The following is a 72,089-nucleotide window of genomic DNA, read 5'->3' on the forward strand; positions in this document are numbered from 1 at the left end:
AACGGAAATTGAAATATTACTAGCAAATGAAGAATTGAGAGTTTTATGGCTGTTAAATGACAGGGTCATTGGCAGAGTCCCAGCTCATGAGTCACCCTACTGACTTCTTATCGAATCATTAGCGGCGGAGTTCTAAGCTCTAGAGTAACTTATCTATTGATTATTGTACTAATTTGATTTTTGATTTGGTAATAAAGAGAGAAGCAAGGAAGATACTGAATTGGATTTAGACCTTTTTATGTGGATTATGATTGATTTGGTAGGAAATGAGATTTGATTCAATTTTTACCATTTTACAAAGGTGATCTCTTTTTTTTTTGGAAATTGGAGGAATTGAAGGACGAATTCTTTTGACTTGCTTGAATTTCAATTATTAAGCTGTTTTGAAATTGCTCAATTAAAGGAGCCGTTTTAATTCTAGAAAATTCTTTTGACATACTTCAACTGAAAGTGTCAAACAAATACGTTCACACATTATGATTATTTTTAGTGAAAATGGAACAATATGCCATATTAACAAATTGGAGGGAGTGGCGAAAAAGAAAGGACTCTTAAGAAATCATATACATCAATCCTAAAAAAAGATTTGAAATCTCGCACTTAAGCAAATACATATCCGTCCTATAAAAAGACTGGATATCATCATGAACTTTATCATTGTAAGAAAAAAAAATTGGCATTCACACAGTTTTATAGTTTAAGATTTATTTTTGAAAATATTTACCATTTTCGACCCAGTTTCAGCCACCTGACTGAAATTGGGTCGAAAGTGGTGAAAAAACATCAAAAACTTCATGGCAAGTTGTGGCCTTTGTTATGTGAAGCCCGTGTGTATCAAAATTTTCGTTTTTAGTAGTTTAGTTTATGTGACCTGGCAAGTTGTGGCTGTTATGCCACAAACACTTCATATTCCACGCGAGCATTTTGAATGTGAGAATAAAATCACCTTGTACTAAATATGGATAAATCAACCAGTTTAAAGTAAAACATTGTGCGACCTCTAACCAAATTGAACTTTATTACGAGTTTGTCAACAAGAATAAGACAAATTGAGAGACAAACGAACTGCAGCTAGATCTTTTCACTTTTAACACTAGTAGCTTTATCATCCCTGAAGCAGAAAAGGGAGAGCACAGAACACAATTTCTTCAAGACTGCCAAGATTGCATCAGAGTGTGAATCTGTTCGTGGGGAAAATCTGAAGGAAGCAGGCCAAACAGGAGCTCGAACGGGTGTTTGGAGGGCCATTTTCAGCATTCATCAGATCCAATTCACACGAACGGACGACTGAGAACTTGAACTCGGTTGGCAAACAGACACAAACCTGGTACGTACCAGTTTATGTAAACACAGGGGATCAGAGAAAAAGAAATGTTGTAGAGGAACAAGGACACGATGCACTTACTTACGTCGGTTACTGGTTAATTACTCTGGTACATATGTAATGGTGGCATTTGGGTATCTGAAATATACCTGCAAATGCCCATCCTATAGTTAGCGCTCGAATTTTGAACTATTTTTAGATAATGAAATTTACAATCCCAAACTACAGTGACATTATCAATTTCAAATGTTTGAATAAGGATAATTATTATAAAAGCCCCCCTTCAAGTTTGATCACTTATTAAGAAACCCCTTAATGAAATATACCTGTTGCTAATGATGATAACGTACACAAGAGCAAAACTTACCATAACTGTCGTCAGACACATTAGTTCTGCGACAAAAAGTTCATTACGGGTTTCTTTAATAACAAAAGTTTATACTAGTTTTGTGCAAATAATCAAAAGTTTATAACCATAAGATGAGAGAATGCCATGTGAAATAGAGGAAATAGACAGTGAGGAATTAGTTAATACGTACCGAACTTCAAATATTATGCCTTACTGAGAAGTCAGCAATGTTTCCGAGTAGAGACCAGTATTCTCCACCCTCTCGACATTTCTCCATCAATGCAACATTGCAGTACAGCGAGAGCGTCTCGAGCTCTAGCAGCGGAATGAGCCTCAACAACCACTCTGGCAGGCACTCAGTAAAGGCATCCTCCAAATACAAACTTAGACTTTGCAATCCCCCCATTTTCTCCACAGCCTTCAGTATTCTACTAGAATGTGCTATCGTCATCTCCCTAAGTGCCGGAAGATTCGAAATGCTTTCCAAACATGGACATTCTCTAACAGTCAATATTTCAACAGACGGGATGTTCTCGATTTCTGTTAGGGAATCCGCACCATGGATACAGCAATCTTTCAATGCAGCAGCTTGCTGAAGTCCCTCTGGAAGAGCTCTCAGCTTAGGACAGAAAAAGATTTGTAATTTCTGAAGACAAGGTAGCAGTTTGATGGTCGTTATTTTCCCCCCGTCGCCCTCATTGGCATCACATAATGTCCATTTTTCTAGGTTAGGCAATGCAATAAGGACCAACTGTTCAAGCCTGGGAAAGGCGGTATGCTTTCTGTCACAACCAAGAAATTCGGGACCAATAGTAACAATGGCAGGTGCATCTTCAATACGGAGGATTTTTAACTGTGGAAGTTGGCCTAGAGATGGGAGCTCTCGACATGAGAAGAAACTGTAGATACTCAAATGAGTGAGGTTAGGGAGCATGCTTATCCATTGTGGAAACCTGACGCCATTGAAGAATGACATAAAAAGAATTTCTAAGCTTGGTGGAGGGGCCAAGTCTTCGCAAACCTGTTGCGTCCTCTCAGAGCTCAATGACTGTCCAACTTCCTCATTCCACTCTAATCTTAGTCTCTTGAGAAATGGTTTATCTTTCAGAGGTTGAATGCCTCCAATAAGTATCCTATCTAATCTAAGGATACTAAGATTTCTGAGCTGAGTCATTGGTTGCAGCTCGTCCAAACCACACCCAAGTTGGTCTTTTCCACTCCGATGGCTATCGCCAGCATCATTTAAGCCAACCACAAATCCTTCAAGGTCAACGAGATGGTTCAGTTTTCCAATCCCAACCGGCACATGGGTTACTGGTGCTCTGTAGAAGCCAAGACGTCGTAAATTGCTTAGCTGAGTAATGGTTTTGGGAAGGGATTGTAAAGATTTGCATCCTGAGAGCTGGAGAAACTGCAGGTTGGTTAGGCTCCCAAGAGATTCTGGAAGAGCACAGATATTGGTGTGATCAAGATCCAGAAATCTTAGGTGTTGGAGATTACTTATGGATTCTGGAATGTTCTCTATCATGCTATCAGAAAGACTCAAGACGCGAAGACGCTTAAATCTCTGAGAAAGATCGCGCATCTCAATCTTAGAACACCGAACCATATGAAGAGTTCTCAAGCATAGCGGGGTGTGGACAGCATTTAAAATAACTTCTGGCTCTTTTGCTCGCAATGATAGCCGACGAAGCTTCAATGAGTTCACAGCGGTCAGTTCAGCTCCATCTACAATGTGGCTCTCATTCCGTGTCAGAGACAGAGCAATAGATCGTATCAGATCGTGCATTACGCATTGGCTCCCATCAAGATATTTGGGATCGTAGTTAAGAAGGTTTCTGCTAATCAAATCATTGTAGCAATCTTCTGCTATGTCTTCCAACAGGGAATCATCCCCTTGCGGTGTTATGAATCCTTCGGCCACCCACCAACGAACAAGATCGAGACGAAAGAAGCTATAGTCCTCAGGGAACAGCGAGCAATAGAGAAAGCACTGCTTGAGATGAGAGGGCAAATCTTCATAGCTCAAGTACAGAGCTCCTCTCACTGCTTCCGGAAGCTCCCCTCTAACGTTCCACGCGTGGCTTTTGCAGACGTTCTCCCATTCTCTCTTGCTCCCGTCCTTGGTTCTTAAAATCCCCGCGATGGCTTTGATGGCAAGGGGAAGCCCGTCGCATTTTTCAACGATTTTCACCCCAACCTCCTGCAAATCTTGTTTATCTTCACCAGCCTCGTCTCCGAACACACTTTTAGATAGCAATTCCCATCCATCATCGGCAGGTAGCTTGTCCACGCGGTGGGTGTGAATCACTCGCATGCTTCTAGCAACATCTTCATTCCTTGTAGTGATCAGGACTCTGCTATGAAACGCACCTGCACGCTCCAAGGGCGCCTGTAGTAGGTCTTCCCATACATCGGCCTGCCAAAGCGTCGTCGAGCACCAGCAGGAATCGACTACCCGCAAGTGTTGATCTGAGGAGAGGCTGGAGCTCAGCCTTTGTTTGGGCATGGCCGTGGTCACCACCCGCACTCCTTATCATCTGTTTCTGAGGAGAGGCTGGAGCTCAGCCTTTGTTTGGGCATGGCCGTGGTCACCACCCGCACTCCTTATCATCTGTTTCATCAGTTCAATCTGTGAATAGTTTTGGGACACGCACACCCACAGTCTCTCATGGAAATTGGCTTGCACTTTCTTGTGGTTATATATTTTTTGAGCAAGCGTGGTCTTACCGATCCCTCCGAGACCCACAATGGCAAAAACAAGTATGTTCTCGTTTTCAGACCTGACCAACGAGTCCACGAGTCTATCCGCAGCCATCTTGACCTCCTTTCCGACGAGATCCGAATTGGGTAACGGAGAAGTTTGACGAGTGTTCACCTGGGTCGAAGAAACAGTAGGCGCATCGACGTGCTGTAGGCTAAACATGATCCTGTCTTTGGATATATCCTCCAGCCTTTGGTTTATGTTCTGGATTTCTTTGCCAATCTCATGCCGGAGAGGAACAGCGGACAAGCTTTTAAAGCATGATGAAAAGAAAAGGAAACGGCGACGAGGGGGGCGGCGTGCCGAGGGGGATGAGGATATCTGCTGCGTTGCCTGTCCCTGGAGGAGCTCACGGCCCTTTATTCTGCAAAGGTCGACGATATCATCGGCATCGTACATGACGTCCCTCAACTTGGATAGCCAGCGGTTGACGGACTTGTCTTGGATCCTCCTCCTCTCGGCGTCCACAAGCAGGTCCTTGATGAAGTCCAGCTTCTCTTGAAGCCTCAGGAGTTCATCCTTCACACCCAGTATCATCACCACTTCGTCCGTCACCAATTGATCCAGCAAGTTCAGGCATCTCCCGACGAAGGCATCGACGACAACGGCCATCTCTCTCTCTCTCTTTCACACACACTACTGCGCGCAGTTTGCAGGTTGACGGTGATCGGTCACCAAACTCCTGCATACAAGTTGCATCAAAAAAAAAATCTTTCTTTTCTTTTTGTTAATGAGGAGTGGCAGGAGCATGTGCTGAACCAGACAAAGTCGTGTTTTGTTGAGCCATCTTGGCTGGATTCCTGGGTCATCAGAGTCCGGCTGCACGCATCAAAAAACAAGAAGTAAAATGAAACGTAGGTATTATTTTGTGTGTCAACCAACGAGAGACTTGTCTCTTAGTTTTTAATTTTAGTTTAATAATACCTATCATGGTTATCCTCTTTCACATTATCTGAATAAAATTATAGTAATCATGAATTATGCTGTCAACTTGCACGCCAATTCTTCGACGCTTAAAGCCAAGCTTTCTTCGGTATGGATTTTCCATCATAATGGGGGCAAATCTTCATTGCTAGAGATACCATCAAATAGATCACTTGACGTTACAAATTGCAGTCCTGAGTAAAGACTTACAGGGGGGAACAGAAAAAAAAATGGGGGCAAATCTTCATTGCTCAAGAGCTTCTGAAATGGCCATCTTATGAATTACACCTGGCTTTTATAGACGTTTTCCCATTCTCTCCGGACCCTCTCCTTTGTTCTTAAAATTCCGGCGACGGCTTTGATGGCAAGTGGAAGCCCACCGCATTTCTCAACGATCTTCGTCCCCACCGCATGCAAATCCCGTATAGATTCATCAGCCGCATCTCCGAATACACTTTTAGACAGCAATTCCCACCCATCTTCAGCCGTTAGGTTGCTCACTCGATGAGTGTGAACTGCTCTCATGCTTCTCGCAACATCTTCATTTCTTGTGGTGATTACAACTCTGCTCCCTAATGCAACCCCGTGCTCCAACGGCGCCTGCAGCAGATCCTCCCATACGTCTGCCTGCCAAACATCATCCATTACAAGAAGGAACCGGCTACTTGCAAGTGCCGAGCTGAGGAGAGGCTGGAGCTCTGCCTTGGTTTGGGCATGGCCATGATCACCACCTGCACTTCTTATCATATGCTTCATCAGTTCAATCTCCGAATAATTTTGAGACAGACAAGTCCACAGTCTCTTATCGAAACTGCCTTGGACTTCCTGATGGTTATATATTTTCTGAGCAAGCGCCGTCTTACCGATACCTCCGACCCCCACAATCGCAAAAACGAGTAACTTTCTGCTTTCTGACTTGACTAATGAGTCCACAAGTCTATCTGCAGCCAGATTGACGTCTACTCCGACGAGATCTGAACTGAGCAGTGGAGAAGTCTGACGAGTGTTCACTTGGGTTGTAGAAACACGAGGAGCATCGATGTGTTGAAGGCTAAACATCATCCTGTCTTTAGAGATATCCTCCAGCCTTTGGTTTATCTTTCGGATTTCGCTGCCTACCTCATGACGGAGAGGAATGCTACCCACTCTTCTAAAGCACGACGAGAACAAGTGGCAACGACTGTGATCAAGTTGTTCGTTCGTTCGTAATCGAAGGAGTCGGCGCCCTTTGATTCTGCAGAGGTTGATGACGTCTTCTGCATCGTGCATGATGTCCCTCAGCTTGGTCAGCCAGCGGCTGACGGCTGCTTCCTGGATCCTTCTCCTCTCTGCATCAACCAGCAAGTCCTTGATGAATTCTAGCTTTTCTTGAAGCCTCAAGAGGTCGTCCTTGACACCCAGTATCATCGACACTTCGTCTGTCACCAATTGCCCGACTAGTTCCAGGCATCTCCCGACAATGGCATCGACAACAACCGCCATTTCTCTTTCACTCAAGCTAAGCTAGCAACTTTCTCTCTTTATCTCCCTCTCTCTCTCTCTCTCTCTCTCTCTCTCTCTCTCTCTCTTCACTTAGTCTAAAGATTGAAATTTGCCGATATAAGTGTTAGATTTAGCAGTGGTCGGTCATCAAACGCTTACTCTCTTGCAAAGTGCATGCGCAAACAGCAGACCAGGTCATGTTTTGCAGCGCCATCCTCGCTAGATTTCTGGAGTTCTTGGAGGCCGAGCGTGCACATCAATGTAGTGATTCTTCTGCAGTAGCACCTAACAAATAAGATAAAAACACAAGTAGCATTTAAAAAAAATTAAGCGTTCAATTTTTAATTTTAGTCTTCGAATGTCGTTTTGTGATACCTGCCGTTACTTTGACGTTATCACAAACAGCTGGCGTGCACTCTTAACGAAATATATAGATATACCAAGTGGGCTCACTTAGATTCGATTCTCCTGCAACAAAACTAGAGAGACCACAAGACAGGAAAGCCCAAAGGGTATAAAACTATTGGTTTCTTTTGACTAGAGAACTTCACCACGATCCTTCGCTCATGAGTATCAAACCCCCAGGCGTGGTTAAGGGGCAACTCTAATGTATGGCCTCAGACGTTCTAGGAAATTAAATTTACTTCGATCAGACAAAATACGTTACATTCTTTGAAGGGAAAATAGGAATGGCTAAACTTGTGTTAGGCTAAACTTGTGTTAAAAATGTGAACACAAGCGCTTTATATTTCATTTAGGGGCTGTTTGGTTGGCATTTTTTGCCCTTGTAAAGCTGTCAAAACTGACAAAAGCTGTCAGTTTTGGCAGCTTTACTTGCAAAAACGCTCAAAAATGGGCGTTTTTGCAAGTAAAGCTGCCAAAATTGACAGCTTTTGTCAGTTTTGGCAGCTTTACAAGAGCAAAAAATGCCAACCAAACAGCCCCTTAAGGAACTTCCATTTTTAGTTTCCACAACTTCAAAAATAATACCAGTTTCAATGTTACATATCCTCATATAGCGTCTACCCGCATGAATTCTGTATGTCCCTCAAAAAATAACGGCATGAAATGTTCTTGTCCCCCCTGAATGCAGAGGTTTACATTGAAGGAATTGCAAACACTTGGATATAATATACTTCTTTTAAGTACTGAAAAGTTCTGAGCTCTTATAAGTTTTAAATTGCAAATGTCTTGTTCAGAATCATCCAGGCTTCAGATTGAAAGACCAGAGGCTCTGCAGAGATCTTCGAGCTCGCCTTTGTTGGAAGTTTTGTTCATGAAAAGGCAATTTTGCCTTTGTGAATAGTCCCACATCGGAAAATGAGATGAATAGTAAAGGGTATATAATGGTTCTCTCCTTATTGGGCTTTGAATAGTGTTTTGGGTTTTGTGGGCTTTGCGGTTCTACCACACACGCGCGCGCGCGCACGCCACGCCCGCATCGCCCGCACGCCGCAGCCGCACACCTTTTGCTTCTCAAGCCTTCATTTTTGCACGTTTTACACATTTTGTAACGGCTGCATGCGGGTAACGGAAGCAATAACCGTGTGTAACGGTTCCTTGGATTCAGCGGGGGTTACACCTTTCATCACCTATAAAAGGAGGCTTGGAGCTCATTCAGAAATACACCAACGAAGAGGAAAATCTCTACACTCTCTTCTCTCTACTCTTATACCTCCAATAAAAGATTTCGGCTACATATTTACATATTCTATTTTCTGGGCAACTGTTTTCGTCTGAGCATAAGCTCTGTGTCTCACGCCCGAGTGCAGAGGTCGGCCGATTCCGGGGGTTTTTACCGCTAGGAGAGAGAGGACAAACTGCGCCAGGGCGATAGGCGGGTCCTTAATCTTTTAGGGCAGTGATATCACGACTGCTCCCAATCAGGCCTGAATTTTCTAACTCATTAATTTGTTTATATTATTATATTTCCGTTTTGAAAGCAATCTAGAAGATTAAATATATTCTTGCTGTTAAGATAATTAGTTTTAAAATTAAAAAAAATAAAAATTAAAAAATTAAAAAAATTACTGTTCATCGGGATTACTGTCACCCGAATTTCATATATTTTAATTACTTGTTGTATTAGTTAATTGTTTTAACTTGTTGCATCTAAATTAGTTAAAAAAAATATTATTTCTTTGTTGCTTCTGTGCTCAAATTCAGTATCTGTCATAAACAAAAAATCTTTAAGTGAACCGGTTCAAGTTTTCTTGGATTAGTTGGTGTCTAAGGAAAGGTTTAAGGGTTGCGTAAAGCGCTCTGCAAGAAACGAGGTACTTAATCGATCATTGATCAACCTCTAGTACTATCCTTACCTGGCCAAACTACCCGAGTAAAACTTTAATCTTTTCACTTTTAGAGTTTTTGGTTAAGAGCAGGTTTAATTAAGTTTCTGGTCTAGTAATATTGACAAAATCCTTTTTTATATCAGATTACATCTACCTAGACTAGTAAACTTAAATTGGACTTATGGCAATTCCTGATCATTCAAAAAGTGTCAAACCTGAGAAGTTCACCGGTGTTAACTATAAACGGTGGGCTAATCAGATGAAATACTGGCTTACTACCTTAGGTCTTTTATCTGCTATTGACACTTCTGAGTCATCTACTAGTGGTTCTCAACCTTTGACTCCTGATCCTGCTCAACCTGCTCCTTCCACTTCTGGTTCTGGTGCTAGCTCCTTTTCTAGCTCTATGAAACCAGAAGAAATCAACTATCATTGTTGTCATAGGATTCTTAGTGCACTTGCAGACAACCTTTATGACATATATTATGAGTTCAAAAGTGCAAAAGAACTATGGAATGCTCTTGAAGCAGAATATGACTATGATGATGCCGGAATTCTGCGTTTCACCTCCTCCTCTTTCAATAAGTTCACAATGGTTGATGACAAGCCCATTAATGAACAAATTCATGAATTCCTAGATTTCCTCCGTCATCTCCAATCAAAAGGAAACACTTTTACTGACGATTATAAAGTTTCATGTTTGATTGATAAACTTCCTCCCTCATGGTCTAGATTTGCTGGGGATCTCCGACACAAGCAAGGAGATTTAACATTAACTAAAGCCCTCAAGGCTATTCGTATTGAAGACCAGTATAGGCAAAATTCCAATACCAAGAATGAAACAAAAGCTAAAGTAAACTTGGTAGAGGATAAGCCTAAATCTAAGAATTTCAAACCCAAAGGGAAGAAATTCAAGAAAAATCAACAATCTTTCAACAAATCTTTCAACAAATCTTCCTTCAAACCAAATCCCAATTCTTCCAGCCATAAGTCTGATGAGAAGTTCTGCTTTGTCTGTGGTAGAACCAACCACATGGCTCACAACTGTTTCTTTCGGAAGAAGGAACCGGCCAAACCTGCCCCTAAAGGAAATGGATCCAACAAAGTTAATATGATTGAAATGAATCCAACCTCCTTCAGGTTAGCCTCTTCATCTCATCTTGTAAATTCTCTAACTTCTTCCACTGATTGGTATTTGGATTCCGGAGCAAATATCCACGTCTGTAATGACCGCTCTTGGTTTTCAAATTATCAGGAATCACGTGGAGGAAGCATAAGCTTAGCAGATGACTCCACTAAATCAACAATAGGAAGTGGACGTATAGAGCTCACTATAACTTCTGGGAAAGTTCTTCATCTGCAAGGCGTTTATCATGTTCCTTCTCTCCGTCGCAATTTGATTAGTGAATCTCTTCTTCTTAGAGCTGGTTATAGGATTGTAAAAGAATCCAATAAATTTGTGATTACAAAGAGTAATGTTTTCATAGGAAAAGGTTTTATCTGTAATGGCCTTTTCAAACTCAATGTAATCAATTCCAGTTCTAATGAAATTTCTGAGTCTTCTGTTATTCAAATTGTTGAGTCTTGTGATGTTTGGCATGGACGACTTGGACATGTCAATTTCCAAACCTTGCAGAGAATGAGTAAATTAAACCTCATTCCTAAATCTTCTCATGATCCCTCATCTAAATGTGAAATCTGTGTTCAAGGGAAACACACTAAAAAACCCTTCAAGTCTATAACTAGAAACTCTGAACCCCTCGAATTAATTCATAGTGATGTGTGTGACTCTAACCGAGTTCTCACCCGAGGGGGTAGGAGATATTTTGTGACTTTTATAGACGATCACTCCAGATATTGTTACACCTATCTTCTTAAAACTAAAGATGAAGTCTTAGATAGATTTAAGGTGTATAAAGTTGAATCTGAGAACCAACTTGACAGGAAGATCAAGATTCTAAGATCTGATCGTGGGGGGGAGTATACCTCAAATCATATGACTGAATATTGCCAAGAACACGGTATTATTCATGAGGTTACTGCTCCCTATACACCACAGTCTAACGGGGTAGCTGAACGAAAGAATAGAACCCTAATGGACATGGTGAACTGTATGTTACTCAGTTCAGGAGCACCTGAAAATCTCTGGGGTGAAGCTCTTCTTTCTGCTTGCTTCATTCTCAATAGGATTCCCCAGAAATATTCCGATACAACTCCTTATGAATATTGGAAGGGGAGATCTCCTAATCTAAATTTCTTCCGGGTTTGGGGTTGCTTGGCTAAAGTAGCTATTCCCGAACCTAAGAAGAGAAAAATTGGTTCTAAGACTGTAGATGCTGCTTTTATTGGATATGCACTTGATAGCAATGTTAACAGATTTTTAGTCATCAAATCTGAAATCAGTGACATATCCAACAATACCATCATTGAAGCAAGAGATGCAGTCTACTTTGAAAACATCTTTCCTTTCAAATCTAAAATCTCAGAAAATCCCAGATCATCCATTCCAAAATTGGTTCTAAGACTGTAGATGTTGCTTTTATTGGATATGCACTAGATAGCAATGTTAACAGATTTCTAGTCATCAAATCTGAAATTAGTGACATATCCAACAATACCATCATTGAAGCAAGAGATGCAGTCTACTTTGAAAACATCTTTCCTTTCAAATCTAAAATCTCAGAAAATCCCAGATCATCCATTCCTTCTGATCTTCCATCTTCCAGTTCTTCTCAACCTCTTGATATTGAACCTCGAAGAAGCAAAAGAGGTAGAATCGAAAAGGATTTTGGAGAAGACTTCCTTACCTTTCTTGTTGAAGGTGATCCAAGCTCATTCCAAGAAGCAATGGATTCACCTGAATCTCCTTTCTGGAAAGAAGCCATTGATAATGAAATTAAATCTATCATGGAAAACCATACTTGGATACTCACCGACTTACCTCCAGGTTGTAAACCTATTGGTTGTAAGTGGATATTCAAGAAGAAACTCAGAGCTGATGGTTCCATAGATAAATTTAAAGCTAGATTAGTAGCTAAAGGCTTTACTCAACAAAAGGGCATTGATTATTTTGATACATATTCTCCTGTAGCCCGAATATCAACTATCCGAGTATTACTAGCCTTTGCTGCTATCCATAAGCTTATCATACATCAGATGGATGTCAAGACTGCTTTCCTGAATGGTGATTTAGATGAAGAAATCTATATGCACCAACCTGAAGGCCTCATTGCCAAGGGTCAGGAAAACAAAGTCTGTAAGCTTGTTAAATCTTTGTATGGTCTTAAACAAGCTCCTAAACAATGGCACCAGAAATTTGACAACGTCATTGCACAATATGGCTTTACTGTGAATGAATACGATAAATGTGTCTATTCTAAAGTGATAAACAATGACTATGTCATTCTCTGTCTCTATGTTGATGATATCCTTATCTTTGGAACAACACTTGAATTAATTTCAAAGGTTAAGGATTATCTTTCCAAAAATTTTGATATGAAAGACTTAGGTCTTGCAGACATGATACTTGGAATGAAAATCTCTAGAGACACTAGAGGAATATCTTTGAGTCTTTCCCATAGCATTGATAAAATGCTAATCAAATTCAACTTTCATAACTCTAAACCTGTTTCCACACCTTATGATTCTTCTATACCTTTGAAGAAGAATGAAGGTGAACCTGTCTCCCAACTAAAATATTCTCAGATGATTGGATCTCTTCTTTACATATCCAACCGAACCAGACCTGATATAGCTTATGCTGTAGGGAGACTGAGTCGGTATACTAGCAACCCTAGCAAAGATCATTGGTCTGCCTTAGAAAGAGTATTCAAATATCTAAAAGGCACAATTGACTATTGCTTGACTTACACTGGTTACCCTGATGCTATAGAAGGGTATAGTGACGCCAACTGGGTCACGGATTCCAACAGTGTAAAGTCTACATCTGGATATGTATTTCTTTTTGGTGGTGCTGCTGTATCCTGGAAATCATGTAAGCAAACAATAATTACCAGGAGCACCATGGAATCTGAGCTGATTGCTCTTGATACTACTTGCACAGAAGCCGAATGGTTAAAAGATCTTCTATCTGAACTTCCTTTGGTCCCTAAACCCTCTCCTCCTATTTCCATTCACTCTGATTCTAGATCTACCATAGAGCTTCTAAAGCAAGTACATGTAAATAAAAAACATAACAGACATATTCAAATAAGATATAAGTCTGTACAACGCCTATTAGGCAAAGTTGTGATCTTGGACTTTGTAAAGTCTGAGAAAAATCTTGCTGACCCTTTGACTAAGGGATTATCCAGGAGTGTGGTTCTGGATTCATCGAGGGAGATGGGGTTAAGCCCATAAATGAGGTCACTGACAGCGGCAACCCAACCCTTATTTGGAGACGTAGTCCCAATGTCGGGTCAATGTGGTAGAAACAAGCTGGACAAGTGACTCTCGTGTGGAGCATCGACCTAGATATATTTATATATCATTATGTAGCATTTGCTACTACCCCTTCTCTATGGTGACGATGCTCTTATGATACAGCTGACTAGGCTGAGTTTTACTCTTAATAAGTCCAACGCGTGTATTGTGGGGGGTATTAAATAAACAGCTGTAGTACCCTTTGAGGACTTACCTACGTGAGAGGAACCGTGATGGCCGCGGTTAGGGGGGCAGGGCTGACCCCTAGAAACTCTCATGAGTCGGTTTTTGTGAGCATGGCCTTTAACGCTCAACCCACTTAGCTTAATAGATGAAACGTATTGTGTGTGTTTTATCAATACCTGATTCAAGGGGCTTAATTCAAGGCCTAGTCCATTATGTCCCTCAGGTGACGATAAACTCACTAAGGAAAGGTTCAAAGCCGAAAGCTACCTTTCCCGAATTCACGATACGAAAGGTTGCCCAACCTATATTTATTTTGTGATTTATTTATTGATTTATTATTTTCAGTCAATATTGCCTTTTGGGGGGACTGTTGGAAGCTTATTCATGAAAAGGCAATTTTGCCTTTGTGAATAGTCCCACACGCGCGCGCGCGCACGCACGCCACGCCGCGCCTCGCCCGCACGCCACGCCGCGCCCGCACGCCGCAGCCGCACACCTTTTGCTTCTCAAGCCTTCATTTTTGCACGTTTTACACATTTTGTAACGGCTGCATGCGGGTAACGGAAGCAATAACCGTGCGTAACGGTTCCTTGGATTCAGCGGGGGTTACACCTTTCATCACCTATAAAAGGAGGCTTGGAGCTCATTCAGAAATACACCAACGAAGAGGAAAATCTCTACACTCTCTTCTCTCTACTCTTATACCTCCAATAAAAGATTTCGGCTACATATTTACATATTCTATTTTCTGGGCAACTGTTTTCGTCTGAGCATAAGCTCTGTGTCTCACTTCCGAGTGCAGAGGCCGGCCGATTCCGGGGGTTTTTACCGCTAGGGGAGAGAGGACAAACTGCGCCAGGGCGATAGGCGGGTCCTTAATCTTCTAGGGCAGTGATATCACGACTGCTCCCAATCAGGCCTGAATTTTCTAACTCCTTAATTTGTTTATATTATTATATTCCCGTTTTGAAAGCAGCCTTCAAGACCAGAGGCTCTGCAGAGATCTTCGAGCTCGCCTTCAGATTGAAAGAGGTTGTTGCTTGATGCTCTGGTGGAGATCTGTAAGCAGAATAAAACATGAACAGTATTAATCGGATGATCATATATATGGACAGAATCAGACAGTATTATACGAGTGAATGTTTTTCTAGTTTAAGCTTCTAAACTAGATTTTCGGCTATCAACTGATCTTCTAATCCATAGAAATACTCTGCAATATCATTTTTTCCACCATGACATAAGCCTCGTTTGGTACGAGGAATGGAGTAAACATGAGAATAGAATGAATGTTGGAATGGAATAGAATTAATGTGAGAATAGAATGCTTATTCATATTCTCATATTTTGGTGCGACTATAGAATTAAATTGGAATATCCTTAAGAAAGTTATACCGGAATTTATTTTGTTATTTTTATTCTCACTTAAGTGGAAATTGATTAGAAGTGAGAATGTCATTTCTAGCATCCAAAAGCACATCATATTTCGCATGCATGAATGAGAAGTTGAAATTACATTTCTATTCCCACTCATTCCTGCATACCAAATGAGACGTTAGTTTCCTTCGTTCTTGTGTGTACAGTATAGTTTCACCAAAATGCTGATGTTAAAATAACAAAAGGAAAAATTGCTTCAAGGCCCCAAATTCCAAGTTCTATTGTGCCACAACCCCTCCAACTTTCACCAATGTGCTACAACCCCTTTTTAAAAAAAATTGTGTTGCAGCCCCTCCATCATGATTCTAGCTCATGATTAGACATGACAGCTCATGATCCTAATTTTACTATTTCTCTTTCTCATGCCAACTCATCCCAACTCATATTAACTATTATAGATAACATGTTAACTGTTATAGATAACATGTTAACTGTTATAATTTCATAAATATGTTTTCGAGCTTAATGTGTGAACTGTAATAGTTAGCATGTTATCTATAATAGTTAACATGTTAACTATAAGACGCGAAGTTCCTCGGGACGGTGCCGTCGGTGGAGCGAGGGAGGGAGGTGGGGGAGGGGGACCGGAGGAGGAGTAGGGAGGTGTAGGGGGGATATGCAAGAGGGGGATCGGAGGAGGAGGGAGGTGTAGGGGAGAGGGCAAAATCGGGTTTTTGGAAGAAAATGCATTGGAACTTGGGGGAGGTGAGCTGGAGGGGTATGGACACAATTTTTTCAAAAATAGAGGCTACAGCACATTGGTGAAAGTTTGAGGGGCTGGGGCACAATGGAAATTGGGATTTGAGACATTGAAACAATTTTTCCATAACAAAATAATAAGATATTTAAAATTTAAAAGCTATATTGTTCAGCAATATAAAATATTAAATTTAAACCATATTAATAACAATACTAAATCATGTAGAAATCGAAATAATTTGTTAGATATATATAACAAGGTAAATAACTCTAAATCCCCCTGAGGTTTGCAACTTTGACAACAAATGCCCCTAAGGTTTAGAAAGTGACACTTTCGCCCATTCTCTATTTATTTTTAACGTAATAGATCACATGATACTCATGTGACTACTTAAGGACCAACATACCATTTACCATGATTTTCCTTCTCCATGTCCTTTTACTGCAGATTTAGTTTTTTTTTTCTTTTATTATTTTTGGGAATTCGAACCTTATAACTTCTAAACTCTATAAAGTATAAAAATAAATGAATTTGTTATATTTTCTTGGATGAGATTTTTAAGGGAAGAATCAGCGAAAGGTAAACTTTTATTCTTAGCTCAATAGTTTTTTTATGACAACTACAAAATGGATTAAAAAAAACTAGATGATGAAATATGCTAGAGATAATTTTTGAGAAAACTTTAGAGAGTATTTTGGTCATTAAGGGGTCACATACGTATCATGTGACCTTATTAGATTGAGAACTAATAAGGAAGGAGAGAAATTGTTACTTTCTAAACTTCAGGTGGAGTTTTTGTCAAAGTCATAAATCTTAGGGGGGTTTAGTGTTATTTACCCTATATAAAATAAGTATATTAAATTTATCCATTAAATTAGATTATTTATTTAAATATTATTATGTGCGCTACTTGTCTTACTCAAAGATATATAAACAAATCTGATCATTGACTTAATAAAATATTTGAAATTGGTAACAAATCTTATCATTAACTTAATCAAATCTTATTCATTAAATTAAAAGTTTGATTAGATCAAACTATGGTCTCGTTGTTCACGGGTTATGATTATTTGATTAAATTAAATTAAAATTTTGATTAAGATCAAAACTAGGGTTTAGTTACTATTCACAGACGTGATCACTGTTCATCGTGTTACTGTTCACTTCCTCTGTTTACTGTTTACCAATGAAAAATGAATTTATTTTTTGATAGAGATCAATTGAGGTTTTTGATATGATCATGATTATGGTTTTTTTATTAGATCATGTATCTTGGTTATTTAATTTAATTAGATGTGACCTAATTAGGGTTCTTTATTTAAACAAAAACAATAAAAGAAAAAGGCCCTCGTCGCCGGCTAACAATGGTCGGCCACCCACCGGACAACCCGCCATCAGCCATGGGTGGCGACGGCCGCCCTAAACCCTAGCAAAAACCCTAGACCCAAAAACCTCCTTCATGGGTTGAATGAGAAGTCTAATAGGTTTAGAACTCTAATGGGTTTGAACCCAAATCCTATAAGAAATAAGATAAGAGCTAATGGGTATTGACCCATTTTATATAAACCTAAAACCCAAATGTTATTACGAATATGATATATAATAAAGGGTCTGACCCGCAAACAAAATCTGACCCGAAACCTATTAGATTTGAATTTTATTGTAAAATTAATCTGAGACCCCTGATTGTAGGGCTGAGCATGGTTCGGTCCAAACCGAAAAAATCGACCGAACCGACCCGAACCGATCCGAAAAAATCGGTTTTATGAGTAGGGCGGTTCGGGTCGGTTTGAAAAATTTTCAACCCGAACCGACCCGAACCGATCGAATATAGTACAATACTACCCATTCTGATCTCAAACCCTACCCGACTCGTCCCCAAAGAGTCAAAGACTCAAACCCTAAACTCATTTTCTGAATCATTATGGGTTGAAAACAATATCATTATATCAATGTTTAATGCTTCATAATCTCCTACTTTGTTGATATCTTTTTTCCTTTAACACAGTTTGTTGTTTGATAAGAAGTTTGATAAAGTTAGAACCGAACAAACCGAACCGAACCGTACCGAACCGACTTGCAACAGTTCGGTTCGGTTTTGAATTATAGACGGTTCGGTTCGGTTGTTCAAATTTTAGTAAAAACCGAACCAAACCGACCGTTGCACACCCCTACCTGATTGACCCAAAAATTATTCTGAAGTCAATTAGGTTCTCAAATACGCTATAAAATTAGCTATAGCTCCCTGATAAATTCAAAATCTATTTTGAAGTCCACTAATATTGATAAATAACTATAAAATTAGTTACAGACCCTGTTTGATTTAGAAATTGTTTTGAGTCTACTAATATATTAAATTTGATATGAAATTAGTTTCAGCCCCCTGATTGATTTTGAAACTATTTTAAGATCCATCTGAATATATAGACTAATTCTGATTAGTCCCTAACAGTTGTAGAAATTGTTTTGAAGTCCATATACATGTATAGTTTAGTTTCTTTTATTGAAAAAATTATCTAACTCTTATTGCATTGTTAGAATTGATATTGTATTATGTATATTTCTGAAATATTATTTGCATTATACTTGTGATATGGTTGTGTTGATTTTAAATTGTTTAAATTAAATAATTCATGTGATTAAAGTAATACATGAAAAATTATTGTTATGTCCAAAATATGTTTTGAAATTTAATTAAATACAAACACTTTAGAATTTGTCAGAAATTGATTGTTTATTGAATTCACAAATTTTGTTGTGTTCTCTAAATTATGATAAATGACAAAAGTTGTATAGAAGTGTAGATAGATTATTATTTAAAGAAATGAGAATCTAAAGGTCTTCCATCCAAGAAGTATAACTTGGATAATAATTTTTTGCTTATCTGATACCATAAAGGATAGGGTTTGTTAAAATTTATTATCAGGTTATATTTGGCATGAGGATGATAAGTATTTTACGTATAATGAGACCACTAGACTAAAATAGGTAGTGCCACCTGCTTTATATAAAATAGCTAGATTGATGGTTTAACACTTCATTGATGTCATAGGGTGCTCACTAAAATAGTGAGGCACATCTTACATCAAAGACCAAAATTTAAAGGAAAATCATTAATCGTTAATGATTGAATAGATGATTCTATCTTGTTTAATTATATTTGATCTTGAAAATCTGGAGGTTTATAATTAAACTTGGATTTCCTGTTTACATTTAGATAAATGAGAGAAATGTTAAATGTAAAATCATTACTTAAAATATCCCTAGTAAAGATTGTGCAATAATAAATAATAACTTGAGATATTTGTGTTATTTTATTATGCTTATACATGATGACTAAAGTTTATCATTTTGATATGTTATTGAATGATTATAAATTAGATAGCCTAAACTATTGGATTGGAAAAGAAATCTATTTAATTTCTTGATGCTGAAAAATTTAGCCTATGATTGTCTAAGGTGACATACCCGCTAAACCAAATGTAATTAATAATAAAGATCATCAGTCATAATCCTGCTTAAAGATAATAATGATAAAAGTGATGTTCATAAGATGAATACACAAATATGTTTTCATAAGATATTTTAATATATATTGACAAACTAGATTTGTTGGAAGTTAGGATTAAAATCAAACGTTGATGTGATATTTACTTCCCTTTCCTCACCCCTTGTTCAATTTAACTATCACTTTATTATAAGTGAACAATTTGTTGAAGAAAAAAGAAAAAGAATATTATTAAGCAGGTTAAATCCATAATGATGGATATCGAACTAGATTGTCTAGTATTCAGAAAAGAAAATTTTCTTAAGACAGAAACCTAAAAGTTAAAATAGGTTTCTGAACATGAAACGGAAACTTAAATAATAAAAGTTATTAGAAAATGAAATTGTAAATGTTGTGTTATGTCACTTAATAAAGAAATGTCTTTTGAAGACAGTTCACCCCATTGATTAATAGAGTCTACTGATGTGAATGATTTTTATATATATGATGTATTGATTCTAGTTTATCTTTACATACTTACAAATTGTTGTAAGAGTACAATAAATGATTAACTTTGACAATAGAAATAAAAGCCCTAGTTTCAGTATTGTAAATAAAAAATAATAAGAAAAAATTTGTTTCTGATTTTGGGTAAAGGGCATGAAATGAAACTTAAAGATTGTCTTAATGTTTCTTAAAGTTAGAAGAAATTTAATTTCTATTTTCTAAATTTTATAGTAGTGATTTTCTATTTTTTGTAAAATAAATTTTCTATTAAAAGTTTAGAAATTACTTTTTTGACAATTATGAAATTAAAACCGTTTATATTTTATAATTGCCACCCTTTAACTCTTATGTAATGTTATTGGAAATGATAAATCTCTTAAAATATAGATTGGATCAAGGTAATCCAACTTATCTTTGGCACACAATGTTAGGTCATATTAATATTCATAAGATCAATAAGTTGATAAAGGATGGTCCTTTGAATTTTTTAAAATTAGAATATTTCTCAACTTGTAAATATTGTCTAAGAGACAAGATGATCAAACTATTTTTTCTAGAATAGTGCTATAGCTCTTGCTTACTCTTAACTTCATACATTCAGATGTATATGATCCTTTAAATATTAAACCAATAGTTAAATATTCTTATTTTATAACATTCATATATGATGCATTTATATATTGATATATTTATGCAATTGCATCATAAATTAGAATGATATTGAATAGTTAAAAGAATATAGATTGAAGTTAAAGAGGAACTTGATAAAAATATCAAAATCATCCGATTTGATCGGGGTGACAAGTTCCTATTCTTAGAAGTTTAAGAGATGTATAAACAAAATGGAATTGTTAGTACTTGACATCTGTTAATTTACCACTCTTAATTATTTGTCTGAAAGATAGAACTAAACCTTATTCAATATGGTTAGATTTATACTAGGCATTTACCTATTCTTACTTTCTTATAGGTTATGCATTGGAGATTGTATATTATTTATTATGTAGAATTCCTACCAAATCTTTTTCTTTCACTCCATATTAGATGTGGATATGAAGAAAATTAAGTGTACAATGCTTGGAGATCTGGAGTTGTCGTATTCTTATTAGAGAATAAAATATGAACTAAATGGGAGTCTAAGATAAATAACAGCCTACTTGTAGGTTATCCTAAAGAAAGTACTATGTATTATATTGATAATCCTAGTATAGTTTTCAAACAACAATTATTATTAGAAACGTGCTCTTTTATAAAATCAAGCTTGTTTATTAGGATTGTTATAACTCTAGAAGAAAACTTATTTTCTTTAGTGGGAGAGTTATTTAATCCAGTGGGAGAAACTTTAAATAAGTTGAAGATTGTATAAATTTAGTGGGAGCTTTAAGTAATAAAGCACATGGAGATTTATTTACTAAATTTATTGTTAAATACACTGATTACAATTAGGAAATTAAATAGGATTTTCATCCACATGTATAGTACAATAACCTTGTTAAAACATATTTGATGAAAAGTAACAAGGAGAATAAAAATCCTAAAACTTACGCAAAAGTCATGTTGGACGTGATTTCATGTAAGTGAGTTGATGTCATATTTGATGACAAGTGGTTATTAATTGTTGAAGAAACTTTTTCTCTAATTGTAATATTATAATTCATAAGGATCCATTTAGTCATTTTAACATGTTATGAATATAAGATACCGATAAATAGATTTCAAAATAACCTTCTTAAATGGATATCTTAAAGAAAATATTTACATATAGAGATTATAGAATCAAGTATGTAATATTTAAGAAGATAAGATTGATTAATTGAATCAATCAAAGTTATGAACTTAATCAAGCAAACATTCAGTTTGATGAAATGATTAAGGAAATTGATCTTAATCAGATCCTTCAAATTAGAAAAAATCTTGTGCGTATAAGAAATAATAAAATAATTCTATTATATTCCTATCGTTGCATGTTGATGACATATTACTCATTGAGAATGATATTTTAATGTCATAATTAAAAGTATGATTTAGTTCTTTATGAAGGATTTTCTTTTGACATTCTATATCTTAGATCTCAAACTCTATATAGATAGAGAAAGAAATATATAGAATTGTCACAATCTACTTATATGGATAAGTTCCATAGAAGATTCAACTTAACAAGATTCCAAGAAAGGAATTAATAGTTCCTATAAAGACATAAATACTCACTATTTAAGGAAATGTTCCAAAGAAGATTGAGTGTTTTAGAAATAATTGATTTTGTAAGTAGTTTCCAATCAAATCCTAATAATAGAAAGTCTGTTTCGAGTTATATTTATATCATTAATAATAATATTAGAATATGTAGTGTCATGTGAAACCATTAAAAAAGGAATATGGATAAATGAGTTTCTCCATAAGCTTAATATTATTTCTTATAATATTTTTCTTTCTCACCATTATTTGATAGTAAAGGAGCTGTTGCGAAAAACATAGAAAGAAAAATTATCTTATTAAAGGTTACTAAGAAGAAATATGTGATGGTTTAATAGATGGCTAAGCAGATAATATTTTAATGTCCTTTTACAGACCGTTGTTATAAAATATTTTTGACAGATGGGAGTTAGGATTACATCTGATTGGATGTTATAGGGCAAGTGGGAGATTGCTGGAATAGTAATAATAATATGCCCTTGAACATCCAATACAAATTATGTATTAATATTGTAATATTAATAAATTTAATTATTGCACATATAATTTGGGTATTATTTATATAATTGTTATTTATCCTTAGAAGTTATTTTGCTAGATTTTGCACTGTGATAGTCACTTGCTTGGAGATATGATCTAACTTAGAAATTTTTTAAATTTGTACTTAATCTATAACTAGTAAATGATAACTTTGTTATAATATGTTATTATTCATGATACCGATATATGAGATATAGTGGTGGGTCTCAACCATCAGGAATGAGGATTCTCCGGGTGTATGTTATAAGCACGCATTGTGATGTGTGTAGCACTAGAGTGTATTTGAATTCTCTAAGACGAGTCACCTAGGAGATGGAGATTTCATATTGTTACATGATCCCTTTGACTTGATAATATTGTCATTTTTTATTTTATAATTTAGTATATTTTGATATGATGGTTAAGCTTGTTGAGCAAGCGCTACACAACCTGAAATGTTTGGTTACTAAATTTTATTTAGGAAAATGATAGATATCTAGATAGGATCCAGTATGCTAATTATGATGAGCTAATTTATTATATATTCCCATGAAGTTATTAAATTCCTGCCGGCATGTGTTTTTGCAAAATGTTTTTTTTTAATTTACTTTCTTATAAAAATAAAAAAAAAATTGATGTTTTAAAATGATTTTTATTTATGTTCATGGGAAATACAATTTAGACATGAGCAAATAGGTAAATTGTCCTGCTTAAAAGAGTTGCCTAAAATAAATGATACTAGAGGGGACTGAATGTAAGATATTATTTATTACTAATTAATCTCATATTATGAAAGAGCTTTTATGAATAGTTGGTCGGATAGGGATTTGATTGTTAAATTAAAATTAATAATTAATAATTTGATTAATAATTAGTTTTCGATATGGGACCCAATTGGTCTCACTAATGTCATTAGAAGAGCTATACATACAATGCAATTCTATTTCCATCCTTAATTGTTATGAATAAATTTTTTGAACATATCTATTCTATCTTTAATTGCTATGGATAGAGTTTAGAATAATTATGTATTGTTTAAAATTAAAATCTCTAAGACTAGTCTAATTCTATATATAGAGTTCATATGTAGCCTTATGAAGACAAAAGAAAAATCTTATGAAGATAATATGAAGAATAGAATAGAAATAGAAATAGAAATTTGAGAACATATCTCTTAGTATTGCTTCTCTTTGGTGACGGGTGGATTTCAATTGGAGGTTTTTTTTACTTGAGGAAGCTATTTCGGATTGATCTCGAGATAGATATTGTAGAAATTTAGAAAGCGTTTCAGGTATTCTTCTAGTTTTTAATTAATTTTGATTAATAGTCATGATATGCTATTTCCGCTGCGTTGTATGTCATGTTTCCAATATCTTCCTTCCCAATCTCTTTCGATTTGTTAATTTTCTCTCTGTAACACTCATATTTTCATGATTCATGGTTTTCTCTTACCTGCCATGTTCCTTGTAAAATATATTTAAATTTTTATTCCCAAAAATAAATAATTTATTTGTTTAATTTGCATGTCTTAGATCTGAATTTTTTTTCTTATAAATTAATTCATATCTGAATTGTTTCTTCCAAACTCTTTCATATTTTCATCATTTTAACCACTTTATTCAATTAAACAATTTAATTTTTCATGCATATGTTCTATTTTTAGATCTACTGTATGGTTATTTATTTCTTTTTATTTCAATATTGCAGATAGCAAGGATGAGTTGGAGATTTAAGAATTCTGGAGAGATCTCTATTCCACGAAATGATCACTTAAAATTACAGAATAATACCATAATACGTAAATTACCTGTTTTACCGAAGAAATATTTTAAAGACTTTTTGCAATATCTGACAATATGTAAATTTTACAACGTAAATATATTATAATGATGATCATTCGGAGGAAGAATACAGCAGTATACGAGTGATTACTTTTCTAGTTTAAGTTTCTAAACAAGTTGGGGGGGTCTCTATTGAAATTGGAACTATGGAGAAAGACTTAATGGTTATTTGCACATAGACCCCCTTGTAATGTCATTGTTTTGCACTTACTATCTTGTGGTTTCATTGTTGCAGATAGAACCCCTGGTTAGATTTTTTACTCTTCTACCCTCAGATAAACTCACTAATTTCACCCAAAGGCAATATCTGTCAAATTTTAACTAAGGAAAAAAGTAAATTTAACCCAGAGGGGCCTCAGATATGTTAGCATTTCTTAAGGAAAAGGCAATTTTGCCTTGTGAATAGTCCCACATTGGAAGTTGAGAAGAAGTTCAAGTGGTTTATAATGGTTTACTTCCTAATGGGCTTTGAATAGTGTTTTGGGTTTTGTGGGCTTTGCGTTTCTACCACACACGCGCGCGCGCGCGCCCGCCACGCCACGCCTCGCCCGCACGCGCGCCACGCCACGCCGCAGCCGCACACGCACACCCTTTTGCTTCTCAAGCTTTTAATTTTGCACGTTTTACACGTTCTGTAACGGCAGCATTTATTATGTAACGGCAAGCGTGATTTACGCCCAACGGACGAGGAGATTCAGCAGCGGTTACTGGTTCATGAGGCTATATAAGGAGGCAGAGTTCATTCGGAAAAATACACAGAAATTCACAAAGAATTTCATAGCTCTCTTCCTCCTTCTATTCCCAGATATTTGGCTACATATTTTTGCGGATTATTTTATTGGGCAACATCTTCATCTGAGCAGAAGCTCTGCTACTCGCGCCCGAGTAGAGAGGCCGGCCGTTTCCGGGGGCTTTTACCGCTAGGGGGGAGGATCGACTACGCCAGGGCGACAGGCGGGTCCTCTATCTTCTAGGGCAGTGTATCACGACTGCACCCCGTTCAGGCCTGATTTTCATAACTCATTTATTTTCAGTTAACCTAATATTGTTTTATTTGACAGCAAGATAAACTCACTAATTTCACCCAAAGGCAATATCTGTCAAATTTTAACTAAGGAAAAAAGTAAATTTAACCCAGAGGGGCTATATGCAATTGATGGAAACTACAGGGCCAGAAGTGCAGAACAATGATGCCACAGGGGGTCTATATGCATATTGAAAAAAAAAGTTACGTTTTCTAGTTTCATGACCATAATACATTTGAGGGTAAATTGCAGATATATCCCATGTATAAGTATCACTGCTTTGAACTACTACCCCTTTAGTTTTATTATTGCGGACAGGCCCCTGAGTGGCTTTTCTACTCCTTTACCCTCAAGAGAAAGAGAAACATTCCGAAAAACTCACTTAGACGGCCAATTCCGCGAAAATAAACTAGAGGGGTAGTAAATTCGAAACAATGATACTGTAGAGGGTTTATCGGCAGCTAACCCAATTTAATACAGTGTATTGAAGAGAGCATGCTTAGTGCAGCATCAACAGAACGCGAAACAAAAGCGAGTCTAGATGAACTGCAAGAGATATTGATGATTACTTTTGTTTAGTTTTCAATAATTACTTTTGTTTAGTTTTCAATGATTACTTTTGTTTAGATTTCAAATTACTAGATGAACTGCGAGAGATATTGATGCTTAAATTTTATAAAAATGTGCAAAGAAATAAACAGCTTTAACTACAAGAGTGAACAACAAATCCAGGCTAGAAATAAATGACTACAATTCCTTTAGCTTACTATAAGGGGGTGTTTGGTTCAATAGTAGGCAAGAATAGGATTAGGAATCCGATTTTCTTATGGATTTCTACCTAGTCCATAAAAAATTTTAAGACAAGTTTATGGATTCATGAAATCCTTTTTTTCCTTTCTATGTTTGTTTCATAATATGAAAAAATGGAATCAAACTTTATAGAAACCCTCCAATTTCTATTATTTAGCTTGGTTTGGAATGAGGAAATTTTTGTAATCATCCAAACAATATCAACCATGACAAATAATCATCCATGATCATATATTAATTTTTACAAAGAATGAGTTATAGATTTATACTTTCAACTGCCAAGAGGTAAATCAGGGCTGAAAATTTCAGCAACAAACGAAAGCAACCAACCAATGCCAATGGGGTAATTCAGGGCTGAAAATTTCAGCAACAAACGAAAGCAACCAACCGAGAATCGAAGCTCAAAATCAAACCTATCGAACCCACTGACAGCAACGCACTAACAGCAACACAACAAGATCGAATAAAAGGGTTCATAATCAAAGAATAAATTGTGGGATCAAACCTCCAAATCGAAGCTCGAAATCAAAGAAAGGTGTTTGCATCGAAAATTAGTTTCTTCATTGTGAAACTCATTATAACTTCAGTCGTTTACAATAAGTTCAAAAAATAAAATTAGTCTTTTTATAAGACTACCTCACACAATGAAAATAAAAAATTCTAACTCTCTTCAACACACGCAGAGGACGTTTATCACCCGCTGCTTGCGTGGGATCTTGGCCTGTGCCAGGATTTATTTGTGGACCACCGTGGATCAGATCCGGTTGATCAGAATAAAAGATCAATGATCTTGCTTCACAAAAAAACAATTATAGAAGTAAATAATCTCAACAAAGTGAGATTACTACTCTTCTCGAGATCAAAACAAAGTCTGATCTCAAGGAATGGTAGAACGGGCCTCAGATCTCTTGAACTCCTCATCTTTATGCTGTAGAACTCGTCAAAATCTCGCTAGCCTCTCTGAAAATCGTGGATCACTCTTCACAGGGACAACACCTTACCTAAATTTCAGATCCCGCTATGTAGGGGCAGCTTGTATTTATAGGTTACTGATGCAGCATTTTCGGATAAGAATTGATGATTTGATCTTATCCTCAGTTAATAACCGCTTAACCACTTTTAGGAATAGCCTCAAAGCAGTTGGGAAGGCTATAAAATGAAAGAATCCTGAGAAAACTAAGGAAAACGTGTTTCGGGAACTCTCCAGGTGCGAGTCACTTCAAGGTGACTCGCATGCGTGTGGGTCACTTCGAGGTGACCCGCATGCATGCGGGTCACTTTGAGGTGACCCGCACGATATTTTAGCCTTATCTCTCTCATACGACATCGAAATGAGGTGATTCAAGATGCGTTGAAAATATGATAAAGAGACCTATAACCTTTATCTTTTGAGATTTTTCAGATTCGAACCATATCATAGTCGAAATTTTAAATTCTTTGTGCGAGTCACTTCAAGGTGACCCGCATGCGTGTCAGTCGCCTCGAGGTGATCTGCACAATATTTTTGGCCTTAACTCTCTCTTCTAATCTCGAAATGAAGTGATTGAAGATGCGTTGGAAAGATGACAAAGAGAACTACAACTTTTGTCTTTTGTACTTTTCTAGATTCAAATTGTCTCATAATCAAAATTTAACTTCTTCGTGAGGGTCACCTCGAAGTGACCCGCACGTATGCAAGCCACCTCGAGCCCTCCTGATTGTATTTGCTTCGTCGTTTTGCACATTTCGATGTTTCACGTGTGTTCCTTCGCTCCTCTTTGATTCGGATAATCCTATCTGACTTAGATAATAGCGTTCATCGCTTCTCTTTGAAGCCAAGAAAACCTAACAAAGTTCAAGATCGAAGCTGTCAAACCCAACGAAGCCAAGAAAACCCACCGAACCCACAGTCGAAGCCAATAACCAAAGCATCATCTTAGAAAAAAGAAATCGAAGAAGGCGTGAAGAGATGGGAGAATGAGCGAGAGATGAGGTGAGAGAAGGCGGAAGACCAGATCTAGGGTTTGGTGAAAATGCGGAATCCGAAAAATGGAGAGAAAGGTGAAATCATGGGGTGTGTCAGCTTTTTCAACCAAATCCTACCAAATCAATAGGATTTGGGTTTCTTTAAAATCATCATATTTTTTTAACTTTGGGGGGTTAGTCACCTAGAACTTAAAATTAGAACTAGGATAATCTGTGGGATAAATATTTAAGGTGTTAGTCACATAGAATTAGGAAGTAGGATATTTTTTTGTAGTGTTAGTCACATAGAATTAGTCAAGTAGAACTTTTCTAGAACTATGATATTTTTTTTGTGTTAGTCAAGTAGAATTCTACTAGAACTAGAATTGCGATAATTTGTCATAATTATTCCACTAATTATGCTACCTATATATGTAGTCGTCAATTCACCTCTCTCAAATTATGCTCTAGATTGATAAAGAATCAATTGAGAAAAAAGTAGAACTACGACCTTTTGAAGAACATCGCTTCTCCTCAGTTCACAAATATTTCCGATACCTATCTCTCTTTTTTATTAGAACTTAAAAAGCTGATACTGCTTTAATTATTAGATCAAAAAATTGATTCCTTCTTTAATTAGGACATGATACACAACCTTCTTATGATTAAAGTTTATGTTACAACAACAACTGTTAAATATTTGAATACATGCTATCGTAACTTTTGTGCATAAGAAAATGAGTGATGTGTTTTCTGTGATTTTACATTATTTTAGGAATTTTAAAAATGAGTATTTGATGCATGTAATTAGTTTGTTAGTATATGTTTAACCTATCCTAATTAAGTGGCTCTTACTATTTATACATTATATGTTCATGCATGACATTATATGATGAATACAAATGATGACTTTGACATTTCTGATCTTTCACTAGAAGCTCCACAAAATGTTGCTGATGTAGATGATGACTCCGATGACTCAACAGACTCAACGAGTAGCGGTAGGAGCTTGAAGAAATTCTATAGCAGAGGCCATGTGGGATGATGGAAATCTAGGGATTTAGATTTTTATTTAGTTGTAAAATATTTTATTATTTGAGATGAATAGTAATGCTTTATTACTTTATATTTATAGTTATTACTAGACTAATCAATCTTAACTTGTTTTTAATATACAATTATTAACAATAGTAATATATATCGACCATTACCCCCACCAAATTATCCTACCAAATTATACAACTTCATAATATTATTCATCATTATCCCACCAAATTATTCCTCTACAAAAATTATCCATCATTGTTCCACTAAATTATCCCAGTGTTAAAAAATTATCTCACTTTACCAATTATCTCTCAGTTCAACTTAAAAAATTGTAGATGTAGATGACTCCTATGGATTTTAAAATCTATAAATTTTTGGTGAACCAAACTCAAGAATAGGATTCATAAAGAATCATTTATTTACAATTTTGCCATTGTTAGACCCAATTTCTATTCCTATTCCATAAAATAAAAAATTGAAACAAACACCCCCTAATTCAATGTTAATCGTAGAAAGAATATATCATCACATCCTTGAGTAGAAATAGTGGAGTCGAAATTTTTATATAAAATGCATGGTTTGAAATGTCCAAAGTACATCTCCCCCAGACTCTGCTATTCCAGTTAATCGTTTAATTAACGTAACCATGTTTGTAAAAAAAAAAAGTCAAGCTTCACTAGAGAGGAAAGCTGTGGCTGATAAATGAGCGCATTAAAACGCCAGGTCAAAATGCTTAATGAGTGATTAATTATTTTGGATATTTGCAGGAATATAAATAAATTTCATCCTCTACGAAAAGAGGAGGGCTTGGGAGTTTCACCAGCTTACAAGCAAATTAAAAGTCCAAATATAGTTAAAATATGGCTTCATTTTCTTCAGTAATGTTAGTGTTTGTCTGGTTTCTGTTGAGTAATGGGGTGAAGGGAGGTCGGAGTCTCACCGGAGGAGAAGAAAAGGAGTTGGATGGAAAAACGAGAATCATCAGGAAGCTAGCAATTAAGACCATAAAGGTACTAATTACAAACTTCTAATTTTATCTCATAATTATTTTATTTTTTTTTAAAATTTGATGTAAGAGAAGTTACTGAACAAATATATCTGTGATTTAAACACACTTTAATCCCTTTTTTATATTTTAATTTTTAGTTAAAATTCATGTGTGCAATATTGTTTGCCATCGAAATTGAAGTATTATTTGATAATTAGCACCTTTTTTAATGTCTAAGATGAGACCATTTCTAAGTAAAAGCATAAAAGATGCACAGGATTATTTAAAATTAGACCATTTCCAGACTAAAAATTAACTTTATACTTATAGAAGTATTTTAAATAATCATGGACGCACTGTCTTTTGTTAATTTTTGTTTCTCCATTTTTTCAATTCCCAACAAAATTAGACCTCCACCAAAGAACCACTTGGGTCAGTTAGTATAAGATCCCACCCGACATAATGTATGTAGATATTAGCCCCATAAATCTAAGATAATTACGTATTATCCCTTACATCTTGAAAATTACAAATGAGTCCCTTAAATCTTATAGGGTCTTTCAAAATGGCTCCTCTGTTAGTTTTTCAATTTAAAAAAAAAACCTAAACTAAGATTGGGTTAACTCTTAACTCGATATCTACAATCACCAATCTACTCATCGCTCTAATGTTTTCAAATCTTCTCAAGCTTGACTTTAGGTTGGGGTCCTTTTCTAATCATTGAAAAAGAAGAACTCTAGTGGATTTTGGTTTTTTTAAACGGGTATTGGGTTTAGACCCATTAATAAATGAGTTTGGGAATATAATTATGGAATGAAATAGTAACTTTACCTCTAATCGTTTGACGGAATATTCCCCTTCAAATCTAGCGTGTGTTAACTAGAAGGGCCACTTTGGGTTAACTCCTAACCCAATATTGCAATTTTATAAGCAAAATCGAGTTCTTTGTGTTTTAATTAGAAAAATATATCTTTTTTTTGCCATGCCATCATTGCTGGCCAAGAAGAAGTCGATTTTATGAATTATAGTATTTAAAATACACAAGACCACTAGTCCCATGTATTTAACGATCGCTAATTAGTGGCTAATTAGATCTTTATGTGTAAATATGACCACATAGAAATAGTTAACTTTTAATTAACGACCTCTAAATACAAGAAACTAGTAGCCCCTTATATTTAAAAGATTATATTTTGCAAAATCGACCTATTTTTAATAATATGTGGTGTTGTCGCTAAAAAAAAGGTCGATTTTGCTAATTAAAACACAAAAAGGTCGATTGTGCTCATAAAATTGCAAAAGTGGTATTTTTTAAAAAATTCTCCTATCTACAATTGCCAAACTACCCATCTCTCTAATTGCTTTCAAACCTTGTGAATCTTAGCTTTGGGTTATGATTCTTTTCTAACCATTGGACAAGAAGAACTCTGGTGGATTTGGGTTTTCTTAAGCGGGTATTGGGTTTAGACTCATTGAGAAATGAGTTTGGGAAAATACTAGAGAGGTAAAACAGTCATTTTGTCTCTAACCATTAGATTTGTTAGATATTCCTCTCAAATGTAATGTGTGTTACACAGAAGGACCATTTTTTAAGACTATAAAAGATTTGAGGGGTTAATATGAAATTTCTAAACTTTGAGGGGTTAATATGTAACTATTGAAGATCTAACTGGTTACATCTAATAAAAAAAAGCTTCTTTTTTAAGTTTAGTCCTATTATAGACGGGTAAGAAAATAAAAACTCATTAAAATATGGGGAAATTTGTTAAAATCCAAGGGGAGATTTCACTAGCAACCGGACTATCAAAATTCCCCATTTTCTCTTTATTTTTTGAATAAAGCTTATTATAGAGAACTTTTATAAGAGGAGAGGTACGCTGCATCAAAATGTTCATATTTATGCTTCTATGTTCGAGATTTTTCCCAAACTGATATATTTTATAAAAAAAAAATCGCTTTATTTTTTTGCAGAATGAAGATGTCGGCACCATTGATTGCGTTGAATTTGATAAGCAACCAACTTTCGTGGATCCTTTATCGAATAATAATTCCATCCAGGTACGATAAATTTCCCCCAATTGTTTTGATCTTCTTTTGTTTAATAAGATCATCAGGGTTTGTTAAGGGTATTAAAATGAGACATCAAGATGAAGTCCATCATCAAACTACTTTTTATTCTTTAATTTAAAAATGTAATTTAAGGAGATTATTAAAAAAAATTCGTAATCTAGGGCATGTTCGGTTCTGGAGTTCGACGAGGGATGTTTATTTAAGTTATACTTATAGGTACTGTTTGGCAAAGGGTTAAGTGAGGGGTTAAGAAGACTTAACCCCTTCTTAACCTGCCAAACACAACAAATCTATATAAGGGTTAAAGTGAGTTAACCCTTCATAATTTGCCAAACATAAAAAATATAGAAGGGTTAAGTTAACCCCTCTAGAAGGGTTAAAATGAGTTAACCCCTCAAAATGAGGGGTTTACTAATACTCCTATTTAGATGGAATAAGAGTTAACTCTTCTAATTATAAAGAAAATAGTCAAAATCATTGTTATTCCCAAACACTAAAACTGATCATAAGGGCTAAAATAAAACTTATTTAACGGGTTAATAATTTAGTCATTCGGATTATCAAATGGGCTAAGTACATTAATCCTTTTCTTTAACCCCTCTTCATTAACCCTTTGCCAAACGGGGCCTCGTTTTATAATTGCTAAATGTAATTTATTTGTACTTTAATTCTCTTTACATTCATTTTGGAGTCCAGAAAGTTCTGCTATGACTAGATTTCTGTAGGCTAAACATCGAAAGGGGGAAAAACAACTTAACTGGACGATTATCAGATAAGCCCCTTACTTTGAAAATATCAGAAAACTCAAAGTTTAGAGGTCATCGAAAACCCCCCTTTAACTTTGAGATTTTCATCAGAAAGCCCTCCTAATATTAGGACGGTTTTTTGCAAAAGTCCTAAATTTAAATTGGGTTTTCTAATAAAATTTTAAAATTAAAGGGAGGTTTTCTGATAATCCCTACGCTTTGGGGGTTTAATGATATCTTCAAAGTTATGAGGGGCTTCGTGATAATTGTCCAAAGTTAAAGGCGACCAACATTCCCTCCCTTAAACTATATGCAGAAGCATTTAGTTTCTCTCTGATGCTTCAATCATTCCCAGCATGCTTAGAAGCCTCAGGAACTGCTCCAACTTGAGGGGCTTCGTCATTATATCTGCAACTTGAACTTGAGAACTGCAGTAGCTCAACTTCGCAGCTTCATCTTTTACCAAATCTCTCAGAAAATGAAACTTTATGTCAATATGTTTACTTCGGCCATGAAATACTGGATTTTTTGTACAGCTGCATGGTAGAACTGTTGTCACACTGAATCAAAGTACTCTTCTCCTCTTTCTGGACAAGTTTCTCTAGCACTCTTCTAACCCAAACACACTGACAGGCACAACTTGCAGCCGCTATGTACTCGGCCTCAGTGGTAGATAATGCCACTACAGGCTGTTTCTTAGAAGACCACGACACCGCTCTAGAACCAAGAAAAAATCACAAAACCAGATGTACTTCTTCGATCATCCAAATCATTAGCGAAATCGTTATCGGTATATGCCACAAGATCTGTGCTTCCTCCCTTGTAGAAAATGCCTAGCTCAGTTGTCCCTCTCAAACTCCTTAGTATCCGTTTTGCTGCAAGCCAATGAGACTCTCTTGGACAAGACATGAATCTACTGATTAAGCTCACCCCATACATCAGATCGGGTCGAGTTGCAGTCAGATACATCGGGCTGCCGACCACTTGCTTAAACATAGTTGAATCAACTTTTCTTCCTGCCTCATCTTTTGACAATTTCGTGCCTGGAGACCACTTGCTTAAACATAGTTGAATCAACTTTTCTTCCTGCCTCATCTTTTGACAATTTCGTGCCTGGAACAATGGGATTTTTCACTGCATTACTATACTTTTCTTCCTGCCTCATCTTTTGACAATTTCGTGCCTGGAACAATGGGATTTTTCACTGCATTACTATCCACCATTCCAAATCTTACTAGAACTTCACAAGCATACATTCTCTGACATACAAAAATTCCATTTGAACTCTGCACAGCCTCAATTCTGAGAAAGTACCTCATTCTCCCCAAGTCAGCCATATCAAATTCCAACATCATTGAGTTCTTAAACTCATCACATATGCTTGTATCATTTCCTGTATATATCAAATCATCAACATAAAGACTTACTATTAAAATTTTACCTCCCTCATTCGACTTTGTAAACAATGTGTGTTCACAGAAGCATCTTTCGAAACATTCTCGAACAAAGTAAGCCTCTATCTTGTTGTACCATGCTCTCGGCGCTTGCTTAAGCTCATACAACGCTTTCTTCAACTTGTAAACTCTTCCCTCTTCACCTCTCTTCACAAATCCAATAGGCTGCTGAATAAAAACCTCTTCGCTGAGCTCACCATGAAAAAATGCGCTCTTCACATCCAACTGAAAAACATCCCAGCTATGTTGAGCCGCCATAGCAAGTATCAAACGAATGGTGTCAAGTCTGGCCACCGGAGCGAACACTTCAGTGTAATCCACTCCATATTGCTGCGCATATCCTTTCGCCACTAGCCTTGCTTTATACTTGTCTATCTCTCCATTTTCGTTAAGTTTGGTCTTGAAAACCCACTTAACCCCAATCGGCTTCACTCCACTTGGTAAGTCAGTCAGCTCCCAAGTCTTGTTCTTTTCTATTGATTCGATTTCTGCCACCGTTGCATTCCTCCATTTCTTGCTCTTGACAGCCTCCTCGAATGTAAGTGGATCATCCTTCGTTATCATCGTTGCATTCAAATCGTATTCATCTGACAAACCTTCACCAGTTTCGTAATCGGCCATCCAAAATGGTGCCCTTCTAACCCTCCCTTCAACTGGAGCTTCTTGAACATCATCATGTGGCCCATCAGGAGGTGAACCAGTTTCACCTGAGTTGTCACTTGAGCTTCTTGAATCAGCATCATTGTTCTCTTCTTCATAGTCCTTTGCCTCCTCTTCGATGTCACCCTTATCTTCATCATCTTCCCATTCTAAAACATCCAGCTTGCACTGTTCTTCACTTCTACCCCAATCCCAGCTTTCTTCTTCTTCAAATACCACATCCTTGCTGATGATGATTTTCTTGGAAATCGGAACAAATAATCTATAGGCCTTTGACTCATTGCTTACTCCTAACAAAACACACTTCTTGCTCTTGACATCCAACTTGCTTCTTTTTTGATCTGGTATATGAACATGAGCCACACACCCGATAATTCGAAAATACTTCACTGTTGGCTTTACACCGCTCCATGCTTTTTCTGGAGTTTTAGTTTGCACTGCTACAGTAAGACATCTATTGAGAACATGCACCCTCCATTTTATAGTTTCGGGCCAAAACACCTTAGGAACCTTCTTCTCAACCAACATAGACCGTACCATATTCATTATCGTCCTGTTCTTCCTCTCAGCAACTTCATTTTGCTGAGTAGTGTAGGCTGCTTATGCCTTGAGCCTTGCAAAACTCTCCAAATTCATTTGAGGTGAACTCACCACCTCTATCTGTTCTCAAACAAATAATATATGCACCAACTTCCTTTTCAACACAAGCTTTAAAACTTTTAAACATAGTTAAGGCCTCTGACTTTTCATGTAAGAAGTAAATCCAAGTTTTACGAGTAAAATCATCAATAAAACTTAAGATATACCTTTTGCCACTGTTTGAAGTTGGTTTGATAGGCCCACATATGTCTGTGTGCACGAGTTGAAGTTGTTTTGATGCTCTCCACAAACTACTTTTCGGCATAGAATCTGTGTTGTTTGCTGGCTAAGCAATCTGCGCATATTTTCTTTGGAGTCTTGAGAGAGGGAAGTCCACTCACCATCTTCTTAAGAGAAAGTGTCCTTAGTCCTTTGTAGCTTAAATGACCGAATCGACAGTGCCAAAGATGAGACTCATTCTCTGTCATGGTCTGAAAACATGTAGAGGTTTTTGATGCCATAGTAGCAACCAAGAAGAACATTCTATTTCCACTCATATCTGTCTCCATAATTAATCGTCTCCTAGGATGATTGACCTTACACTTTCCATGCTGAATCAAAATAGTTAGACCTTTTTCTTGAAGCTGCCCTATGCTCAATAAATTGTTCTTAAGCTCAGGAATGTAATAACATTTGAACCGGAGCAAATCCATTTACTCGCAGACGAACACTGCCTTTTCCCACCACAGCCATTCTAGTATTGTTGCCAAGCTTCACGGTCTGCCTAAAGCTTTCATCTAGCTCTGAAAACCACTCCTTGTTTCCACTCATATGGTTGCTACAACCCGAGTCTAGAAACCATACTTCTTCCCTCTTGGCTTGTTTGGGATCGACATAGGACATTAGCAGAAGCTCCTCTTCTTCATTCAATTCAGCATAGTTCGCCTTGTCCTCCCAGTCAGGACACTCATATTGATAGTGTCCCAGCTTGTGACACTTGAAGCATTCAATACTGGCTTTGTTGAAGGACTGTCTCCCTCTCCCTCTGTCTCGGCCTCCTCTGAAAACAGCTCTACCTCTTCCTCTTCCTGCTCTATCCTCATGAGTGACCTTCAATACCTGCTCTTCTTCTACATGGCCTCTCATTCTTTGTTCATGGACGAGGAGACTACTCTGCAATTCATCGATTGTCATCGTTTCCAAGTTGTTGGATTCCTCAATCGAGCACACTACATAATAAAACTTTGAAACCATGGATCTCAAAATCTTCTCTGTGATGACATTTTCACACATACTCTCACCACAGGCCTTCATTTTGCTAGCTATAGTTAGAGTACGACCGAAAAATGCATTAACAGTCTCTCCCTCCTTCATCCTGAGCACTTCGAATTCTCCACGCAAGGCCTGCAACTGTGCTCTCTTGAGCCTTGTTGAACCTTGGAATTTCTGCTTCATTGAATTCCAAATCTGTTTGGCCGTGTCGATGTTGAGGATTGTTTCCAGGATTGTTTCCAGGATTTCACGATCAATGGATTGATAAAGAAAATTCTTTGCCTTTAAATCCTTTAACTTCTGCTCCTCAATCGATTTGAGTTGTGCCTCTGTAGGCACTGCTCCATCTGCCACTGCAAAGATCCCATCTTCTATAATACACCAATATTCTTTGGAGCGAAGAAAATTTCCCATCAGCTTCGCCCAATGGTCATAGTGACCATCGAATTTGGGGATAGCAGCTTGCACAAATCGACTGCTCTCTGCCATTCCTCTCGGCTCCTTCACTCTGAAAGAAATTTGCTGCTTTCTTTCAACACACACTCACTGTTTTTCCTCACGCACCCTCACAATCAGGCCCCTGTAATGGAGCTCTGATACCAATTGTTAAGCACAAAAGTAGTATTGCACTAAGAACTGGTTTTACAGAGAGAATGTGTTATTGAATTCAAAGCAAAACAGTTGTCTTTAAAGCCTTACAAGTTACAAGATGAAAGATTCAAAGAAAATAACAGAGCCCACGTTTTACATGACCTATAACGTGGTGGCTAGTTAACAAGATGCACGTCCCTAAGGAACAGGGATTTATTTAACAAACTAATTGAACTTAAACTTAGGAAACTAGACCTCCTAACAACCAACAGAGCAGAACTCCAAAGCCAAAGAGACCTTTATAAATATAGCTACCCCAAGTTTGCTCTAGCCATTGTTTTTGAACATCACTTTGATTGTAAAATATTTTTTGAACATCACTTTGATTGTGTGCCATAGTCGCACTGAACTTTTATATACTAGCTTGCGATTATTTAGTTATATTCTTATCCTCCATCAGCCCTATGTGTTTATTTAAATTTGTTTTTCTAACATTACTGTGAACACTATTATTTTCCTTTATTAGGTTACAGCCAGTCATTGGAAATTCTTCTTTCTTTTTTTCCTCAATTGAGCAATAGATTTAACATGCAGGCAACACATATTTCGCATTCTAATGATGGAAGGATTCCAGTTCATACAATGTCCAAAATCGCGCTTGAGAGTGCTGCGTGCCCATCGGGAACAGTCCCTATCAGGAGAACTACAGCTGAAAATTCTTTCAGGTTAAAATCGTCAACAGAGTCTGGATCAGGACAGATAACCATAGCTAATCCTCTAAATTCTGCTGGTCCTCCTGGAGTTCATGTAAGTCGCTTTCATAAATTGCAGTTTCGGATTAAATCACAGTTAGATATTGTATGTTTGTTGTTCTAATATCAGAGTAAATGGTAGGAAGTTTTCTGCTTATTTCAATAGTCTTTAGTTGTTTGTACCTATACATAGGAACATGAATATCTGAACTCAACAGAAGGAATTAATCTGCAGTTACATTAGTGATTGAACCATAAAATGAGAATTAACTACTGCAGAAGCAAGAAGGCAAACTTCTTATCATTTGGAAAGCAAAATGAAATTTGACGAAACAAGGTCGTACTGGGAAATAGTTTTCCTCCTTTTCTTTTTAATGGATCTTCCTGTTCTCTTGACCTATAATGTATAACTTTAAATATTTAACCTTTACGAGAGGGAAAAACTAACAATAGCGCCATGAAGTGCAAACTGTTTCAATGTATCTGTAACGCACATACTAGACATAGTGCAAATATATAAGATTATGAATTGTAAATCTGTGATACCTAGTTATTTATTCAACAAGCTGATTGCAGAAAGTTGTAGCTTTGAATTTTGAATATTTGGACCTCAAATAACTAGAATTCATTTTTTTTTCAAACTGAGTAATTTTATTTTTCTGATATGTAATAACCCTTGTATGAACAGTAATCATCTGTTCATACATTTTGACTTGACGTAATATCAGGATTGCAGGACATGAGTTTCTTCAATCAAACTAGAATTTTGATTGTTCAGATTCAAATGGCTAGTAGTTTCCATGTCTTACCAAAATTCCAGAGCATCTGAAATTTCAACATTTAGTATACGTACTTAGCTACTTAAATCTTAGCAGTATTTTATGTCATCTATGCATTTTAATTATTGGTTGTATTTATTGTTTAGTATGCAGCATTAGTATCTGACAAAGGCAGTTACCGTGGAGCTAACGCAGTGCTTGAAGTACACGCTATTTCAGGAGTTGGACTAGATCAATATAGTGGCACTATAATTATGATGTTTAGCGGGTTTGGAGGTCCGCCGGAGAATTTCAATGTCATATCGGCTGGGTGGCTTGTAAGTCATTTTCATTTGACACTTTATTTTCTCTTTTTCCATCTTTTGTTTTTCTTCTTTGTGAAAAAATGATCAGGAAATCATAATGCAGCTATCAAATTGGCCCGTGGTTTCTTTCTGATGTGCTGACCTTTAAAAGTAAAATTCCTGCTATAACAGAAATGCCTAAAGCTTCGTATAAATTGTAAAATTTTATAATCATTGTATTGTTTCTGAACTAGCTGTTTACCTGCTAAGGTAAAAAGGTAAAAGTTTATGGCATTTGAGATCTGATAAACCTTGACCATGTTCATGATGTGGAGAAATTTTGTAAGTGAGATTGGCTTATATTAAATGATTCTATCCAGGTACATCCAAAACTCTACGGAGACAACCTTCCTCGATTAACCATATTCTGGACAGTAAGCACAAAATCATCTACAATTTCTCAAATTATAAAAAGTGTTGTATTTATATACATAATTTGAATTGCAGACGGATGGTTATCAGCACACTAACTGCTTCAATCTCCAGTGCCCGGGTTTTGTTCAGAAGAGCTCTAATTATAGTCCTGGAATGAGCCTGGGCGAAGGCCTTTTTCCATTGTTTATATTCAAGGTATGTTAGGTCTTTTCTCATAGCAACGGAACGCATAGGTTATTTGCTCTACATTATGATATTTTAATTGGGTAATGCCTTGGAGCTTCTTCTTCAGTATTATTCTAGTTATCTTTTTAGTTTCTGTGAGGAATCCCTTTCCTTTAAGGGCCTGTTTGTTTGCTAAAAAAAATGAGAAAAAAACTCCGTCACGTATGATTTCAAGAAATCTCCCCCCGCCACGTAGGATTTTGGTTTCAACCGATTTTCAAATCACACGTTTGTTTCGTTTTGTGATTTAAAAAAATGAGGGTGGCACGTAGGATGCCACATCAGATTTTTAAGAGAACTCATTTCAGCCCAAAACCCTATGAAAACACTTGGAAATGTCACTTCAAAGAATTTTTAATTACTAAAAGCATTGTTGAAACAACGGCTGGGAATAAGAAGGATTATTTAATTGCTGAAAACATTATTGCTTTTGCGACTGATTTCCTTTTTCTTTTTTTTTATGTTCAAACAAACACAAGAAATGGAAATAGATGATTAAAAGGTAATATTTAATTGCTGAAAACATTATTGCTTTTGCGGTTGGGTTTTCTTTAAATGTGACCTGACAGGGATTTTATTGCGAAACAAACGAAAAAAAAGAAAAGCGGGAAATGTGTTGAAATGTCTTGAAATGGGTTGGAAATGTGTGTTTTCCATTTCCTTTTTTTTCCAAAAAACAACCATACAGGCCCTAAAACAATAGAAGAGGTAAAGATTGTTGGCGTCTGTGGCTAAATCTAGAATAAAATAGATAAATCTGTTGGAGAGTTAAAAGTGCTGTATTTTTAAAATTTTTCAAGTTAGCTGTTGTGCGCTTGTGAAACGTTGTGCGTAAAGTAATATTTGGCCTACTTCGGTGTAATGATGCTAATGCCAAACTGCTTTCAGGAACAGCAGTACAGTACACTGGTGTGCACCAACCAAATAGTGTCATGATCTCATCGATCTATAAGATCTTTCGGTCAAGGCAAAGATCTCCTCGATCTGTTAAACCTTTCAGTTAAAACCTTTCAGTTCAGGTAAAGATCTCCTTGATCTGTTAAAACCTTTCAGTTAAGACAGAGATCTTTTGATCTGTAATAACCTTTTGGTTCAGGGCTCTGTTCTTTTGGGCACAGACTAAAGCCTGCACGCTTTCAAACTTTGTAGCAGCAGCACAACAGCTTAAACACTTCAATATTTTTTTTTCATATCTTTCAGAGCTATCCAATGGGCTCTATTTATAGGTCTCTAAGGTCAGGTCAAGGATCATTTGACTATTACAAATCATAATGATAATTATGATTATAACGGTAAATGACTTAATTGTTATAACTGTTGTATGCAATTTTAATTGATGCATGCAGAAACGTCTGAACGCGAGGGTCGCGTTTCTATGCAACGTGATGGTCGTGTTCCCTCTCGCGAAAGCGAAGCTCGCCCGAGCTTCGAATGCGAGGCTTGTTCGCATGCTGCGAGGCAGCCAGTATGGCGCCACCTAGCCCCGATGCGTCCATGCGAAGTGCGCCTTATAAAACGTCACTTAGCACCGTAGCCTGATTAGCCCCGATCCCTGACCCATTAGCCCACGACCCACAAGCCCACGGACCCATGACCCACGACCCACTAGAACTTATGAGTGATTTATTGAATAAAAATAATTTTCGGCTTACCATTGGCAAACCTCGAATACAGGACCTTTTGAAACATCAAAACTTTAACTTTCCGCTACGCAACTAAGGATTTCTGAAAAATACCAGTAATTAATAAATACATAGTTTGAAAACTCATTTTAAAAAAGCGGTTTTGATAAAAAAATCCAATAATCCCCTACAAGTTTTTAAACTAGTGTCGTGTAACGGTGTCGTTGTTTCAATCGTTGTGCATAAGATAGATGTCCTTGGACTTGAATCCCCCTTAGATCAATTGAATAAAAGATAGATGCATAGTATCGCAAAGACTTGAATCAGTACATGTCTAAAATCCAACGATCACACAAGATCAAACTCATCTGTGGTAGTTTTCACTTTGAACCACACTTACCTTTGTCTTTTCCTTAGCTTTAGCTTTGCACATTTATGGCTCTGTGCATGTCCTGGTTTCTGCTAGGGTTCTAGGTATTTTTTTCACAAGACATCATAGGAGACGGCCAAATCTCCACTCATGTATAGGTGAGTTCTTTAGGCATGTTTCCTATCAAACATCCCGCATCTGAGATTTTTTGAACTCATTAAGGCTTAAGAGTCATCATCTCTCAAGATAAGATTCTAGGTGAGTCCTTTAAGCGTGTTTCCTATCTATCACCCCGCATCCGAAATGCTTTAAACTCATCAAGGCTTAACAACCATCTCATTCACATGATAGGATCATCAGTGAGTCCTTTAGGCATGTTACATATTCAACAGTCCGCATCTGAAATGCTTTGGACTCATTCAAGGCTTAACAGTCATCCTCTATATATCATGATAGGATTTCACTTGCATATCTTATTTGACTTTTGAACCAATCATCTTATCATTAGTAGCATAAGCTTTAAACTAATAATTTGACGTAAATGGTAAGTATTTGTAAGGCTCGCCAAACTATGCAAATCTTACTTGACTTTTTCAAGTTGTTGTGCGTTTATGAAACATTGTGCTTAAAATAATATTTGGTCTACTCCGGTGCAAGGATCCCAAGGCCATGTTTCCAGGAACAGTAATACAGTACACTGGTGTGCACCGACCAAGTACTGTCAAGATCCCATCGATCTATAAGACCTTTTGGTCAAGACGAAGATCTCCTCGATATGTTAAACCTTTTGGTTCAAAACATTTCGGTTCAAGCAAAGATCTCCTTAATCTGTTAAAACATTTCGGTCAAAAAACCTTTCAGTTAAGACAAAGATTTTTCGATCTGTAATAATCGTTTCAATCTGTAATAGAACAGTTCTCGGCTTGCCATTGGAAAACCTCGAACACAGGACCTTTTGAAAAACCAAAATTTTAACTTTTCGCTACGCTAGTAAGGATTTCGGAAAAATACCAGTAATTAATAAATACATAGTTTGAAAACTTATTTTTGGAAAGTGGTTTTGACCAAAAACCCAACAGAATTGTCACCCCTAAAGTCATGAACCAATTATTGTATCATGTTGAACTCAAGTTCATCCTTCCGATGTAGCTAATTTCAGCTAAAAACAACTAATTTTGGTGGAGCTATGAGAGTATATGAAAAGTGTGATGTTATATCATAGTTTAAAAAAAATCAATGAAGAAAAAGATTGTGACTGAACTACAGCTTTTATTCCGTATATGCAAATTGAAATTGTAATCAAATAGCTACCACGATTTTTAGTGCCAACAATTGTAGTAAAAGGCTCTCTGCTTAACATTAAGAGCGCTGCCACCAATAGTCCCTAGGGCTCTAGGGTTTTATCTCTAGAGTTTCTAGAGTTTCAGCCCCTAGATTTCTAGGGTTTGATCTTAAGAGCTATAATCAAATCTTCTCTAGGGTTCTAGGGCTCTAGGGTTTGATCTTAAGAGTTTCTAGTGCTCTAGGGTTTGTTCTGGCGATCACTGACGGCTTTGCCTAAGAGAAAGGCGCCGCCACGAAAAGTCTCTCTACGTCCCTCTACTCTAGCGTTTTGTCTCTAGAGTTTCTAGAGTTTCTTCTCTCTAGAAACGTGTCTCGCTCCGATAGTTTTGTGGCATAGTTATTTGGAGAGATTTGAGCCCCGTCCCCAACCCTCACGGCAACCCTCGGGGTTTCCCACATCTCGACCTCCGAGGTAGTTGTCTCTCGGCTCACACGAACGGCATCGCCGTTTCATATTTAATTAACGACATCGTCGTTTCATATTTAATTAACGGCATCGTCGTTTCATATTCCATTAACGGCGTCACCGTTTCAAGGCCGCCTTTCGGCCTCCAATTAACGACATCGCCGTTCAAGACTTTTCTCGGCCTCATATTAACGGCATCGCCGTTTCAAGACTGTCTATCAGTCTCAAATTAACGGCATCGCTGTTCCAAGCTGTCTCTCGGTTCCAAATCAATTTGGAACATGGCGAGAATTGATGATGATGGGTTGGCCGAGCTTTGTGCCAAATGCAGCGTAGATGACGAAGATGACCCTGTTTTTCTGTCAACTAAGGACCGGACATACTCGTCCTCCCTTAACAACTGTCTATTGGGGAAGGTTTTTGGTAGGAAAATTGTTAATAGAGATGGCCTTGAGCGTGTTCTTAGGAAGGTATGGATTGTAGATGCCCCCTTCCAGGTGGAACTCTACAGTAAAAGGAATACTTTCCTTTTCAGATTTGGTTCCGATGCAAATAGGGAGAAAGTGCTTGAGGGTGAGTCATTGTGCTTTAAAAGGAACCTGCTCAATTTGATTGTTCTTCGTAGGGTCGGTGCCCTAACTTCTCTGGATTTCTATTTAACTTTATTTTGGGTAAATGTTAAGAATGTACCACTGGCTACGATGAACGAGAGGTGCGTCAGAGACTATGGCTCGCTTATAGGAGAACTTAAAAGGATTGATTTGCGGGATAATAAGATGCGGCTGAGAATTCTCGTGGACATTACTAAGCCTCTAAAAAGAGGCATACGTGTTTGCTTTGAAGAGACCGGGGAGTTTGAGAAGCTCTACCTCATCTATGAGAGACTTCCTGACTTTTGCTTTTCATGTGGCATTATTGGCCACAAAGCTACTGAGTGTGACAAACGAAGTGTACAAGTCGATGGTATTTTTATCACATCCAAAAGCAGATATGGTTCTTGGCTCAGAGAACCCCCTCCATCTTCAAGGCTTTTGTGACTCAGTTTTCTGGAGCAACTAAAACAGAATGTGAGGGGCAGAAACAACCATCATCTCGGGTGGTCTCGAATGATACTCAGGATGATGATTCAGATTATAATGCTCCACTACAGATCATTCCAGTAACTGTGAGGTGTGAGACCCCCCTGTAACCTTGCTCATGGATACCAATGTTGGCTCGGATTTGCATGACGTTATAGTTTCCACATCCACCTCCGAAAAGTGGGCTTTATCGACCTAGAAGATGCTTGCTAGAGGGTGTAGGCAGCAGGGCTCCAAACAAAAAGAGAAAGGGGCAAACGCAGGAAAGATTCTCTGAAGGATCCTCCAGATGTACATGAGAAGAGGGCACGATTGGTGATTTTCGATCCAGATTCTACCCTTATTGAGGCGCACCCTGGTGGCCAGGGACGCCTAGAGCCATGACTTGCATTTGTTGGAACGTTCAGGGATTGGGGAACCTTGAAACGTTGACTGCTTTCCGCAGGTTGATGTGGACTCATTCCCCAAGTCTAGTCTTTCTTTCGGAGACTAGACTTTCTGATAGGTGGGCGCAGATGATCAGATTTCAGTTGAGTTTTCAGAATTGCTTTGTGGTGAATAGTAGGGGAAGAAGTGGTGGACTCATGTTACTATGGGGCGATGAAATGAATGTGACTATTCGCTCTTTTTCTCCGAGGCACATTGACGCATCAGTTGTTGACTCAGCGGGAAGGAACTGGTGATTCACCGAGGTTTATGGTCATCCCCGGAAACACTTAAAAGGTACCAGTCCTGAGATTTGTTGAGACGGTTGAGGGGTCTTTCCTATGAGCCATGGTTATGTGGAGGTGACTTTAATGCCATCACGAGTTCAGGGGAGAAGCTGGGTAGTGGACAGGCACATGTTTCGAGTATGCTAGATTTTCAGAATGTTCTGCTGCATTGTGAGCTACTTGATCTGGGGTATTACGGGCACACCTTCATTTGGATTAATCGTCAGATTGGTACATCTCATATCCATGAGCGCTTAGACAGGATGGTAGCTGACTCTGGCTGGCGTGACATATTTCCCACTGCTGAGATACACCACTTGGATTTTTCTATTTTTGACCATCGTCCTATTATGTTATATTTTGCTGCTCCTCGCCCCCTTCCTATTAGGCATGGTCGTCCCTCCGCTTTGAGGCCTTTTGGTTCAAATAGGATGATTTGAGTGATGTTAGTAGCAGGGTCTGGCCTAATATCTCCACACAACAGGGTTTATGTGAGTCAGTTTGTCAGAAGCTAGGGTCTTGTGCTACAAATCTCAGTAGTTGGAGCAAAGAGCGTTTTGACAGATGAAGGCACAGATTATCAGTTATTCAGCGAAAGCTCCAGTCTCTGTACTATTCTCCTGATGTTGAGGATCGTATGGCTGAGATTCGAAGACTTGAGAAGGAGAGGGATGTTCTTGAGTATAGGGAAGAGAGCTTCAGACAATAGCGAGCTAGGGTTGATTGGCTCCGAGACGGAGACCGTAACACCAAATTCTTCCATATTAGAGCTTTCACTAGGAGGAAGAACTTTATTAGTCGTCTACGTCATCCGAATGCCACTTGAGTGGAGGATCCGATGGGAGTTGCAACGCTTATTAAGGAGTATTTCTCGGAGCTATTTTCTTCTTGCACTCCTTCAGATGAGGTTTTGGCTGAGGTGGGTGGTGCTATCTCTTCAAAGCTTTCAGTGAATGACCTCCCGATCATTTCTGAGCCTTTTACAGGTGATTAGGTATGCGGTGCTTTCGATCTATGGGTCCTTCTAAGGCACCTGGCCTAGATAGCTTCCATGCATCCTTTTTTCAATCCTAGTGATCTATTATTGGTCCAGATATTTCGGCTGCATGTTTGGAGATTCTAAATGGGGGCTCATCTATCAGGTCTTAGAATAAAACCAATGTGGTTCTCATCCCCCAAAAAAATTCACCTGAGACTGTGGCAGATTTTAGACTCATTGGCCTATGTAATATGGTCTACAAGATTGTCATGAAAACCATTGCTAATAGGCTGGAGCGGGTTCTTGGCGGATTGATTGGATGCTTTCAAAATGCTTTTGTCCCAGGGAGATCTATTTAGGATAATGTTATTGTTGCTTTTGAACTTCTCCACATATTGCAGAAGAGGAGACGGGGTCAGCCTGGTCATATGGCACTGAAATTGGATATGAGTAAGACATATGACAGAGTGGAATGTGGGTTTAGACAGGGCTTTTCAAGTCATCGGATTTCCAGATCATTGGAGGCATCTCATCTTGGACTGTATCTCTACTTCATCACTCTCTTTCTGCCTCAATAGGCAGATTGTGGGTAAGGTCACTCCTACTTGTGGTCTGCGACAGGGATGCCCACTATCTCCTTATTTGTTTCTTCTCTGCACGGAAGCTCTCTCGGCACTGATCATCAGATAGGAGGAGAACAAGTACATCAGAGGGTTATCTTGTTCTTGGTCGGGGCCAAGTATTTCTCACTTGTTCTTTACAAATGACTCTTTGGTTTTTATTCAGGCTTCTCAGGCTGCTGCATAGGCTATCCAGAGTACTCTACTATTATATGAGGCTGCAACCGGTCAGAAAGTCAACTTTTAGAAGTCTGTCATCACCTTTAGCCTCTGTGTAGATGTGGATACTAGGGCCTCTATTTTCTCTGTCTTGGGGCTTGATAGGACCCAGTCACTTGGTAGGTACTTAGGCCTCCCTTCGGTGGTTGGAAGAAGTCGTCGTCAGACTTTTGCTTCAATCAGAGACTCAGTTTGGAAAAGAGTCCAAGCTTGGAGGATGGCTCTTTTCTCAGTTGCGGGACGAGAGGTTATGGTGAAAGCTGTTTTGCAGGCGATTCCATGCTATGTGATGAGGATCTTCCGCATTCCCATTTTATTGTGCTGGGAGATTGAGTCTATAATTATGAGATTCTGGTGGGGATCAACTTCTGATGAGAGAAAGATTCACTAGGTTAGGTGCCAGAAGGTGTGTTGTACAAAATCAGAGGGTGGTTTGCGCTTTAGAGATCTACAGATGTTTAATTAGGCATTGGTGGCTAAGCAGGCATGAAGGATCATTCAGGACCCTTCTTCTCTGGCTAGTAGGGTTTTGAAGGGGAAGTATTTCGTGGACTCAAATTTCCTTTCAGCTGGTGTCGGCCCTAGCTGTTCTTATTTATGGCGGAGCATTATCTTGGGGAGAGAGCTCTTGGCTTGAGGTCTGAGATGGAGGATAGGTGATGGCCAGAGTGTCTATATCAGTGCTGACCCATGGATCCCAAGGCCCTTTTCTTTCAGGCCAATCACTTCTCCGATCGACCCTTCCAGAAGTGTGGCTAAGCTGATCTCTGCTTCGGATACTTGGAATCATGATCTAATTGCTACCTCGTTTTGGCAGGTGGATCGGGAGAACATTTCATTAATCCCACTGTCGCCTTCTCTTATCCCTGACAGACTCATTTGACATTATGAGAAGGGGTGCTACACAGTCAAGAGTGGTAGGGTTTTGAAGGGGAAGTATTTCGTGGACTCAAATTTCCTTTCAGCTGGTGTCGGCCCTAGCTGTTCTTATTTATGGCGGAGCATTATCTTGGGGAGAGAGCTCTTGGCTTGAGGTCTGAGATGGAGGATAGGTGATGGCCAGAGTGTCTATATCAGTGCTGACCCATGGATCCCAAGGCCCTTTTCTTTCAGGCCAATCACTTCTCCGATCGACCCTTCCAGAAGTGTGGCTAAGCTGATCTCTGCTTCGGATACTTGGAATCATGATCTAATTGCTACCTCGTTTTGGCAGGTGGATCGGGAGAACATTTCATTAATCCCACTGTCGCCTTCTCTTATCCCTGACAGACTCATTTGACATTATGAGAAGGGGTGCTACACAGTCAAGAGTGGACACCGACTTCTTCGCCACACTATGCCTAATACTGCTTCCACCTCGGATTCTAGGGTGACGAAGTGATGGTCCTTGATCTGGCATACGGAGATCCCACCGAAGATTAGAGTGTTTCTGTGATGCATGTTCTATGATGCTCTCCCCACCTCAGCTGGCTTATCTCGCAGGGGATCTCTGTGTCCCCTAGTTGATGCCTTTGTTCTGCTGCCTTTGAGACTGCCCTTCATATCTTCACTGTCTTCTCTTTTGCTCGTTTAGTGTGGGAGTCCTTAGATCTTTGGGAAGTGATCGATGACTTTCGAGGTACGTCTTGTGATGATTTTCTTTTCCATCTCACCTCTGTTTGCCCTGGGAACTCTCTGGCTTTGGCTTTCACAACCATGTGGTTTATATAGGGGAAAGGAATATGCACTCCCACGATGGTGATGTTAGAGAGGTTTCGGTCTTGATGACTCAGATTCTTTGTTTTGTGGAGGAAGGGGATAGAGTTAGAGGTCTATCCCGTGATATTATCACCCCTTTCAAATGACTTTCTGCTTGGAATCCCCCTGCTTCTGGTCTGCTGAAGCTCAACACAGATGCTGCTGTTCCTCTAGAAGGAGATAATATTGGGTTGGGATGTGTTATTCGGGATCACCATGGGCATGTGATTGGTTACTATTCTATGGGGCTTAATGGTCCTATGTTTGTGGATCATACAGAGCTGTTGGCTGTCCTGTAAGGCATTCGTTTTGTTCGGCGTATGAACTGGAGGATTTCAATGGTGGAGATTGACTCTCTAAGGGTTGTCTCCTTGATGGACTCTCCTTCTCCTTTTGCTTCCATGACTCCTATTGCAGATGAAATTCGCGCTGGTCTGACTGCTATTGGTTGCTCTAAAGTTTCTTATGTAAGGCGCATTGGTAATGGTGTTGCTTCTTTCCTAACTAAGTCGGTTGACTGTTTGTCCTTTTGTTCTTGGTCTGGTTCTGTCCCTTTATTTTTGAGACAGAGTGTTGTTAATAACTTAGCTGGTTAGATTGTCCTACCTGCCTTTTCAAAAAAAAAAGTCTCTCTGATTTAAATCCACGGTAGGAATTTAATCAGTGTGAAACAATTAATGTACAGTCAAGTGGTTCGTTGGATCGTTGCTATTTCAATCTAGTCCAATATAAATAACCATATCATATTATGTTGATCTCTTTTTCTCATTGGATCCTTTTAGTTTTCTGGTTTGAATATTTTGGGTTAATTTCAGAAAGCCTGTCTTAACTTAGCGGGTTTTGTAGAATAAGCACCTTAACTTTTGAGGGGTTTCGTACGTAACACCTTTGAATTTTTTTTTTATTGCACTAAGTATGTTGAAGATTTTTCACTTCAACCCCCTAAGTTACACCGTTAAGTCTAGCATGTCATGTGCCTTGGCATGACAACGAGGACGAAAATGCCCCTCCGCCCTTTAAAAATCGCCCTTCTATCCTCTTTATTATTACTAACATTATAACACTACAAAACTTTGACAGGATAAACAAACCGGAGACTGGTGTCTCTCAACATCAGACGGTAAAACCGAAGAACTAATTGGGTGGTGGCCGAGCTCGATCTTCACCAGTCTGGCCGAAGAAGCGGAATTCATCGAATGGGGTGGAACAGTAATGTCCGCTTTGGACCAGAAGAGTCCTCCGATGGGCAACGGGCGATTCCCACTGTACGGTGCACGTGTTTCTCTGATCAGTACCCTCGACGAAAACAACAACGCTCAAGATCCTAAAGGAAGGCTTGTCGCAGATAGATCTGAATGCTACAACGCTGCTTGGTTTGGTAACAGGCCTGCGTACGGGTGGTCGTTTTACTACGGAGGCCCCGGGGGATGCCTCGGTTAGCAATTTTATTTGTTCTTGGTTAGTAATTTTACGTATCTCGTTAATGACTTTGGTTTCTGAATAAAATTATCTTGAGAGGGCTTAATTGATCGCACCTACTTCTTCGGTCGGGTTATCTGTTTCTGTCATGAATTTACGTAGAGCAATTCCGACCTTGCTAGGGTACTTCATTTTATATCATAAAAAAGTCACTTATAACAAAAAAAATAATAATAAAACAGTTGCAATTATAATTTAAACTATTTTTTTATTACAAATTACAACTATAGTTATAGTTTGAATTGATTGCATCAAGTCAGCTAAAAGTGTTAAAGAATCAGATCCCTCCCTCTCGATTTTATTAGAAGACGGAGATAAACATGTCATTGCCCCCCTAGGCCCTGTTTGGTTCCATTTTTTTGTTGGGTAAAAGGGGGAAAAGCTGCCAAAAATGTCAGCTTTTTGGTAGCTTTCCCCCAAAATCGCCTCTTATAGAGTTGATTTTAGGGGAAAGTTGTCAAAAAGCTGACATTTTTGGCAGCTTTCCTCTCTTTTACCCATCTAAAAAACTGATCCAAACAGCCTCTAAAGAAATTGATCCTTCTTTCCGTTCTTTATTGTTGAGCATTGGTTGGTCAGGAACATGGTGGAGGGCCAAAAAAACTCACATCCATGATTTCAGAGTGAACCTCACATGGGGTTGGACTTTTTTTTCCTCGCTTTACTCTCCATTATTATTATTGCTCCACTTGATAGCTAGCTCGATTTCTTGCTCCCTCTTTCATGCTTGCTATATATCTTGCATCTGCTGCATGGGCACTCTCGATCAATTTTATTATTTCATTAAATTGTAGGGAGTAGAAATCATCCTATCCTCTTGTATTCACTTGCTTTCCTTCGATAAGGTAACTAGGGAGCTAATTTTGTCAAATAAAATTAAGATGTTGACCCGATATCACGTCGGATTAACACACGTTGTTTTTTTTTTTTATAATTTGGTAACACAGCAATCAACCACCCAGTCACGGTTAATAATTTGAATAATGCTAAATATACCAAAGGGACTAATTTCAAAATATTTCAAAGATTTTACGTGACAAGTTTCAAAATATGAGAGTTGGGGGGACAAGTTTTAAATATGAAAGAGGTCCATACTATGAAATATTGCCAATGTAATTTGTAAAAGAGTGCTGTTATAGGGACTCTAAAATAAGGGACCCTGAGTTTAATTTAACTGTGGCCCCCAGCTCCGCCGCTGATAACGATGAGTTTAATTAAGTTGTTATCGTGATATCTTAATTAGTGCGCCATGGAATCTGTTTAACCTTAACATACGCATGGGTTAGCTCCAAATCTCGACCTGACCTTGATAACGACTGCTTATATAATGCCATGACCAAATATGGTGGGGCCCAAGAGAATGTGCATCCGACGTGTCACTGCGACTGGCACCCACGCTAAGGAGGACTAAATTAACCAATAAACGAGTGTCGGTGTGATATTCTATTGGGCTAAATTACCATGATATTTTTTTTTTCTTGACCTCTTTTTTTTTTAATTTTTGATGTTTTTTTCTCTCGTTTTGATATTAGTTTGCTTTGTTTTTTGTTTTCCCTTGCCCATTGTGCAAACAGACCGAAAATGGGCTGACGCCTGACGGTCAAAAGAACCCAGGAATCAGTGACATGAAATGTATTAAAGAGTAAATATTTTTTAATATTAGTTCATCAAATCTTCACTATTCTTATATATAAGTGCTTCAAATCATTAAAATTTAAAATTGGACTTCAAAAACCTCAGCCACGTCTATAGGTCAAATTTTCAAAAACGACCTCTTTTCATATTTAATTCCAAAAACAGACCTATTTTTCATAATATTTTCAAAAACCAACCTGGTTTTAGCCTTGGCGTTAAAACCATGTCGGTTTTTGTGAAAAAACTTCCGAAACTTCACGGAAGTTGAACTCCATGACAATTTAATTATATAGATTTTTAGTTTTCTAATTTAGCCTCTCATTAAATTAGAATTGCAATCTGGTATTTGCACAATTAGCCCATGATAATTTAATACCCATTGATCCAATTACCTGATTGATCACTTTATGTAGGTCAACTGAAGATGATAGCAACATACATTGATGTAACATATGTGCCCACAAATAGATTTAATTAGATTTAAATCCAAAAGGAGCAAGAAAAAAAATATCAAAGTGATAAAAGGAGTTAAGATAAAAATACTAATATGATAATTTAGCTTCCTCTATTGGGTTTGAATCCACTAAAGAAAAAGTATCCTATGTGATTTAGTACCCAATTTAGCAAATGGATTATATACAATGCCCCTAAACCTATGCATATGCTGCAAATAATAATTAAAGAGTACACTTCTTCTTTGGCAATCATTAACATGAGATAAAATTCATGTACTCCCGAACGAGTCATAACTTGCTACTTTTCAAGTAAACAAATATTTCGCATAAAACAACTATTCTGCTGCAAACTGAGGTGGAGACAAAATATCGCCGCCGCCGCAGCAGCAAAAACTTAGTACCCTTCTACGTATGAAAATAGAACAATTTTTCAAAACAGCCATATTTTACTTTTTTAATTTTTAAAATCGACTCATTTTTTTTATTTATCAAAACCGACCCGTTTTTTGCCATGTCAGCCTAATCATCCTCCTAAACAGTCGGGGTTGTCAACCCCGACTATTTAGGAGGGTGTTAAACCTCAATTAGAAGCCTTAAACCCTAAAATTTTATGTCCTAAATAGTCGGGGTTTGCAACACCGACTGTTTAGGAGAATGATTAGGCTGACGTGGCAAAAAACAGGTTGGTTTTGGTAAATAAAAAAAATAGGTCGATTTTAAAAATAAAAAAAATAAAATAGGACTGTTTTGAAAAATTGTTCTATGAAAATACTAATAAAAATTCGAAAATCCCCAATCAAACCAGTTTCAGAAACAAGATATTTGAAAGGGCATGTCAAATTATAGACGGCAGAACAATAGTCAAGCTCAAAAGAGCGGTCAAAATCCACATGAGTTAAACAAACAAGGAATATAAAGAAACAAACCTTGATTCCCTCGGGGGTACTTGTCTGCTCGAAAGTGAATTAAAATTGTGTAAGTTATTATTATTATTTTTTTTGCAAACAACTTTCACATCGACATCAGTATGTAAGTGGAATACAATGTTTGTTTCGAAAAACGAATTTATTGTTGAAAGTACAATGTGAAGATAACGTGTGACAAAATTAGATCAATTAGTAAATATAATTAAAATGTGTTACTATTTCCGTTACTTTTATGTGACTTGACCCTTTTTTTTAGAGGAAGTCAAAATCGAATTAAATCATATGCGGCAATTTTTTTTTATTTTACCTTCAACACTACTTACATGTAAACAAACACATAAAATGTTAAAAGAAAATCACTTTCTCACTTCATCTTTCACTTGCATCTAAACAAACGGCCTCTGAAAAGGAACGCGTGGGCCCAAAAAATTGGGATCTCCCAACCGTTGTTGAGGGTTGTCCTAGCCAAACTTTGGACCCCAAACGAATTAATTAGGCGGGTAATTGTCCTAGTCAAAATTAGTAGAGAGAGTGACAATTTGTCCTCTAATTTACGTGTTTCCTTCTTTTTTTTAGCTTTTTCATCTTACTTTTTGCTCTTGACTAAAGTCTCATTAATGTCTTATTTACAATCTGATTATGTAAGCGTTGTCTTGCTCATCTTATAGTAACTTTCACAATGGCAAAATTGTTAGGTTGCAAACGAACGTTGAGAATTATTATTTTATATCTAATGTATTATTGACAAGTTGAATCTCTTGTTTATGAGTAAAAGCCTAGATTATGTCAGTCAACATAACCTTTTCAACTTATGCGGAGATGAATTGACTTAAAAACAGAGAAACATAGTTCATTTTCTTAAAAATAGACTTAAAGAAACATAGTTCATTTTCTTAAAAATAGACTTAAAAACAGAGAAACATAGTCCATTTTCTTACAGTACAGAAACTATTTATGCGGAGACGAACCGAAATGTCCGTGGATCATGCAAAGAAACAATGCAAATTTAACAACTATTAATTATATGATGACACCACTTTTTAAGAAATACTCCCGCTGCCGCCGTGAGAATTTAAATTTCCCTCCAACGTTATTTCAAAGTTTCTTTTGCTATGTGGAGACCTTCAAACTCGTGCCTAGGATTGTAATCAGAACTCTACGGCGCATGAACATTGTCCATAGGATAACTACGTACTCAATTGATCTATTATTAGAAAATTAAGAATCGAATTTAAATCTCAAGTTCAAATATGGGAAACTAGCTAGTATAACACCTGACTCAAGTTAGATAGCAATTGCACTAGCAAAGAACTTTGACAGGGCCGGACAACTACCTAAAAAACACCTCTCTCCCAACATTGTGAGGTGGTCCCCAAACCTGAGAAGCTACATCTTTTAATTTCTTTCCTTCTTTTTCACAAATGGCACCTATATTAATTGATTATGGTAAAGACAAATTTTGTCACAAGTCCTTTTTGACTAATTAAACTGAGAAGCTCAGCCTTTCTCTTTGAACTCTTCTTGTTCGTATTTTACACTTCGTTCGGCCTCTATATGTAACCGTTCGATAATCCGAATGACTAAATTATTAACCTGTTATATAAGTTTTATTTTAGTCCTTGTGGTCAGTTTTAGTGTTTGGGAATAACAGTGATTTTTGACTATTTTCTTTATAATTAGAAGGGTTAACTCTTAATCCTTCTAAATAGGAGTATTAGTGAACCCCTCATTTTGAGGGGTTAAAACTCATTTTAGTCCCTCTAGAGGGATTAGCTTATCTCTTCTATATTTTTTATGTTTGGCAAATTATGGAGGATTAACTCACTTTAACCCTTGTATAGATTTTTTTTGTTTGGCGGGTTAAGAAGGGGTTAAGTCTCTTTAACCCCTCACTTAACCATTTGTCAAACGGTATCTAAGTGATCAAATAAATAGTCCTTTTCCAAATACGAGCTATAAATCTTGGGATGATGTACATGGAATGAAACTATACGAGATTTTTTTATTGGAATAAAATCTCTTTTTACAGATGGATTATGCCTAACGCGTGCAAATAGTAATAGTTTAAAGGCTAAATTTGGAAAGCTTGCAGTAAGAACTTATGCGAAGAAAACAACACAGACTCTGATCGTATACTTAATATATAAATAGAAATGATAGGGGCACACCTTTTACCACACCTCCAACCACATCATCTCTCTCGCTGCAGTGCATCGGGCCAACATGAGATTTTATTTAATAAAATCTCATGTGGGCCCGGTGCACTGTAGCGAAAGAGATGATATGGTTAGAGGTATGATAGAGGGTGTGCCCCTAGTGCCTCTCATATATAAACTTGCATGTCCTAGTATCAACAGCCCAAACGAATGATGTCTAGATGTAGACATTTTATGCGTACATAGCATTGCTCAGGGAAAATTTTTGATATTCTAACGCTGCATAAGATAACTAAGCCTTAAAAACTAGACTGTTAGGACTAAGAAATAAATATAAAAAAAATGTCAAGCTTCTTACTTGAAGACTAACAAAAATGTCAAGCTTCTTACTTGAAGACTAACAAAAACAAATGCGGTGAGAGGCATTACTCCATTTCCTTTCCTCCGTTTGATCACAAGGACACCAAATTAATTAGAATCAAACTTTTGCAGTTGGCTTCCATTTGATAATTCAAAGGCTCAATTAAGAAGACATCATAAATGATCCGCATTATTTCATGCTTGGATCCCATGATTCAAAGTATGGAGTCCGATGTGCTCGTCGCAACCAGTTTCTTGATTGGTTCTTAAAATTGCAGTGGTTAGGGCTTGTTTCATTGTACTCTCTAGTCTTCTGACTGACAACACAATTTATCATCATATTTTTGCAAATGTAATCTGTTTTTGGTAAATTACAAGAAACACCCTCGTCGAAAACGTTCAACAAAGACTTCCTACTCGTGATCATTAGTGGGAAACCGTTAGTTTCCAGCAGAGTTTTATTCCTCGAATATTTGCACAGATATTTTCATTTGAATAGACATATCGGCACATAAAATACCAAACTCCAAGTAGTAATTGTAGATGAGAAGGTTTTCCGTTGAACTTTTTAGTTTGTTGCTTTTCCTTTTTCTTTTCGCATGTTTGGTTATTTTTTGTGTAAAACTCTTGAAAAGCATTGTAGCTAGTAATTGAACCCTCCACATAAAACTGATAGCTACAGTGTATATCCACCGAAAACAGTTCAACATCGGGGGAGTTATATAGAGCTTGCCGCCTAGAATTTTTATTGACCACATAATCCTACTACTTGCCTAAACAAATAAGGTAATTGACAGGTACATGTACAGTTACAGTTATAGCTATAGTAACTCGCAAGCAAAAAAATTGCCTAAGGGTGGGCATGGGCCGGGCCGGTTCAAGCCCATGACCCGACCCATCGGGTTCAATGGGGGGCCGGGTCAGAATGGTTCGGGCCTACTTTTCTGATCCCGGGTCTAGGACTGAACCCAGCCCCACCCATGACCTGCCTAGGTGCGAGCAAGGTCTGACCCGACCTACGGCCCGTGAGTCATGGGTCAGCCCATGGTTTTTCGTCCAACTTATTTTTCACTTTTTCTTGCATTTACAATTATAAAATTAGTTCTAATTTATTTTTTAGTAATTTAAACTTGTACTAAACTATTTTTAGACTTGTATTAAATTTTTTAGCCCTTCCAAATAGACAACATCAAGTTTAAAGATCAATGTTTTGTTTCTCAATGGGCCAAAAGGAGCACGAGCTTTGTTGGTAGCTAGCTGCAGACCCAAATAGCTAAAGGAATAGTTAGACTAACCAAAATATATATCATGGACCGGATCGGGGCTAAGCCTATTTCTCTAACCCGGGTCTGAGGCTGGACACGACCTGACCCGTGACCCAGGTATCTTATAGCTGGTCCCGGTCAAGCCCGTAGTCTCGTAGTTGGACCCGTGGCCGAGTCAAGTCATGACCCATGACGGGCTGGGCCAGTGGGTGGAGCCGGCCAACGCCCAATCCTAAAACCGCCCAAGCAAACAGTCACTTACCAAAGTAGATTGAAAAGATTTACCAGCATCAACATGGTTCTCAGCAGCAAACGCGTAGCCCTTTTTCGTACTCATTATTCCTCAAAAAAGCTCTCACTTTACAGTTACTGATCCTTGGTACTTTCTACTACCTTTATACTCACTGGCATTTCACCGGCCGCATTCCCTCTGTCTCCACCTCCCTCTCATTTCCACGTGATCTTGTGTGAACACGGCCTGCTCCCTTTTATTATTAGTCTCTGTATATAGAGTCGCCCAAGATCCAATCTTTAGATCTCCCTTCCCCCAAAAATCCAATCTTTAGCGGTACCAACATCCTCGAAATGTCCTCTCCCCCCTAAAAACCCAACCTTCGGCATTCATTTCCCCCTCAAGATCCAATCTTTAGCGACACCCAGTTCTCCTTATGGCTCCTCTCTCCTCTGCCACACTCGTCCTCATCTTCGCGCTCCTCCTCTTCGCTCTCTCAGTCCCAACCCAATCTGAGAAAATCCAGCTCAGTAGGAGGAACCTAGCTTTAACTGAGCAGGAACCAGAGGACCAACCACTCGCCAAACCGAAAACAAAGAAGAAAAGCGCAGCTCTTATCGAGCAAGAAGAAGAAGAAGCCCAAGCGCTCACCAAACCCAAATCAAAGAAGAAAGGTGCAGCACTTGCCGAGCAAGAAGAAGAAGAAGTCCAAGCGCTCACCAAACCCAAATCAAAGAAGAAAGGCGCAGCCCTCATCGAGCAAGAAGAAGACGTCAGGGAACTCCCCCAACCCAAAACGAAGCAAAAAAGTGCAGCCCTCATCGAGCAAGAAGAAGAAGAAGCGCAATCCATCACCAAATCTACCACAAAGAAGAAAAATCCCACCTCGGATTCCAAAAACCAAACCAAACCCATCAAGCCCAAGAAATCCAATTCCACTTCCACTTCCACCTCAAGCTCCGCTCCCAAATCCAACAAGCTCAACAAAACCCTCACTCTCAGGCCCACAAATTCCACCAAAAACTCCACCAAAACCCCAAAACCCCCTCCCAAATCCTCCACAAGTTCTCCAAAAACCCAACTCGAATCCGCCCGAAACCCCGCCCCGAAGAAATCCGCCGAAAAGACCAGACCCGTTAACCCGGATCCGATATGGCTCGACGAGTCGGATTCGGACCAGGATCTGATATCGGAGTTCCGCGGCCTCCCAACCCGAATCCACCAGACCCTGCTCCCCGACCTCAAGAAAATCTCCATCACCTCCAAAGCTTACATCTACAAAGCCAACAAAAACATCGCCCAAAACGTGAAGCCCTTCGTGGGGAACAAATACGCTCCCAAAATAGCCGCCGCTCCTGCTTATTTTCCTCGTTTTGCCCCTGCTGTCTGGTCACCGCCCCTTTTTCTGCACCCTCACTCCTACCTCTCCCTCCAACGCTTCCTAATCTTCGTCCAGGCGCCTAACCTGGGCACTTTTACTTCGTTCACACCCTCGCCATCACCGCGCTGGTCACGCCGGATTCGCAGCCGTTGAGGTTCTTCTACGCCACGTCGCCCTCGTCGTACGCGTGGACGCAGGCGCGTGCAGACGCTCGGCGCGTACCTGCTGTACCTGCTCGTGCAGCTGATTCATTTGGTGGTCGTGTTCTCACGCGGCTGGACAACAATTGCGGGGGTGAGGGCGCTGGGGTGTAGCGCAGATGATCTGTGGGCTGGCGGTTGGGTGCCATTACTACGCGGCGGTTTTCACCGGGCGGGTGACGGGAGACCCGCCGGCGCGAACTGGAGGGTGCACGGGGTGCTACGCGGGGTGCTTTTTGGTAATTTGCCTGTGCGCGCGTGCGGAGCGGAGGAAGAAGGCGTACGACGGAGGGGAGGATGGTAAGATAAGTTAAAGAGTTTGGAGGGCGTTTTTATAAAAGGTGGAGTTGGTTATACGCAGAAGAAGCCCCGCTGGGGTGCGTGTAATTTTTCAAAGTTTAGGGGGGTGGGGGTGTTATTTATTGAAGTAATGTTGGTTTTTAGTAAATAGAATAATGAGCTACCGACAAGGGTCGTTAGGAAATAAACAATGATGAGTTTACCGGAACTAGCCATTGAGATACTGGATATTTTCGGAATTAAAAACTGACTTGCTTTATGTGTAAATTTTGCTTTCGCAAGGATTAAAGTGGGAGAAATGGAGTATACATGATTCGATTGTTCGTTTTTTTTTTTTTGTTAATATATTCATTTTATTCTTGCTCAATGCTCAAATACAATAAAGTGGTTTTCGTATATGTACCCCTCAAATTATGCTATTTGAAATTACAATCCCCCAACCCGCCAAAAAAAATCTCTTACACGAAATTATTCCACCCCTCAAAGTCAGCGTTGTTGGTTTCTAATCAATGTTAAATTTTTTCCAATAAGTTCGCCGTAATTTACCATTAAATGGTTAAGTGAAAAGGATAGAAAAGCTCAATGTGAAAGAATTTGGCGGTGATTTTGTAAATACCAATATTTTTAAACACGAAATATTTGAGGGGTGCATATGCAAAATGTCTTGGCCCGCACGGTCGCAGCCCATGAGCACAAGGGAGTCTCACTATGACGAATTGGTGAATAGTCTTTTAGTTGTCACGTCCCATTTAATAGGCACTACATGCACACCCTTAGGCACACCATCAACCACACTCCCTCCTGCTACAGTGCAGCGGCTTCACATGTGATTTTTCTTTCTTTAAAAAATCACATGTGGGGCCACTGCACTGTTGCAAGAGGGGGAGTGTGGTTGATGGTGTGTCTAAGGGGTGTACCTCTATCATTTTTCTATTAAAAATGCGTAGACCCAACTATACCCAAGTTGATCACATGAAAACGCATTATACGTACAGTTTATGATATCTAATCCACCTCCCTTAATAAAAAGCGCATCCAATCATTCGAATCACGTCCATCTTTTGACTCCTGACACTTGCATTTTTGTATACTCGTACGTAGTCTTAAAACTATAAATATTAAATATTATACAACATAACACACAACCAGTAGAACCAGAATTTTATATAATAGTGGTGTCATGATGTATATAAAAATACAATATTGTCAAATTTTCCCTCAAACTGAATGTAATCACAACTTTAGCGATATATATAAGTTATAATTAAATGACAGCATCTTTTTTCTTTGATATAAGATGCAAAAGTAAATTTATTTATAAATTAAATATTTGATATATAAATTTGTAAATACGAAATATGTGAGGCGTGTATATGCAAAATGTCTTTGGGCCGCACCCCATTAGCACAAGGGGGTCTCACTATGACGAATTGGTGAATAGACTTAGTCGTCACCTTCCACTCAAAAATACGTACGCGCAAGTTGATCACATAAAAACGCATTGTACAAGTTGTGAGATCTATCTTTTGATTTTTCGACATGTGCATTTTTGTATACTTATAGTCCTAAACTACAAATATCAAATATTATATATACAACATAACATACAACTAGCACAACCAGAATTGTACAACAGTGTCACAACATATATATAAAAAGACAATATTGTCAATTTTTCTCTCAATTTCAATGTAATCAGATCTTTAGCGAGAAATAAAAAATATAATTAAAATACAACATCTTTTTTCTTTGATTAAGATCGATGCAAAAGTAAATTTATTTATAAATTAAATATTATATTAACCGTAATTTAAACACACTTGATTTTGATAAACACATACACTTTCAAAATCAGAACAAGATTCAGATCCTCTCTAAGTAGACGGTAAATGTAGATTATCCAATTTGTTAATCATCACCATGAATCACAACTTCAAGGATAAGATATCACCATGTAGGATTCCATAATATATTCGAACATGAATTATATTCATAGAATTTAGACACATTTTTTTATTGTAATCCAGCGTAGAATCAAACCTAAGACCAGAAAAACCATATTGAATCTCTTAACTGTCTGCTTCACCCACTATGCACTATGAGTGAATTCAGACACATTTAAAAGCAACACTATTTATACTATTATTTAAGAGGAGCCAGGTTTTTGAACCCATTAGCTTCATTTTCAAAAACCCGATAATGCCCTCAAGTTTATTTAGTATTTGAAAAACTAATCTGAGGTTATACTTGAAAAATAATTACATATAGCAAAATTCAAGGTTCATTTAAAATGACAAAACTCCTATGTAAGTACTTATTCTGTATTCAAGTTATTAGGGCGTTAATAAATTTTTTTTATTATACATAATTAATTTACATCATGTGCACGTATTGCACTCACCAGAGTGCCAGTGAATATATGAGAAAACTATTCGGTATATACGAATCCGCTACTGCTCTTGATATTTTAGTTAAAGACCACTGAATCAGATGGGCACCGTCACGAGAAGATCACGTGAGCGCCGCGCCCGCGGATCCCGATCGAACGCGGGAACACAGCTGGACGCTGCTGTGGTCCACCTCAGCAAGCGCGGTGGTCCGCCGACACGGTTCCACGCGGAATAGGCGATACCCTCACTGAAAAGGTGTGGTCACCGCCTCCACCATTTTATTAGGAAAAATTCTTTAAGGACCCAAAATATGGGACCAATAGAGGGGACAAGTGAGGTATCCCCCTCCTATTGGATAATGAGTTGGCCATCATTAATGATGACCAACTCATTATCTAATAAGAGAGGGACACCTCACTTGTCCCACCTATTGGTTCCATATTTTGGGTCCCTGTAGCAAAGCTCTTTTATTAGTTACGTGGCGCTACTTCTAGTTATTATTTGTCTTTTTTTTCCTTCATTTTTTTAGTTATTCTCTTCTATTTAATTTCTTCCTTTTTTTTCCTTTTCTTTTTTTTTTACGATAAAGTACGTATAAGTCATTGCTCCATGCAAGATCTCTCTACTTTTGTTACGTAGAAGAAATATTAAACAAACATGGCGAATATTGATAAATTAAGATTGAAGGACGACGAATATTGTTAGTGTGAGTTGTTAAGGTTGCTAATGTCAAACATTTGATTATACAAACAAGTTATGTCATAATGAGTGCCAAATAAGGCCTCTAACTGTTTAGTTTCATAAGTTTTTTTTTTTACTTATTGTGGAAGTCTTGGACAACATAAAATGGCATGGTTAGTCTAGCTTTTGTACTGTTGCCTAATTGGTCAATTGCAGACAAAGTGGGGTGCAAATATCTAAATTTCACTCTTTTAGATACTTTTTCAGACCCATTGCCGATACTAAGTAGCAGTCAAAAATTTGTATCCATTTTTCATGATATTATGTATGGATCAGATATATCATGGCCAATTCCTCAGAAGATTCTTCCACAATGGACTCTGATAAGTGAGATTTCGAATAAGTGTTTACAGAATCTTCTTCTGTCCGAAGAAATGATTCATCGAAATGGGCCAGGCCTGAGCGGGCCGGACTCCGGACCGGCTCGGTTTTTTTTTTCTTCATTTTTTTATTTCTTTAAGTTTTCAATAATACATAACTAAAAATTAAACAAAATTTTAATAAAAAATTATATTATTATTTATTAATTATTTAAAATTATATAAATTACAAATATAAAAATTTATAAAAATTAAAATGATAAAAAAAACTTTTTAAAACTTTTTTTTAATAATCAGTAAATCGTTTACAATTATGAATTTATTTTGGAATTCGTCGCATCACAATAGATAAGTACATCCCAACTAGGTTAACATCTACTCATCTATATCACTATCATTTGCAATAGTTTTTAAAATAATTAATTTATTATAAATTTTCAACTAAGAAATAAAAATTACAATTTGATTACTCTTTATATCTATCTGCTAGTCCCAACTCTTCAAATTTATCTTCAATATCAGCCATTCGATCAATGCTTTTCGTTCTCTTCTCGTACCTCCACCAATCTTGTAAGCACATGACCGCCTGTACAGTATACGGATCTAACGATGTTCTGTGATCATCGATCAAACGTCCTGTTGTGCTGAAGACGGATTCCGAAACTACCGTAAAAACCTGCAATGCTAGTAAGTCACGAACCATGATGGAAAGTATAGGATATGAAACTGTTCCATATACTTTCCACTATTGCAAAATATCTAAAGTATTATTTTGACATTTAACTAAAGTACAGTTAAATATTGATCAATTTCAGAAACCTCCGCTGATGATCCAAGTCCAGATCCACCAGTTAGCTCAGCTACTATTATATTCCTATCAAAACTTACACTTTTGCCCTGACTTGAGCTCGTACAAGCAGAAGGTGTAGACTGATGTGTAGCTACATCATATTTAGCTGTGTACTCATCATATAATTTTTAAAAATAATTTCTAATAGTATTATGATGAGTAGTAATAGTAATGGTTTGACCATCATTAGTGTCTATAATCATATTATCATACAAGGAGTTTAACAAACTTCGAAGGATAATATCCTTCAAACACGGATCACTAAGAACCCCCAAACCAAAAATAATAGGAAAAAACATAAAATATTAATTAAAATTACTTTTTATTTGAAAATTTATATTTCCAAAATAATTATCCATACAATATTTATTATTATTTTTGAATATTTAAAACTTGTAAAGCAACTAAAGTAATGGTTGGATAATAACAGCTAGATAATACCATTGTAGCATCATAAAAAAACTTTTAACATCTCTTTTAAATTATTTATAACTGTCCATTTATCTTCAGTTATTCCATACATGCTACTAGAGCTAGAATTAAAAGTATAAAAAACAATAAAATTATTTATAATTTCTTTATATTATGTTGTTACACTTAACATTCATATGTGGAATTCCGCCTGTGGTCAAAATTTTTTGGAATTAGTCTGCCTTTTATATTTTTTTTTTCTTTTACAGAATTGTTTCCATTTTTTAATTCTTTGTTCAGAAGCATTATGAGCATAAGCTATTGACCTAACATTTTCTATCATGGATTTAATTTCACCAAATGCACTTTGAACAATTAAATTTAAAATATGATATACACATCTAATATGAAAAAGATCACCAAGACATGGTAATAGCAGATATGTTTTGATATAATCAACAGCTACATTATTATTACTTGCATTATCTAGTGAAAAAGAAAATATTCTTTTTGATATTTCTAATTTTGTAAGTTCTTTAATTATTAAATTTGCAATATTAATACCAGTATGTGACTCGTCAAATGTAATAAAAGAAATAATTCTTTTAAATATTTACTAATTTTTATTAATCCAGTGTGCTGTGATACATAAATAACCAGTTTGTGATTTAGATGTCAAAATATCAGAAGTTAAAAAAATTTTACAGTTTAAACTTTGAAAATAAGAAATTATTTTTTCTTATTCCTCCTGATAATATTTTAAAATATCATGTTGACAAGATTGACGAGAATTTTTGTAAATGCGGGGTAAAGACTTTCTGTAAATAAATCTTTAAATTCATCATATTTTACTAATTTAAAAGAAAGATTTTTAAGAATGATAAACCTGATGACGTATTTCCTGCCTCGGACTGCGTCATAATTCCAACTACCGAGACTACCAGAAAATGAGGATTGAGAGAGTATAGATTGTCGGATATCACCTTGAGGCATCTCTGACCTTTGTTGTGTTTATCTAAATGATGTTTTAGGCGATTGGTGCCGCTCTTATGATGAGCTTGGAAAATATGGTCGCATAACGTACACTTAGCTTTCTGGGTGAGAAACCTACCATGTTCATCCCTGGTGTCATATATCTTCTTAAAATTTCACACATCGGATCTCAACCTTTTAGGAGCTCTTGGTGTAGTAGGATCGTCGCCACCGGATTCGAGATCAATATCGGTAGGAGTAGGAGTAGTAGTTGTACCTCCTATAGAAGGAGGACTCATTTCGGGAGTTGCGTTTTGTCCTTCATAATCAGATGAGGAAGCCATTTGTTTGAAGAATTAGAGAGCTAAAGCGATTATTAGAGAGTATAAGAGAGTATTAGAGAGAAGTAGATGTGAAAAACAAATGAAAACTCATTCTATTTATAGAGGCAGCCCCAAGACAAATGACCAAAATACTCTCAAAATTTGACCGTTATGGCTGTTATGGCCGATTCGGGCCGGGTTGGCCCGGTCCGACCTGGCTTTGTCATTAAACGGTCACTTAAGTTACCGTTTTGGCCGGGTTGGGGCCACGGCCCGGTCCGGCCCGGTAACCCTGGCTAGGTCTTTTTTTGGTCGGGCCGGGCTGGGCCCGGTGCGGCCCGGGCCCGAGCCTCAGGCCCAATTGGACACCCCTGGCTGTAACTCTATTCCCCATCTTCGCACAAGCCTTCACTGGCACCTCCGCCTCATGGATCACCGCCGACACGTGCCAGAGACCTGACTGCCACCCATAAAATGCACCTATTTCATTTTCATTACATACTATAGTTTTACAATATTATATTATTTCTTAGATAATTAATTAGATATTTGTTATCCGGTCCCCCGTAAATTCTTTTTGGATCCGCCACCGATTGCAGATGAACTCGTTATGGTCCTAATATCACAGATAGACCCTTAATTTTTTTTCCGATTTCTTTGTCCTTAGAGAAAAGCAAAGAAAATGTTGTTTGATAAATAAACCTCCTAAGGGCAAGAGATCCAAAAAAAAAAATTCAGTCGGGGTTCTATACATGTACAACAACCACAAAGAGCTCCATTTACAATTGAGCGTACTATATGGTGGATATATCCGCAATTAACCCTATAAACTATGTTCAAGGAATAATATTTGTTATTTATTAGATTTTGACATTTGTCTAGAGTTACGGCTCCTTACTCCTTAGACATGAATACGTTTTCATTGCTCGATGACGTCGTTAAGTCTAGTTATACCAAACTCAATCCCGGGCAACATAATTTTCAAATTTCATAATTTTCTCTGTTAGTAATCGTTCATATATCCAGACTACTCTAAATTTTATTTTGCAACATGCATGATGCTTTTGTCAGTGTACAAAACGAACCATGCATTATTGATTATCCTTAACGTCAACTGTTGGGGAAACCTGATGCCGAGATCCAATACCAAATAGCCGAGAGAGAAGAGCAAACACACCAAATCAATGCCACAAACAAGGAGATCCAATACCAAATAGCCGAGAGAGAAGAGCAAACACACCAAATCAATGCCACAAACAAGATACACCAGTTTTAACGTGGTTCGGCGAATGCCTACGTCCACGGGGCAAGGAAGGGGGAGTTTTCACTATTAGAAATCAAGGGGATACAACTAGGGTTATAAATCTCACCAAAACCCACAACAAATCACTATTTATCTCTCCCAAATGCTCCAACAATAGAAGCCCACAAAACCCCTCTCAATGGTTGCTAAAACTCTCTTGCCTTAACCCTAAAAACGAGTTAAGGGTATATATACAACTCCCAAACGAAACGGGTCTGGAAACCAAACTCAACCCAAAACCGCTTCGGCGGTTGACCGTGACGGTCGACCGCGCAGGTATCGCGATCGACTGCCACGGTCGACCGCATCAACTCCGGAGACTTCCCAAGACAGCAGAAATTTTCACGGTCGACCGTCATGGTCGACTGCCAACTCCCAGAAGCTCAGAAACGATCTGTGCACGAATGCGGTCAACCGCCAGAATCCCCCGGTCGACCGCCAGACTCTTAAAAGCACACTCATGTCTGTCCAAGCAGTCTTCTCCATACGCTCGTCATTTCTACAATTCTCCACCTTGGCGAACGTTTTTCCCAAAACTGAGCCGACACTGACCACACCAAAATGCCTCACTTGTTGCGTCCAGTACGCCATGGCAACGGACTCATGACAACAGACTCCATCCACAACAAGTCGAGACTCATACGGGAGTGCAAACACCCACCCAAAACAACAGTGTCTACTCACTAAATCGGCTGCATCATAAAGACTACCTACGTATCCTCTTGCCTAAGGAATCAAGCATTCACGTAGTTCACCCAAATGGCTTCCAAAGGCCCTCAATCCAAAAGAAGAGTTCTCAACTCTTTACCAACATTAACACCCAATCTGCAGCTGATAGCATCACCAATGACCCCAAACTGATACGATCCAAACACCTCCACCTGAGGTGACCCAATGGTCATATCCAAGCTACATCCACCAGCTGCACTCGAATCTACCAACTCATGATCCACATCCGAATCCAAATGACTCTCACGCTATGTCACCTCAGCTGGAATCCTAAACAATACAGAATGACCTGGAGTATGTGGAGTAATCTCCACCCAATATGGAGTAGCATCACCCTCCACCCGCTGCGATATCTCACTGATCTGATCGATACTCTCCACCTGCCGAGAGTCCAAAGTGACATACCTGCTCAGAATAAAATCAGAAGATCTCAACTGATAGCCAAAAGAACCTCTGAATCTCAATCGTGCAATCGGATTCAATCTCACATCCACGATGTGACAAAATGCTGGATAGCCAAATATCCGACGTAACCCAAAGTCTGAAATAGCTCTACCAGATCTAACAACTCTCAATCCAGCAGTCGGCAACCTCATAAGCTGGCCTAAATATGTCGGAGCCCGAATACCAAATCTACTGCTCGACAACCAACGCCGATCCTTCTCCAGAAAAGAACAGCTCACCGAATCCGCCAACTCATCTAGTCGCCCCACTATCTCCTCTCCTACAAAATGTCTCCAACTGCCATGAGCTCGGCACAAATACAAGAAAGAACCCCTACTAGAACTAGTACGATGGGTAACCTTTCTGCCAATACACCTTCTCTAACTGTTACGGACTACTAGGGCTTCATACCAACGGGACTTGGTTGCAACCCATAAATACCTAGTACAATCCTCAACATAGGAAACAAAATACCGATTACCTCCCAATGATGCCTCCTTGGAAGGCCCCCCAATGCATGACTGAACACTTCCAATAAGACCCGTCGATCGATGGATTGAAGTGTCAAACTCCATCTCGGTCTTCTCGCTCATCCCAATGTGCTCAAAGGACTTTAATCTATAGGTCAAAGCACTTCTTAACAACCTATGCACGGCATAACCAATCATATACCACAGCAACAAATAATGCCACAGTCTAGCCAAAGTGGTCGTCAGCTCTCTATCAATCACCGTGCTCCCAAACAAATAATACAAGTTGCTCCTTCTGACGCCCTTCATCATAATCATTGACCCCAATGTGACCTTCAAGCATGCACCCGCCAAGATCACTCTCTAGCCTGCTGCTTCCAATACCCCAAGTGAAATGATATTCTTCTTCAATTAAGGAACGAACCTTACTTCAACCAACTCCCGAATCATCCCGTCACTCATCCAAATTTGAACAGTACTGATATCACTAATAAGGCATTTGTGATCATTACCCATGAGCATAACATCCCCTCGTTTTAACTCCTAAAAGCTGGAGAACCAATCCCTCCTAGGACATATGTGGTAAGTAGTACCTGAATCCAACATTCACTCGGTGGAGTCGGCAACACCAACTGACGGAAGAGTTGGGCATGAATAGCCCGAAGAATCCGAATCTAAAATGTCACCACTAGCCTTGGCAACATTCAACTCTAAAGCTTGAATAGCTTTCCACTTATTCTTCTCGGCTTGCACTTTTTGGCATTCGGCTTTCCAATGTCCATCCTCTCTATAAAAGACACACTGATTCCTACCAACTATAGGATGTGCCCCTCTAGACTGCGACTTTCTACCACGGTTTGGACTCTTAGCTCTTGCGACCAATGCCACCGCTACCGGCTTAATGGAAGTCTCCTTGTCCTTCTCACGAAGTTGATAATTCACAAGTGCCACGGTGACCTCACTATACGAAAGAGATGTCTTTCCATTAATAAGAGTAAGGACGAATGTTTCATATTCCTCTTCGGGCAAGAACTCAACAATAGCAACATCTTGTCCTCATCTTCAACCATGACATCTATATTCGCCAAATTCGTAAGAAGCTTCGTGTAGTGGTTCATGTGATCACTAATGGATGTCTCCTTCTTCAATTGAAAGCGATAAAGCCTCCTCTTCAAATGCAAGCGATTTTTGATGCTCTTTGTCAAATACTTGCCCTCTAGGACTTCCCAAATCTTCTTAGCCGAAGTCTCATTCATCACATCATATTTTAGATCTTGAGTGAGACAAGACCTAATCACACCATACGCCATTCTATTCATTTTTTCCAAACCTTCTCATCAATGTCGTCCGGTTTCCCGTCCAAATCCAACGTTTCTTCCAAATTTTGCGCATTTAGCGCATCCAAGACTTCGCATCTCCAAAGTCCAAAATTATTTGTGCCATCGAACTTTTCCATATCTATCTTCATAGAATGGATACTCAAACTTTGGACAGTCTTCACACTAGAAGAACCCTCCCCACCTTTATCTTTCCCGATCATATATCTCAAAGCACACAATAACAATTACGGAACAAACAAGAAATAGATCCAACTTAAAAAGATAGAAACTTTACCACAAAGATTCCACCTTTAATACCAACCAAAGCACTAGATGAACTTTCCAACTTATCTACTCCTCCAAAAAAGCCCAAGCATTGCCCGGAGCTCTGATACCACTTGTTGGGGAAACCTCGATGTCGAGATCCAATACCAAATAGCCGAGAGAGAAGAGCAAACACACTAAATCAATGCCACAAACAAGATACACCAGTTTTAATGTGGTTCGGTGAATGCCTACATCCACGGGGCAAGAAAGGGGGAGTTTTCACTATTAGAAATCAAGGGGATACAACTAGGGTTACAAATCTCCACCAAAACCCACAACAAATCACTCTTTATCTCTCCCAAATGCTCCAACAATAGAAGCCCACAAAACCCCTCTCAATGGCTGCTAAAACCCTATTGCCTTAACCCTAAAAACGAGTTAAGGGTATATATATAACTCCCAAACAAAACGGGTCTGGAAACCAAACCCAACCCAAAACCGCTTCGACTGTCGACCGTGACGGTCGACCGCGATACCTGCGCGGTCGACCGTCACGGTCGACCGCATCAACTCCAGAGACTTTCCAAGACAGCAGAAACTTTCGTGGTCGACCGTCACGGTCGACTGCCAACTCCCAGAAGCTCAAAAACGATCTGTGCACGAATGCAGTCGACCGCCAGAATCCCGCGGTCGACCGCCAGACTCTCGAAAGCACACTCATGCCTGTCCAAGCAGTCTTCTCCATACGCTCTCCATTTCTACATCAACGACTTGTAATCTTTATTTTGGCCTAATGTAACACCCTAAAAACTAATAGGATAGATTAACAAATTCAACAAATAGGATATATCATATACTCCTTTTAAAAGCATGCGTTTGAGAAAATCTTTTGGTAGACAAAAATACCATTGAATTATTAACTCCTTTTAAAAGCACGAGTTCGGGAAAATCTTTCAGTAGACAACAATACCCTTGAATTAATTCAAATACTAATCCATTAAGAGTAAATTGATAAATTGATGAATTCCTATTGGATATACATAGTATAAAGATAGAGATATAGTTTAAATTAAAATGTAAACATGAATGAAATTATTAAATGCCAACTTTACAAATGTATACTAGATGAATGATGTATATGAAAAAACCACACAAATCAATGAGACAAAAAATATCTGCCTCAAAGGTCGAATCTAGAAACAACGCAGATCTATAAATGTACATAATATGGATGAGATATTTGCAAAATCCACCAAACATATTAAAGAGACAAGAGTCGTTCTCAAAATTATAAAAAAGAAAAATTAAAATAAATGACTACGATATGAGGACACAACATGACGATCTCTCACCGATTAAACTTCAAGTAGTTCACGGTAGTGCATAATGAGTTTTAAAGTTTAATTATGTTATTATTATTTAAATAGAACTATATTTACAATTGTTATTCTCTCACATGCAACAACACATGCCAATATATATAAGCCAAGAAATTATAATAATTTTCATAGCACTTTCATCCGATTCTATAGATACGTGCCTTTGTTATTTTCTTCTTATTAGATTTATTGGATTAATTTAAAGAAATTAATTATATTTTATATTTAATCTTTTTTCATATTAAGAAATAATAATAATTTTCACAACACTTTCATCTATTTTCTTCTTATTAGATTAGACTAGATTATATTTTATTAACACATCTTAATAAGTACGTACACTACGCTGAGCTTATACAAACCATCTTAATATTAAGTATTTGGTTATATTTTATTAATACATCAACAATACATTATTGTATTTTTTTTTAAACTTAACACTACATTTAATGACTAAGATAAACAAATTAGAGATCGACGATTTGATCCGATAAACAAATATGTTACATGAAGTTTGATATATACAAATTTAAAAAATAATGTTGTGTATGCAAGATCCGATAAACAAATATGTTACATGAAGTTTGATATATACAAATTTAAAAAATA

The 72,089-nt window shown here is 37.8% G+C and overlaps 3 protein-coding genes across 3 annotated transcripts; 2 read left to right on the plus strand and 1 right to left on the minus strand.

Moving 5' to 3' along the window:
• Positions 952–7,591, minus strand: LOC109832521 (putative disease resistance protein RGA1). The gene is given in 8 exon segments (XM_020399871.1): positions 952–1,324; positions 1,406–1,473; positions 1,864–4,101; positions 4,103–4,194; positions 4,269–5,061; positions 5,197–5,256; positions 5,650–7,128; positions 7,219–7,591. Coding segments are annotated over 5 exon segments (4,371 nt in total). The 5' UTR covers positions 6,844–7,128; positions 7,219–7,591; the 3' UTR covers positions 952–1,324; positions 1,406–1,473; positions 1,864–1,869.
• LOC109832523 lies at positions 29,095–50,693 on the plus strand. The gene is made up of 8 exons (XM_020399872.1): positions 29,095–29,238; positions 30,173–30,259; positions 32,209–32,295; positions 38,204–38,416; positions 39,287–39,457; positions 39,805–39,858; positions 39,932–40,054; positions 50,254–50,693. The coding sequence occupies exons 1-8, from the start codon at positions 29,095–29,097 to the stop codon at positions 50,611–50,613; spliced, it is 1,239 nt and encodes a 412-aa protein (XP_020255461.1). The 3' UTR covers positions 50,614–50,693.
• On the plus strand, positions 57,839–59,895 carry LOC109832710 (transcriptional regulator ATRX homolog). The gene is given in 4 exon segments (XM_020400113.1): positions 57,839–59,167; positions 59,170–59,262; positions 59,264–59,368; positions 59,370–59,895. Coding segments are annotated over 4 exon segments (1,455 nt in total). The 5' UTR covers positions 57,839–58,117; the 3' UTR covers positions 59,577–59,895.

The sequence above is a fragment of the Asparagus officinalis genome, chromosome 3 (assembly GCF_001876935.1).
Source record: "Asparagus officinalis chromosome 3, Aspof.V1, whole genome shotgun sequence".
NCBI classification, from domain to species: domain Eukaryota; kingdom Viridiplantae; phylum Streptophyta; class Magnoliopsida; order Asparagales; family Asparagaceae; genus Asparagus; species Asparagus officinalis.

Coding starts and splice junctions, on each gene's coding strand:
- LOC109832523 (XM_020399872.1), top strand. CDS start 29,095: ATGAATACAAATGATGACTTTGACATTTCTGATCTTTCACTAGAAGCT. Junction 39,859..39,931: donor GATTAACCATATTCTGGACA/GTAAGCACAAAA, acceptor TTTGAATTGCAG/ACGGATGGTTATCAGCACAC. Junction 40,055..50,253: donor TTCCATTGTTTATATTCAAG/GTATGTTAGGTC, acceptor AAACTTTGACAG/GATAAACAAACCGGAGACTG.